Source organism: Papaver somniferum, unplaced genomic scaffold (assembly GCF_003573695.1).
Source record: "Papaver somniferum cultivar HN1 unplaced genomic scaffold, ASM357369v1 unplaced-scaffold_125, whole genome shotgun sequence".
Classification (NCBI taxonomy): domain Eukaryota; kingdom Viridiplantae; phylum Streptophyta; class Magnoliopsida; order Ranunculales; family Papaveraceae; genus Papaver; species Papaver somniferum.
In genome coordinates this window covers 11,531,461-11,603,549 of record NW_020621603.1, presented here as the reverse complement: position 1 = coordinate 11,603,549, position 72,089 = coordinate 11,531,461, and positions in this window count along the sequence as shown.

The window sequence follows — 72,089 nt, the reverse complement described above, 5'->3', positions numbered from 1 at the left end:
TCAACTATATTCTTGTTGCTGAAATTGCAATTCTTAAGGATTTGATATCCGGAAATACTTCCCTTAAGAGGTTGAAAAATATCAGTTGTTCCTCTCTCATGAAAAGTCATATGTGAGATAGTAATCAACGACAGGATGTTGAGAAAACTGATATGATAAGGAACCAGTCAGACAATCTTCAAAGTGTAGGCTCATGTTGCAATCCATTCGATCATATGCAGCAAGTTTGTATGTCCTTTCAAAAAGCCTTAATGTTGCAAGTAATCTTTGTAAGAAATCTAAACAATTGTATGACTCTCTAAAAGTTCATACAACCCTACCAGGAAACTCTAAATCGAGAAGTATTAGTAGTATGGGTGCCTTTGCTTTAAGATCTACATCTCCTTTTCAATGGTTTCTTGATAGTGGATGTAGTCGACATATGACAGGAGATCTCACTTGGTTTGTATCGTCGGTTGACTACGAAGGAGGTCCTGTAACGTTCGGAGATGGAAGCTGTTTCTACATTTGCAAAAAGGGAACGATCAAGCTACCCGGTGTTCCAGAAATCCATGATGTGGTATACGTTAAAGGTATGACTGCTAATCTTCTTTCTATTAGTCAAATTTGCGACAAGGGCCATCGAGTTGTCTTCAATGCGAATGGATGTGACATTGTTGACAAATCCGGGAAGGTAATCTTTCAAGGAACTCGTGGTAAAAACAATTGTTATCTTCTTGATACTCAGTTTAGCAACCGCTGCAATTTGACTAAGGTCGAATATACACATCTTTGGCATGAGCGTTTTGGTCACATCAATTATCGCCTTCTAACTAAGATCATTAACAAAGAACTTGTTAGAGGCATTCCCAAAATCAATGCAAAGATTGATGGTATATGTGGTGCCTGTCAAAAAGGAAAACAAATGAAAGTTCACCACAAATCATCACGAGATATTCTCACTAAAGCTCCACTTGATTTAATTCAGATGGACCTCTTCGGACCAATTCAACAACCCACTGTTGCCGGTAAGAAGTATGCTTTAGTTATGGTAGATGATTATACCAGATTCACTTGGGTTGCATTCCTATCTCATAAGAATGAAACTCTGAGTGAATTCAAGATTATTGCTAAAAGGATCCAGAACGAACAAGGTCGCAAACTAAAGAAAATTAGGAGCGATCGTGGCACTGAATTCAAATACACCAAGGTATTTGAATTCTGTGACGAACTGGGGATAATTCAACAATACTCACCATCAATTACTCCTCAAGCTAATGGAGTTGCTGAAAGAAAGAATAGTAACATTCAGGAAATGGCCAGGGTAATGCTCCACAACAAAAACTTACCTTTAAGATTTTGGGGAGAAGCTGTCTTCACAGCATGCTACTTGATCAACCGTGTGTATTTGCGGCCTAAAACCCTTAACACTCCTTATGAGTTATGGTATGGAAGGAAACCCAACCTACACTATCTCAGGGTTTTTGGAAGTAAGTGCTATATTCTGAAAGATCGAGAACAAAAAGGGAAATTCGACACCAAAAGTGACGAAGGTATCTTTCTTGGCTACGCGTCTGATAGTCGTGGTTTTCGAGTTTTTAATCTCAGAACTCAAGTCATTATGGAATCTGCTAATGTTATCATCGACGACATTAATAACTTTCATCAAGATAGTCCTCCTGTTGAATTGTCTCCAACAGAGACAATTGAGAAATTCAAAGAAATTCCAGAATCAGTTGAAGTTATCCCAACTGTTACTGATCCTGACATTTCTAGTGACGAGGAGAAGAGCACTGATCAAGCCATTCCTGATGAACGTGTACATGTTCCTACACGACATCTTTGGGTTCAAAGGTATCATGACCCCAACAACATTATTGGGGGAAGGGACTCTACATCCAAAACAAGAGGTCAACTTCAAAATATATGCAATTTTGGTTGTTATCTTTCGCAGGTGTAACCAAGGAATGTTGATGAAGCTCTGAAAGATCCTTTTTGGGTAAATGCAATGCACGAAGAGTTAAATCAATTTGAAAGACAAGATGTCTGGGAATGTGTACCTTGTCCTCCTAATGTCAATATTGTTGGTACCAAATGGATATTCAAGAACAAGTCTGATGAGTATGGCACAATTGTCAGAAATAAAGCTAGACTTGTCGCTCAAGGATATTCACAGATTGAAGGAATCGATTTTGACGAAACCTTTGCTCCTGTGGAACGTCTTGAGTCCATTCGAATTTTATTGGCCCATGCCTGCTTTCTCAAGATTAAGTTGTTTCAGATGGACATAAAATCAGCGTTTCTGAATGAAATTTTAAAAGAGGAAGTCTATGTTTATCAACCTAAAGGATTCGAAAACCATGACTTCCCTGATCATGTGATGAAGCTCAAAAAGGCGTTATATGGATTGAAACAATCACCAAGATCCTGGTTTGAGAAACTCACTACCTCTCTTATTAGAAAAGGATTCTCAAGAGGAGGAGATGATAAAACATTGTTTACCAAATGGAGTGAGAACGATGTTGTCATTGCTCAAATCTATGTAGATGATATCATCTATGGATCAACCTCTGAAAAATTTGCAAAAGACTTTCAAGTCTCTCTTGCTAATGAATTCGAAAGGAGCAATGTTGGTGAGTTAAAATTTTTCTTGGGGTTACAGATTCAACAACATAAGGAGGATATTTACTTATCCCAAGAGAAGTACGCACGTAATCTTGTGTCAAGATTTGGTCTGGATAAGTCGTCTCCTAAGCTGACTCCTAGGCCTACTACTGGTAAATTGCACAGGGATAAGAAAGGAGCAAAAGTGGATCAAAAATTATATCGATCCATTACAGGTAGCCTTTTATATCTTACAACCACTAGACCTGATATTTCTTTCAGTGTTGGTTGTTGTGCCAGGTTTCAGGCGGATCCAAAAGAATCTCATCTTGTAGTTGCAAAGAGAATCATATGATATATAAATCATACTGCTGGGTATGGTCTCTCGTACACTTTTGATACTAATGCTGATCTTTCTGCTTATTCTGATGCTGATTGGGCAGGTTGTGTGAAGACAGAAAAAGTACATCAGGGGGCTTCTACTATGTAGGTCTCAATCTTGTAGCATGGCATAGCAAGAAGCAAAATTCCCAATCCATGTCTACATGTGAAGCATAATATATTGTAGCTAGATCATGTTGTACTCAACTCCTATGGATGAAACAGATGCTTGTTGATTATGGAATTGATACTGGGATAATGAAGATATTTTGTGATAACTCCAGTGCCATTCGAATTACTGAGAATCCTGTTGAGCACTCAAGAACAAAGCACATCGACATAAGGTACCATTTTATTCGTGATCCTTATGAAAATGGTATCATCAGTATGGAATTTGTGCCTTCCGAAAAACAATTGGCTGATATTCTCACCAAACCCTTAGAAACTGCAACTTTTCAACACTTGCGGCAGTCTATTAGTGTTGTTTTGGTTCATTAAAATGTTTATTGACTCTTGCCCCTTCGCCTATCCTTATTTTTTGGGCAATTGAGTCTTAAACCCCATTAGGTACTTTCCAGTCCAGTTTATGTAGGATTGTCGTTGGTATCTTTTTAGTATCTCTTTAGAGTTTCAAAATCCTTCTTTTCTTTCGAAATTAAGGTCGCTCTTGTTGTTCCCTTGGGAATGACATCAAATGGGGGAGAGTTCTTTTGAACTTGTGCTTAATGGTAATATCTTGCGGGGAGTGCGGTTGTGGAATTTTAAAGGGGTTATCTTGCGTCTTAAAACTCCTTGATGAATGCTATTAGCTTTGGCTATAAGATTGCATATAAATTAAGATGATATGTTGTCTTTCTTTTGGTCATGAAATGTCTCTTGTGGAAATTTCATTATGAACCCATTCTTATACCTTTGCCAATTTTATTGACAAAAAGGGGGATAAATATTGTAGGTCACACTACAAATACATATGGTTTTCGGATCATTGTGTAAGGGGGAGTGGTTTCCATGACCGAGATGGAGTATTGACTAAGGGGGAGTGATACATATCACCATAGTATTATTGTTAAAGTCGTGATGTAATTGGACTTTGATGTTCATAATAATACTATGACACTGTATAATAATGATCGAGAATCTCGATTTGTCTCATTGTTATAGCTACGGATCTTCAACAACGGTGATACTAAACTTACAACCTTTGGGATCATTGGAGTACTTGGAAGGACGAGGATTTCCAGGAACGTTAAAGATTGGACTATGGAATAGGATCCACTAAAGTTTATCTTTTTTGTATTCCATATGTATTAATAGTTTTGTCACTAAAATTGACAAAGGGGGACATTGTTAGAGCATATCTCGGTCAACCTGGCATGTGTTGCTATATCAAGCATGTTTGTCAATGTTAGTGATCAAAACTATAAAGTCTTGATTTCTAGCATATTAGCTAAGTCTCGGACTAGGATAGGAAAAGTGTAGTTGAGCTCAAGGACTTCATGGTGATTCAACGACAACGCCGAAGATCTACACCAAGGAACCGTGGAACTTCATCAACAAAAAGGTATGTGAAGACTTGAACTTATCTATCGCTCGAAAGTCTATCTATTCTTCTCCTACTTCTTATGAGACAAAAGTCGTATGCTATATAAACTAGATCATATACACTTGATATTTCGAGCTGAGTATTCATTGCTTATCTTCTACTCAAAATCATGTGTTGGTAAAGCGTTTCTCTTTGATCAGGTTTATCTTCACCTAGTGACGAAAGTCATGAAAGTTTCAATCACTTTGGAAATTTCTCTGACGAGAAAGGTTTGTTGTTCTTCACGACTGAATATCGCCCTCTGAGAATGTTTCAATGATTGGAATGAGAGTTTAGATCATATAACCATGTATTCCTTGAACCGAATTTTTCAAACTTTGTTGATCAAGATAAATCGGTAGGATTATGGAATTGGCTTTCCAAGTCCGCGAATTGACGGAAGTTCTCGACCGAGAATTTCTGCTGGGATTTCTAAAACTTGTTTGTGTGCTAAGTCAGCGAACTGGCGGAATTTCTCGACCCAAGAATTTCTGTTGAGTTTGGAAAACTCAACCGATTACCTTAAGTCCGCGAACTTGTTTGTGAGCTTAAGAGGTTATGATCTACAGATGTGTTCTGAACATGAAACATTAATTATTAAGGAATGCTTTATGCAAACCGTGGCTATAATGTTCATGAGCCGATTCTAATCGAATCGAATCATCTTTGTTTCAATTGTATCTTTTGTAGTTACATAAGATCTCATAGCAATTGCACAACTCTTAACTAGTTCATTTGAGTCAATTTGACTAGTTATGGTGAAGAAGAACATGATTAATATGAGATGCTCATATGATTGACCTTTTGGGTTATCATGTTGAACCAACATACGGGTACTCGTTTGGGAATGGTTTTCTTAAACCCAGTAAACGTGTACCCAAGTGTGTGTGACAAGCTATGTCTTTCGATCTAACGGTTGAGAGATATTGGCTTGAATCTAAATCACGTTTTCACCTAACGGTGGATAGAGTTTGCTTTTTGCCTAAGGAAAAACCCTGATTTGAAAGGCTATATATAGGAGACATCTAGCTGTAGAAAAACTTAATCCCCACACGTCTGAGTGCTACTAGTGCGCTCGCTAGAGTCGATCTCCATTAACCCTTGATTTTCTTCTATAAAATCGTGTTAACGACTTAAAGACTTCATTGGGATTGTGAAGCCAGACCGATACTATTTTTATCGTAGTTGTGTGATCTGATCTTGCATCTTTTATTGTACAAGCACAATATGTGATTGGCTTGAGATCGTGAGGGTTCTCTGATAGGCAAGATAAAGAAGTCACAAACATCTTTGTCTCACTGTTTGTAATTACTCGACAAACCGCCTGTGTAGTCAGGAAGGATTGTAGAGATGTGATTGAATAATCTAGGTTGTTCTTCGGGAATATAAGACCGGATTATCAATTAGTTCATGTTACCTTGATTTTATATCTAAAGACGGAACAAAACCTAGGGTTTATCTGTGGGAGACAGATTTATCCTTTTGATAGACTTTTCTGTGTGAGACAGATTCGTTTATTATCAATTCTGTGATTTTGGGTTGCAGCAACTCTTAGTTGTGGGTGAGATCATCTAAGGAAATCAAGTACATAGTGTCCCGACGGGATCAGAGGCGTAGGAGTACAACTGTACCTTGTATCAGTGTGAGATTGGTAGGGGTTCAACTATAGATCAATCCGAAGTTAGTTTGCAGTAGGCTAGTGTCTGTAACGGCTTAATACAGTGTGTATTCAATCCGGACTAGGTCCCGGTTTTTTTTTGCATTTTCGGTTTCCTCGTTAACAAAATTTCTGGTGTCTGTGTTATTTCTTTTCCGCATTATATTTTATATAATAGAAATAATACAGGGTGTGCGTTAAGATCATCAACTTCTCTAATCCAACTTTTGGTTTTTGATTGTAGTTGATTGATCCTTGGACATTGGTCTTTGGTACCGTCCAAGTTATCTCTCTTTGATAAGACTCGCAGATTTCTATTTGCTTGAGTAAAAGATCAAATCGAGAGATTGAGATAATAACTCCTTGAGATACTTTTTATCTGGATTGAGTCTGACTGTTTAATTCTCTAGCAAAGCATTTCGGAGTTAGTCCATACATATTGCTAAGCGAAATATTGGGTGGTGTTGTTAGACCCCCGCTTTTCACATAGTATTATTATGTAACATCAAAGTCCAATTGCATCACGACTTTAACAATAATACTACGGTGATATGTATCACTCCCCCTTAGTCAATACTCCATTTCGATTATGGAAACCACTCCCCCTTACACAATGATCCGAAAACCATATGTATTTGTAGTGTGAACTACATTATTTCTCCCCCTTTTTGTCAATAAAATTGGCAAAGGTACAAGAACGGGATCATAACGAAATTTCCACAAGAGACATTTCATAGACTAAAATAAAAATACATACCAACTTAATTTAGATGTTATCATAAAGCCGAAGCTAAATGCATTCATCAAGGAGTTTTAAGATACAAGATAAGCCCTGTAAAATTCCACAGCCGCACACCCCGCAAGATATTGCCATTAAGCACAAGTTCAAAAGAACTCTCCCCCATTTGATGTCATTCCCGAAAGAACAACAAGAGCGACCTTAATTTCGAAAAAAAAGAAGGATTTTTTAATTGGACACTAAAAACCATAGAAATGATTTTCTATATCCAAAACTCAACCAAATTAATCACAAGTAAACCCATGATTAATTCAATTGGAATACGCAACTAAATCAAACCACAAAAGTGATCAATAATCGAAAGTGCTCAACATAATTAAACTTACGGAGCTACGACTAAGATAATCATACGGAGATGACTAACTTAATCGTTCACATACTCAACATAAGGAAAAACCTTACGGAATATACGACTACATTAACCAATATAACATGATTTGTATAGTCGTTCATATACTCAACACAAGAATTTGTGGAATATATGAAAACTCAACTAGACTAATTACAAGAGAACTTATAATTAATCTAATTGGAATACAAACAACCAAACTAATCACAAAAGTAATCAATTTAATTGTCAAAAGATTTGCTCGACAAAAACGACTTTCGGAGCAAATAACTAAATAACCAACCAAGATGATTAATTTAGTTCATAATGCTCGACATATAGCATCTTATGGAAGAACCAACAAAGCCAATAAGAATAATCGACTTAGTTTTATCGAGCTCAGCATAAGACACACAATGGAGCCTTCACGGTAAAACATAACAAAATGGATCAATGAAGATCAATACCGTGGATAAAATACAAGGATCTATTCTATTTTCCATCACTATATGCATAACGACATAATAGACTTTATTCTTGTCAAACAAAAGATTTTATCCTATTTTCCATCAAATACATGACTACATAGGCATAACTTTTGTAATTGTCAAAAGTCCATTCGTCCTTTCATCAATACGAATACCAATTCATGAACGACTTTACTTTTGACAGCATATGGGACCTTCAAGTTCACGGACGCAAACAATACATATCCCACAATCAAATTGCAATATCACAAAATCATAAAGATCAATACTGTAATAATATCATCCTCCAAATATTTTTAGAATTTAAAAACCAATAAACCTTAAAAATAACATAAGAAGATGAAAAACAAAAATAGCTATGTGTAGTCACAATCATCGCTATTGAAAGCACTAATTATTCTTCCAACTAACCAAAAAGAAGGCATACTAGGCAACAATTCCTTTGAGAAATTCTTTATCATTCTCGAACTCCTTGTTATCGACAACCATTGGGACATAAGGTTCACGGAGATAAGTGTCAATACCCACGAACTGTCTTGGATGAAGAGGTCGAATTAGGGTCCTCTGAATTTCCAAAGATTTAGACACGAACGTCTTTATTTCATAAATATCCCTTCTTATATCCTTTAACTCATCAAGAACATCGGAAATTTTCTGAGAGTTAGAAGGAACAACCATGGGTTTTCTTGTATTCATTCGTTTTCTTTTCAGGGACTTAGAAACAGGAGATTTCTCTTTTTCCTTGATTGAAGACTTAACAATCATGTTGACATCCTTTCCATCTGACGACATAGTGCTTTGAGAACAGTTATAAACAACTGGATTTGTGTGATTGAATCACTTAACTCAACAAGCAGTCTTATATAGGATGTCAAAAGGAATTAGGAATGTAGGGTTCGAAACCTATTGACAGGTTCGTATACGTCCAACTCTAAAACCCTATAAAGAGTAGAATTGTCGATAATAACCCTTTCTTTTATTTGATAGACAAAAAATAACAAATCTAAGAAAAGAAGGAAAAACTTTTCTGAAGCCTGGATCAGCACTCAATCTTGTCTCTTTTCGAACAGGCACATGAGACAAGATTTTCCCTACAACACAATCAAGTTGTGTTGCGATGAACAACGATTTGTCCATCTTTTTACTCATGGGAGGAATCCTCTGATCTTTGTCTATAAAAACGATTTGACCATATTTTCTTTTCAAATGGTCTTATTCTATCCTTGGAAACCAACTTCTTAGACGAAGATAAGATCCTACATACCTCGGCGGTCTTCTGGGTAAGTTTCAGCTTCCTTGCTAATCGATCTGTTCTTCGTTGAAGTTTGCCGGCGTGCCTTATTTGGTGCTTGTATTTGTAACACCTTGATAATTCGTGTCCATTTGATCCTGAAACATCACTGATAGGGTTTCCATTTATCGTATTCAGTGAATCTTCCAGCTTGATTGGGTTTCCCTCTTCTCCGAACCCATTGAGGTTGATATATGTATTGCTACAAGTATCAAAATCGATGTTTTCACAAAGAAGCCCTACACTTGATTTCCTATCTTCATCGGAATCATAGGTTTCAAACATTTCATCAAGTGTTACAGCTAAACCTTTGTTCACAGTGTATTTTCTACGATTTGGGCATTCGTTAGCAAAATGGCCAAAACCTTTACACTTAAAGCACTGAGGAATTTCCTCGTCAGCATCCCTGTTTTTAGGAGGTATGCGACCGTGAGGTTTGTCTGATGACTTAGGTTTGTCTCTTGAAAACCGTTTACTTCTCTTCAATAAAAGATCCCTAAACTGTCTTGTGATCAAGGAGACTGATTTGTCAAGATCTTCATCCGAAAAATCATCCTCAGACTGATCATCCTCAGACTGATCATCCTCAGAGACATGAACACTCTTACCTTTGACAAGTAATTTAGTGTTCTTTTGTGCTTTAAAGGAAACATCCTTACCGTCTTTGGATGTATGCTCGTGGTCAAAGATCTTAAGCTTTCCAACCAAGGTGTTTCTGGAAAGATTATCGAGGTTATTCCCCTCAACGATGGCATGCTTCTTAGACTCGTATCTAGATGGCAGCGATCTTAGAATTTTCATCACAATGTCCTTTTCAGGAATAGTCTTACCAAATGCAAAAGATGCATTAACAATTTCAGACACTTTGTGATTAAACTCATCAAATGTTTCTTCATCTGCCATACGAAGGTTCTCCCAATCGGAATTAAGTTTTTGAAGCCTAGCATCCTTTTCACTAGAGTTGCCTTCAAATACGGTTTCTAAGATATCCCAAGCATCTTTAAATCTAGTGCAGTTTGTCACATGATGCTGAAGATTTGGGGTAATGGTATGTATGATAGGATTCAAACTGTCGGAATTTTACTTTGAAGCAGTTATCTCAACAACGGTGTATTCACCAATAGGTTTGGGAACGTTTACACCACCGACTGCCACGACGGGAGCATCATAGCCATTAACCACATATACCCATGATTGAAAATCACGCTATTGAAGAAAAGCTCGAATAGAAATTTTCCACCATAAGTAATTGGAGCCATCGAAGACTGGTGGTACGTTAATAGAGATAGCAACTCTGTCCATAGAGTCAGATCGCTACAAACACAGACTTGTTAGGTCTTAAACGTGTTTGCGTGCTCTGATACCAATTGAAAAAGCGGGGGTCTAACAACACCACCCAATATTTCGCTTAGCAATTTGTATGGACTAACTCCGAAATACTTTGCTAGAGAATCAAATAGACAGTCAGACTCAATCTAGATAAAAGTATCTCAAGGAGTTAATATCTCTCTATTGTTTTTGATATTACTCAAGCTAATAGAAATCAGCGAGTCCTAATCAAACACAAGGAATACTTGGACGGTACCAAAGACCAATGTCCAAGGATCAATCAATATCAATCAACAATAAAAGTTTGGATTTCCAATTGATGATCACGAACGCACAACCTGTATTATTTCAATTATATAAAATATAATGCGGAAAAGAAATAACACAAACACCAGAAGTTTTGTTAACGAGGAAACCACAAATGCAGAAAAACCCCGGGACCTAGTCCAGATTGAATACACACTGTATTAAGCCGCTACAGACACTAGCCTACTCCAAGATAACTTCGGTCTGGACTATAGTTGAACCCCAATCAGTCTCCCACCGATCCAAGGTACAGTTGTACTCCTACGCCTCTGAACCCAGCAGAATACTACGCACATGATTCCCTTAGATGATCTCACCCACAACCAAGAGTTGCTGCAACCCAAAATCGCAGACTTGATAATAAACAAATCTGTCTCACACAGACTAGTCTATCAAAGGATAAATATGTCTGCCACAGATAAACCCTAGGTTTTGTTCCGTCTTAAGATATGAAATCAATATGAACATGAACCAATTGATAATCCGGTCTTATATTCCTGAAGAACAGCCTAGATTAATCAATCACCTCTCTACAATCCTTCCTGACTACACAGGCGGTTTGTCAAGGAATCACAAACAGTGAGACGAATATGTTTGTGACTTCTTTATATTTCCTATCAGAGAACTCTCACGATCTCAAGCCAATCAATCGATTGTACTCGTACGATAGAATATGCAAGATCAGATCACACAACTACGATAAAAGTAGTATCGGTCTGGCTTCACAATCCTAATGAAGTCTTTAATTCGTTAACCTGGTTTTAGAGAAGAAAACCAAAGGTTAAAGGAGAATCGACTCTAGCGAGCGCACTAGTATCACACAGACGTGTGGGGATTAGTTTTGCACAATGCTAGATGTCACCTTTATATAGCCTTCAAATCAGGGTTTTGCCTTAGTTACAAAGCAATCCATATTCACTGTTAGATGAAAACCTGATTTAGATCGAAAACTTAGCTTGTCACACACACTTGGGTAGACGTTTACTGGGTTTGTGAAAACCATGCCCAAACTTGTACGTGTATGTTGGTTCAACATAGTAACCCAAAAGGTTAACCATATGAGCATTTCATATTAACCTTGTTCTTCTTCACCATAACTAGTTCAATTGACTCAAATGAACTAGTTAAAGAGTTGTTCAATTGCTATGAGATCTTATGTAACTACACAAGACACAATTGAAACAAAGATGATTTGTTTCGATTGAATCGTCTCATGAACTTCATAGCCACGGTTTGCATAAAGCATTCCTTAGTAATTTAAGTTTCATGTTCAGAGCACATCTTTAGATCATAACCACTTAAGCTCACAAACAAGTTCGCGAACTTAAGACAACCGACGGAGTTTTCCAAACTCAGCAGAAAATCTCGGCAAAGAGACTTTCGCCAGTTCGCGGACTTACATGCAAACGAGTTTTTGGAAAATCCCAGTATAAATTCTCGGCACAAGAACTTCCGTCGGTTCGCGGACTTGGCAAAGCCAATTCCTACGGTTTCTCTCAATCAACAAAGTTCGAAAACTTCGGATTAAGGAATACATGGTCATGTAATCTAAACTCTTATTTCAATCATTGAGACATTCTCAGAGGACGTTATATAGCCGTTATTCACAAACCGTTTCGCGTCAGAGCAATTCTCAAAGTAATTGAAACTTTTCATGACTTTCGTCACTAGGTGAAGATAAACTTGATCAAAGCGAAACGCTTTACCAACACATGATTTTGAGATATAGATAGGCAAGATATACTCGGCTCGAAATATCAAATGTGTATGATCTAGTCTATATAGCATATGACTTTTGTCTCATAAGAAGTAGGAGAGAAAAGAGATATACTTTTGAGTGATAAATAAGTTCAAGTCTCCACATACCTTTTTGTTGATGAAATTCCACGGTTCCTTGTGTAGATCTTCGTCGTTGTATGATGATCGCCATGAAGTCCTTGAGCTCAACTACACTTTTCTATCCTAGTCCGAGACTTAGCTATGTAGGATAGAAATCAAAACTCATAGTTTTGATCACTAACATTGACAAACATGCTTGAGATAGCAACGCATGCGAGGTCGACCGAGCTATGCTCTAACACTATATAGACTTTGATTATACACACTTGCTATTTCGAGCCAAGTTTATCTCGCTTATCTATTTCTCGAAATATGTTGGTAAGATTTCGCTTTGTCCAAGTTCATCTTTACTAGTGACTGTAGATGAGGAAAAACGATTTGTTGGTTTTTAGGGAAGTGAAGAGTCGAGCGTGCGGACGAGACTCCTCAACCGAGCAAACTGCTGAACCTCACACAGATACACTGCAAAGGGAGTGCCTAGATTCGAGAGATCAATATGTAGGACTCCGGCCTAAACCAAGTAAATGGCCGTTCCAGAGTCAATTCGGTCGCAAAGAGGGAGATGGGTTTATATTTAGGAGGGAAGCTGAGAATTGTGTGAGATCAATGATGATAAAGGATTGTGGGTGCGTTCAAGGTTTCTGCAAGTTTTTCTGTGAATTGATGAGTTCGAATAAGTTCTGGGAGATTGACGAATTCTTGAGAGTAACTTGCTCGAGAAATTCTGTGTAGACGAATGTTGTTCTCCAATCATGGATTCAGAGACTTATTTATATTGTCAGAATAGCAAATACCTTGATCCCTGTAAGTGTGACGGTTTCTTGAGTGAAAGAGTGGGAAAGTGGAAGATCGTGGTAAAACCAGTTCCAGGTCATGCGGAGACTTGGTTAACCGTCCACCCACTACTTTGCTAACTCCCTCAATCGCTTGCACGACTTACTCACATTTCTCATCGTGGATGAATCCACGTGCCGTAGGCCGCCAGACCAAAACCCTAATTGATATCCCCCCATGTGACATGATTGATGTCTCATGAATCGTGGAGTCTGCATGACGTGTATTTTATTAGTCAGTTGTTGAATAATTAAACATTGAGTCTAAGTTTTGTTGAATCGAGCATGAGTCATTGAATGCTCAATGATTCATGGATTGAACATGTTAGACGTTCTCTGAGAAAATATTGTAAGTTCGAGCAACTGAGCATCTGAATATCGATAGTTGGATCAATATTTGAGCAACTGAGCAAGTATTGCTCAGTTAAAAGAATTATTGAATATTGATAGTTGATAAATATTCGATCAATTGAGCAAGTATTTCTCAATTCGACAAATTACTAATAAATTATTGAATATTGATAGTTGGATCAATATTTGAACAACTGAGCAAGTATTGCTCAATTCGACGAATTATTTATTGGTGACGTGACCCAATAAAATATTAATTAAAATATTGGTAGACTACCGAATATTATATAGTTAATCCAGATGTTGATTGGTGGATCAATCATAAATTTATTAGTATTTGATCTTGCTCCGAATGATGATTTATGGAGCGTTTGTTCGAAACCCTAATTTTTGATCATTTATTCTTCAATTGATAAATTGTTGAAAATAGGTCATGAGTCAGAGAGGGACCATGGAGTCCATGTGTTCGAGTGAGCGTGCACCAGGTCCTTAGTTGGCCAGTTGGTGAAAGAATGATGATTAAATGCCGGTTTCATCATTTATTGAAATAGTGCTCGATTGAGCATTAGGTGATAAAACCTAATTATGGAAAAGTGACGGACCGACCAAGAGGGCATGAGACCGTCCCTTGGTGGTCGTGGGACCAGCAGATGGGCGTTTGAGCAAACTCCAAGTTGGTTAGAAAGAGTTTGGGCCCAATATATGTGCAATTGAGCAAATTAGGTCAAGAATTGAGCATATATGTGGGACCGGATTTATGTAAGCCCTAGGGCCGGCCTTGGTCGGTTAAGGAAGCATGCACGGGTCACCATGATGTCCGTATCTCAATCCTGAGAGTTTTGGAATTTTCTGATGTGCGTTTGAGCAATATTGTGGATTTTCAGAAGAGTTTGGTCTTGACTGAAATTCTTGATTTTTTGCTCGAATGAGCGTGTGTGCTCAATTGATCAATGTTATGTGAATATTAAAATGAGGATATTTTAATAGTTGTATTTTTGTGAATAGCCTAGCCGGTCGTGTGACCATGTTGACTTTTGGTTTTTTCGTGGTTTTAACAATATTTGAGAAAATATGAAGAAACCATGATTTTTGCTCAAGTGAGGAATTTTCATGAGTTTATGAAAATAATAATTATGGAAATAAGGATTGCAGGGTGTGGGACCGGCCACAACTAGGGCATGGTCGGCCGACTAGGTGGCCCAATCCCGCATACCTTTCCTTATTTTATTATTTTTTATGAAACAATGAAAATATGAAGAAACCCTGAGTTTTGCTCAATCCGGGAAAGTTGCTTGAATGAAGGAGTCTTCATAAGTTTATGAATAATAAAAATAAGGATTGCAAAGTGTGGGACCTACCACAGCTAGGGCATAGCCGTCCGGCTAGGTGGCCCAGTCTCGCGACACCTTTACTTATTTTATTATTTTTCGTGAAACCGTGAAAATATGGAGAAACCGTGAGTTTTGCTCAAACAAGGAAACTTGATGAAATGAGAGAGTTTTCATGAGTTCATGAAAATAGTAAAAATAGGAAAAATAATGTGAGAGGCATGGGGGACCGCCCATGGCGGTGTGACCGACCGACCGGTGGGCCTGGTCCTCCCTAGACGCCTCTTTTATTTTTAATTATTATTTTCTCTCTCCTATTTTTGTGTAGGATTCCACATTTGTCCATATTTTTGAATGTTCGTATGTGCATTTGGTTGCTCGTTTGTGCATCATTGTTGAGTACACTTGCACCATTTTCTTGGGGCTTACTCAGTGATGGTCCAGATGCCCGGTTATTGAGTGTTTATTACTAATTTATGAAATTCAGTGGAGAATGGTTCATGAAACTGAGTAATAAAAGTGAGTAGTTATTTATTATCAATCCATAAGATCAGTTGTGGATTCGATTACGGATTCGGAATAATAAAATGAGTATTACCATCCTGTAGGATCGTGGATTCGACTACAAAATCGAAGTAATAAAATTGTTCATTACCATTCCATGAGATCAGCCGTGGATTCGATCATGAAATCAGAGTAATGGGATTATCTATTACCATTCCATGATATCAGTCGTGGATTCGATTATGAAATCGGAGTAATGAGATAAAAAAAAATTATCTTCTAGAAATTCAGTGGTGAATGTCACTGTAGAATTAATCTATTACAGAAGGGATGTTAGCAAGTTAAAGCGTCATATCCACTCTGAAAATTGCATAGTCAGGGAGCAGCGAGTGTTGTTGTTAACCTGAAGGCGTTAATACTCTCAATCTTACAGAGAACTGCCTGAATCTATACACGGTCTCTCTATATAGTCAGGGAACAGTGAGCGTTACCGACGTCCTGAAGGCGTTAATGCTCTCAATATTACGGAGAACCGCCCAATTGTTCTTGTATATGGAGGGGGGTATCTCTCATGTAGTCAGGGAACAACGAGTATCACCGACGTCCTGAAGGCGTTAAGTTCTCAATCATATGGAGAACCGCCCAATTATGTTATTCTAGATAGAGGTCATGATGAAATGCGAGGCATCGAATGCTCAGCTAGTGGAAGCCTTCGGGAAACATGTTCATCATGGTTTGTAAAATATGAATCGTCACATGCCTGAAAGCTGTGTCAAGAACATGCAGTATCATGATTTTACGATTTTGACCTTTGTTGAAAATCCACCATCAACATTAAGTCCCCTGTTTAGTGAGGGATAATCATGTTCCGCCGTAAGCATTAAATGGTGATTTTCAGTCGACGAGATCAGTGGTTGAACTCGTTAATACAAAGGTATTCTCAAAATCCTCGATTTGCTCCAATGATGTCATGTACGAGCAAGTGTACAGATAAGGATCCTGATAATATGATAGAGCGTGATTTCGTGAGTGTGGAGAGATGAAGCACCGCTGATTTGGTTAGTTAAAAGTCCAATTTTGGTCGGTTTAGTGTTTACGGGCCCGAGCCCATAAAGGAAACCCATGTTTTATTAGGTTTTGGAAATAAATTTGATATAAAAGGGAAGAAACCCTAAAAATTTATTTTATTTTTTCTTGACCGTTTCAACTCTCTCCTCTCTTCACCACCTTCACGCGAGCAGCAGGAGGGGGGAAAAATTTCGCCGGACTTCAGTCGCCGCCGACCGTCGTCGGTCATCGTCCGGCCAAATTTCGGCCGGCGCCGACCAGGTAAGTCCGATTTCTCTCTTTTTTCTTTTCTTTTTGCTGTGAGTTCATGAGTTTCCCATGAGTTGTTCAAAACAAAATTTTATGTATGCATGCATGTGTAGGTTTCATAAAGAAATTATTTTAGAAAACGTATGCTCGTTTGTTCGTTAGTTTAAGAAACAAGCAATAATCCCTAATATGAAAAAGATACATGAATCCTTGAATATACATGATTGAGTTACAGTAGAAAATTTTGTTTATATGCTTTCATGAAAATCAAAATTTATTTTCAAAGCATGAACTTTTACAAGCACTTTTAGGAACGTAGGTTCGTTCGTAGTAGAAGTAATAAACAATGATCCTTAAAGTTAGAGGAATTTTGAAAAGACCTGCACTCCATGATAAAATTTATTTGTGAACTTTCAAAACTTTATTTGGAATATGTGTACCCTTGCAAAAATAGAAAAGACCCTCGTTCCATTAAACAAATGCTCGTTTGAGCAAAATAAGTTTTTTTTTTAATTTAACTCACGTAATTTTTTTTTAAAACGCACGTGAGTTTTTTTTTTAATTTAATTTTTTATGAAAATCAATAGCTTTGAGTAATTGTTAGAGATAGACAATTGTATTTCACGATTTTATGATGTGTGTTTGCGGCATAAAATCACAGAGCGTTCACATGGAAAGTTTATGTGAACTGTTCATAGTTTCGTGAAAAGTCAAGTGTTGACTTCTAAATGATGAGTTTTGCTCGGCTTTGCAGGTTTGAAAGAACGAGAAAGTTTTCGAAGTTTTACATTATTATCACTAAGTTCGTGAAACTGTAAAAAGGTAAGAGTTAAGGATTACCGTTTTTGTAGACGTTGATGTGAGCATCATAATTATTATGTTTCTTTTAATTCCATTGTTGATAAAATTCGTGCATGGATGTCACAACAACTTTGCAAAAATGATTGATTCCCGTGATAACGCTCCTGAAGATGATGCTTCCAGAGAGGAAACTTCCAGGGAGGATGTTTCTACGAACGCATCTTCCAGAAATGATGATTCTGAGACTTCCAAGGAGAAAGAGGAAGCTCCTAAAACCAAGAACATCCCAAATATTGATGATGAATTCTTCGTGATTCTGTATAAACCTGAAAAGCGTCCCTCAGGTTCCTCATTCCGGCTGCTTATAAATCCCAGGAGTACTACTCATAACAAGTTAGTATCTCCTCAAGCGATAATTAGATTCTGTTTGAATGGGAAACACTATTTGGGTTCACATGTGGAACTTAAGCTTTCTCGAAATCCTCTGGCGCATTTCTCTGGGTGGGCAAGGCATCTGTTGGGTCACAGCCGTATGGGGACCATGCTGGATCGTGCAAAAGTGACACGGGCTATTAAAGCTGCTGGGGATTTAGTCATTCATCATGATATACCAGGTATGGTGGCTTTACTTGCTCGCTGGTGCGTTCCTACTCATACTTTTATATGCAGATAGGGAGAATTCACCATCACTTTGGAAGATGTAGTTGCTTTGTTGCATCTCCCAATTACTGGCAATTTCCCTAAAAAGCTCTCAGCAGAGGAGGACGTGATATCTGACATGTTCGAAACTACGATGCATGAACTCAACAATTCGCACAAAACTTTTTATGCTCAATGGTTAAAGCACTGGTGGCCGGGAGATGAGGTTCCCAAAGAACCTGTTGATGGTATCTTAACTATTGCTGCTTTCTTATGCTTGTGGCTTTCCAGAGACATTCTTGAGGATAATGGACATTTGTTGAAGTCATTCGTGATTTCTTTTGCCATAAAAATGGCTAAAGGTGAGAACTTCCTACCGGCAGTCTGTTTTTGGGTTCAGTGTTTTCTAATTTAGACTCCTTAGTCATAGACTCCAGTATCTCCAACAGCTTCATGAAAATTGAGACATATGCTAATAATATGTTCCTCCAAGCTTTGATGTGGGATCACTTTGAGAAATATGCACCGATTCCTCGAAGTACCTTGCAAGGGCCAAACGTCGACACTCTCCATGCTTTCCTTAAAAAAAATAACGCCAGGATCATGCGTTGGTCGACAAAGCAACCACAACATAAAATAAGCCTCACCAACGTTTTGGACATTGAGTCTGAGTTTGATTTCCGTCCCTGGGTGTCGGTTCTTCATCTCTTCTCGCAATTGATCACTTTCAATACTGCTGAAGGAAATGTCATATTGAAATCTGGTACCAATCTGAGTGATGGAGAAATATCTTTTATACTGAGTTGCACTCCTGACTATTTAATATCGTTAATGCACGGAAAGTTTCAGGTGGAAGAATATAACATTGACAGATCAGCTCGACAAATGGGTCTTGATCAGTGTTCCCTGGGTCATCGAATGAATAAGCCATCAATCGAGTATCTGAAAGCCCATTTGGATTGCACACATGTGGAAGGAAATGATTATTTTTTCCCTTGTTCTGACCGAGCTACTTATGCAACTCCGGGTTATGTAGACTTCTGGCGTCAGCAACTTGAGCGTTTGTATAAATTTGTGATGGATTTTAAGCCTCTGGTATGAGAGTTTCCTCTTGCTGATGTGATCTCTGATCGACCAAGGTTGAAATATATTTCTAGTGGCGATAAGAGGAAATCGCCTCCAGAATGTTCACAGGTAAGCATCTTTCTTACGATGATTTTAGTAAAGACATGATGATTACACCTTAATTGTTTCATTAAATTTATTGCAGGATGTCCGTACTGTGAGATATCGGATTCATGTAGACTTTTCAGAAGTGCAAGAAAGTCCCCAGGGTGGAGAAAACATAAGTAGGGTGAGTTATAGGATGATACCGAATAATGTGCAGTCCCCAGCCGCTTCTTTGGTGAGTTGTTGATATCCTTTCTTCCATGACTCTTTCTCGTCCGCATAATTAGGATCATGAAAATAATGTTTGTTAACATTCCAGAATTTTGCTCCATCAAGTATTGACGGTCTCTGTTTTACTCAGTCCACAACTCGCGAATCCAGTGATGCAGATGTACTTGATGTAAGTATTCCTTCGTTATAACTAATCATGATACTTCTTGAATAAAATGATAATGGTTGTTGTGGACATACCCAGGAAGGAATTATCTTGGAAAACCAACATGGTCAGGATGTTCATTCGTCTTTGAATGGTGTTGAGAAAGAGAACTTTCAAGAATCGATAACGAATGATGATAACAGCGCTTCCAATGTTGGTGTCGACCATATTAATCCTTCGAATGACTTGGAGACTTCTAAAGTAAGTATCCACTTTATAGTCTCTTCATAGAAGTATAATATTGATGATTTGAGATCGAATGAATGAGAATCCACATGAATGAATGAAAATTTTAGTGAAATATGTCACCAGAAAATTCAGAACTCAGCATTTTAGCAAAAACGCCATAAAATCTTCATCCGATGTCATATTTTCGCGATATACCCATGTATCCTTATGCCCAGGAAATTTCCAATCTTTAGAAACGAATCTTTTTAAGTTTTGAGCATATTTAGGGGCCGAAACCAGCGAAACAGTAAACTTCCAGGAGACCTTCAGAAAATTTTCAGCTGGCAAGTAGTTCAATGTTTTGGCCGCAACTCTTTACTCTTTTATCCAATTGCTATGAAATTTTGATATGTTGTAGAAAAAATCCATACGAAAATAATGGTATATTACTCAACCTTAGATTTTCTTACCAATTTCTCCCAGTTCGTCGTTTTATACAGGGCAGTATAAAATCTCTTCGGACGAGCTTGTTGAAAAACGTGTTTTTATAACTTCCACACTATTTGATCATGTATTGGATGCATAATAAAGAACTTAGATGATGTTATTTCACTTACATGCTGGATTTTATGATCACCTTTTGCTTCCATGCTCGAATTTCTCTAATCTCATGTAATCTTCGTGTTAGGTACCAAATGTCGAAGTTGAGAATAATAGAACCAATGATGCTGATTTGAACAATACGGCGAATGAAAGTGATGGCGTCACCATATCTGAACCTCAGGGTCATGAGAACATTGCTACTGGAGTTTTCAAGGAGACCGAGACTTCAGTCGTTGTTACTTCAGTGATGGGAGAAGTTGAGCCGGAGGAGACTGTTCCAGAGGAAGTTGTTGCCTTGACCGTGGAAGTTGCTCCAATGATTGAGAACCGTATAATATTGCACGAATACTCTAATGCAAGGATTATTTATGATCTTCCATTTGGTTTTCTACTCCCATATCACGTATCTGTTAGCGGATTCAGCGTTCCCGCTGGGTATGCCAACATGTATGAAAAGTTATGGAAGATGTATGGCCATATTGTCGTTACAAGAGATCCTGAATGTAGCGACTTCTTGACAATGCAATTAGGAAACATATTGTGTTTCATAGATGATATTCGTACCATGGCCAGAAGTACTGTCACTCGAGATGTACTCTTTGATTGGGAGTACAACTTGGAGAAATCTGAAGAACTTGGTTTTAACCTGAAGTGGCTTCATCATAAGATCAACGCCATCAAGGATGAATATACTCTTTACCAGTGATGCTGTGGTGGAGAAAATGGCCGAGATTGCTGAGTTGATTGAAAAGCTGGAGTTGGAGAAAGCGGCTTTGCAAGTCTTGGAGAATGCTGAGAAGCAGAAATCATACTTTGACGGTTTCCTTTAATTTTCCTTTCCATAGTTCTTTTGAACCTTGAACTTATGAGAGATGTGAGGTTTTATTTTGGTTTTGATTGGTTTTGGATTAGTGAATGATTAAGGAGTTTCTTTCTTGGGATTGATAGAGATTTTTCTTAAAATAAAGAAGTTTGATAAATTGCTGAATTCAAATACTGAAAGCAAGAATTGGAAACTCCTAGAGAAATTGAAAATACATGTGAAAGAAAATCCTAAGATGAAAACGTTAAGCGCTTCGAGAGTTCATGTCTTGAACACACAACACCTTGGGACGCTGAATGTTTCATGCGTCAAAAGCCTTTAGCCAATTTTCGTGAATCACTGGCACATTCGTCTTGCCCTTCATATCAGCCAATTTTTAGTATCCTCCGGCTACTGACTTAGCAATCATAAAAGCCCTTCCCAGTTAGAACTCTTTGTAGAATGAAGATTATGTTTAGTCGTCTTAAGAACCAAATCTCCTTCATGAAACTTGTTTGGTTTGGTTGTTCGTGCCTTGAATATCTTCATATGGTTCGGAATTCCTCGTACAGTGGGATTCCAGGTTGGTGGAGCTTTCCAATTCTGTGGCACATGTGGACACTCGTGCAAGGGAGAATATTTAGGATATCGATTGTGAAATTTAGTCATAATTCCAGCAATGACTGTGTTGGTGAGACGACGGATTCGAAGAGGTTCCGCGTCTAACCATTTAGTGAAGTATTGCTGAGGCGAGACTAACCATTCATAATGATTGGTGATAGCTTGGTTATGAGTAAAATTGAGTCCCCGGACAAAGGTAGCATATTTGAAAGTTGGTAATATAGATGCATGAGGGGAAATGAGACTTGCCTGGGTGCGGAACCTCTTGACGAAATCATGTGCGCTCTCTTCAGGTTTTTGTGTAAGTTCCATCAAGGCTTCAACTTTTCCCAGATGTTCGAATGGTGGATAATCTTCCGCTTCTTCCGAGACAGAGATTTCTTCAATGGATAAATGTGCAATTGAAGGTGTTGCAGTTACCTTCTCGGCATGAATCCATGTCCGTCCAAGGATCATATCATATCCCGGATCTTCTCTGATTATGTAAAACTTTATTTCTGACCACGTTGAACCAGTTTTCATCTTGAGAATGATGTAACCATATGCGTCTCTGGGATTCCTTCATGATCTCTAATTGAAACAGGAGCATGAGTGGCTTCTTTCCGGGTGATGCATGCGTCTCTGAGATTCTTCAAAGGAATAATATTAACAACAGTGCCAACATCGACCAACGCTCGCTTGAGTTCGTTTCCTTTAAGATGGACTGTGGTGAGAAGTCCCCAGTCGTAAATCTCTTTGTCTATTGCTGGAGGTTCGGGGAGTGTCTCTTGAATTGTTAGTCGTTTCCCTGACGCGATGTGATTCAACGCAGCAAACATATCATTTCTATGAGCCTTCGACAAGCACAACAATTCACATACATGCTCAATTAAGGATTGAAATGCTTATTTAACTGGCTGCTCAGAGAGTGTAAATGTTCTGATTGGGAGAGGATTTTGTGTACTCCTTCAGTCCTCAGTTCTCCTGAATCAGCCTTTTCTTTGAATATGCGCTTCAAGGTTCTGCAATCACTTATTGGATGGCTGACATATCTATGGAAACGGCAGTAGCGTGGACTTTCCATTTGTTCCTTAGTTGGTTCCTTTTTGATGGGAGGTAAGTTGATTGCACCATCTTGGATCCAGACTTCCAGCAACTCGATCACCTCTTTAATAGGGAAAGGAAAATCTGGTACTTTCTGATCACTCTGCTGACGTTGATCCGGCGCTTGCACGTTTCGAGTTTGGTTGTATTTCTTTGGTGATTTCGTAGACGTTGGGGGAGCATTTTTATGTTGTTGTGTTTCAGCTTTTCTCTTCTTCCCTTCAGCAACATTCATGGAAGCCTTGACATTGTACTGCTTGTTGATTAAACGCCTGGTGGTGTTGTTCCTCGACTTTGACGGTTTTCGTTCTCTCTAGCAAGGCCGCAGCGGTAGTTGCTGATCGCTTGGCCGCTTCATGAAGCTCGGAAAAAGTTTGAAACCGGAGATTTTCCAGCAAGGCTCGGTAGAATGGGATCATCCCGTTGATGCACAGGTCCACCAGTTGTTGTTCAGTAACATTAGGATCATGACAATCCAAAGCTTGAACTCTGAACCTCTTCACGTAGTTGTTCGGATTTTCAGTATTCTTCTGAGCCATCCTTCATAAATCGGAAAGAGTAATCTGTTCATAAACAAAGAAGTACTTCCTGTAGAAAGCGTTAATCATTTCTCCCCAATTGGCTATGCTTACTGGTACAATATTGTTGTACCAAGTATATGCTCGGCCTGTCAGAGATTTCGAGAACTCCTTCAAACGAACAACATGGTTGTGTTCATGCTCTCCTAATGCTTTCAAGAATCGAGAAACATGTTCTCGGGCATTCCCCGTTCCATTATAGAGTATGAATGTTGGAGAAGTGTAGCCTTCTGGGAGAGGGATTCTTTGAGTAGTAGGGTATGGAGGTTGATGACGGTGCACAGGCGTATGACCCTTCCGTCGATTCTCCATAAAATGTTCCAGGTCTTCACGAGTGATGAAACCAGCAGGCTCTGCAGTTTTGCGGACTTCGTCATCGTCGTGGACTGGAATAACTTCAAGATCGGTGGTTGGAGATGTTTCCTTGTCCGTTCCCTTCTCCTGGGCTTTCTCCATTTTTTCAGTAAGGGTTTTGAGGTAATTGCAGAATTCCTTCTGAGTAGCAGCCATATCAGTTTGATTCTTGGCGAGAACTTCCTGGACTTTCAAGAGATCAGCTATGGTGGGAGGATTTTCTCTAATTTCCTCAAGATGCCGGCCGAATAGAGGATGATTTTCAACATTGATTTGAGGAGGAGTAGTATCACCAGTATTGTTGGAAGCAGGAACGGTTTCTGGAATACCCTCATTGTTATCGTTGCTAGTGCTAGCGTCGTTTTCGTTTGTAATTAACCCATACCTAAGACCAGCCATTTTTGTGAAAGTGTGAGTTTGCAACCAAGCGTGCGGACGAGACTCCTCAACCGAGAAAACTGCTGAACCTCACACGGATTCACTGCAAAGGGAGTCTTAGATTCGAGAGATCAATCTGTAAGACTCCATCCTAAACCAAGTCAATCGCCATTCCAGAGTCAATTCGGTCGCAAAGAGGGAGATGGGTTGATATGTGGGAGGGATGCTGAGAATTGTGTGGGATTAATGATGATCAAGGATTGTGGGTGTGTTCAAGGTTTCTGCAAGTTTTTCTGTGAACTGATGAGTTCGAATAAGTTCTGGGAGATTGACGAATTCTTGAGAGTAAATTGCTCGAGAAATTCTATGTAGACGAATGTTGTTCTCCAATCATGGATTCAGAGACTTGTTTATATTGTCAGAATAGCAAACACCTTGATCCCTGTAAGTGTGACGGTTTCTTGAGTGAAAGAGTGGGAAAATGGAAGATCGTGGTGAAACCAGTTCCAGGCCGTGCGGAGACTTGGTTAACCATCCACCCACTACTTTGCTAACTCCCTCAACCGCTTGTACGACTTATTCACATTTCTCATCGTGGATGAATCCACGTGCCGTAGGCCGCCAGACCAAAACCCTAATTGATATCCCCCTGTGTGACATGATTGATGTGTCACGAATCGTGGAGTCTGCATGACGTGTTTTATTAGTCAGTTGTTGACTAATTAAACAACGAGTCTAAGTTTGGTTGAATCGACCATGAGTGATCGAATACTCAAGGATTCATGGATTGAACATGTTAGATGCTCCCTAAGAAAATATTGTAAATTCGAGCAACTGAGCATCTGAATATCGATAGTTGAATCAATATTTGAGCAACTGAGCAAGTATTGCTCAGTTCAACGAATTACTGAATATTGGTAGTTGATCAATATTTGAGCAATTGAGCAAGTATTGCTCAATTCGACAAATTACTAATAAATTACTGAATATTGATAGTTGGATCAATATTTGAACAACTGAGCAAGTATTGCTCAATTCGACGAATTATTTATTGGTAACATGACCCAATAAAATATTAATTAGAATATTTGTAAACTACCGAATATTATATAATTAATCCAGATGTTGATTGGTGGATCAATCATAAATTTATTAGTGTTTGAACTTGCTCAGAATGATGATTTGTGGAGCGTTTGTTCGAAACCCTAATTTTCGATCAATTGTTCTTCAATTGATAAATTGCTTAAAATAGGTCATGAGTCAGAGAGGGACCGGCCACATGGGATGATGGAGTCCATGTGGCGCCCATGTGCTCGAGTGAGTGTGCACCGGGTCCTTAGTTGGCCAGTTGGTGAAAGAATGATGATTAAATGCCGGTTTCATCATTTATTGAAATAGCGCTCGATTGAGCATTAGGTGATAAAACCTAATTATGGAAAAGTGAGGGGCCGACCAAGAGGGCATGAGACCGGACCTTGGTGGTCATGGGACCAGCTAATGGCTGTTTGAGAAAACTCCAAGTTGGTTAGAAAGAGTTTGGGCCCAATATATGTGCAATTGAGCAAATTAGGTCAAGAATTGAGCATATGTGTGATATCGGCTTTATGTATGCCCTAGGGCCGGCCTTGGTCGGTCAAAGAAGCATGCACGGGTCACCATGGTGTCCGTGTCTCAATCCTGAGAGTTTTGGTATTTACTGACGTGCGTTTGAGCAATATTGTGGATTTTCAGAAGAGTTTGGTCTTGACTGAAATTCTTGATTTTTTTGCTCGAATGAGTGTGTGTGCTCATTTGATCAATGTTTTATGAATATTAAAATGAGGATATTTTAATAGTTGTATTGTTTTGAATAGCATAGCCGGTCGTGTGACCATGTTGACTTTTGGTTTTTTCGTGGTTTTAGCAATATTTGAGAAAATATGAAGAAACCATGATTTTTGCTCAAGTGAGGAATTTTCATGAGTTTATGAAAATAATAATTATGTAAATAAGGATTGCAGGGTGTAGGACTGGCCACAACTAGGGAATGGACAAATGGCTATGTGGCCTGGTCCCGCACACCTTTCTTTATTTTATTATTTTTTATGAAACCATGAAACTATGAAGAAACCCTGAGTTTTGCTCAATCCGGAAAAGTTGCTTGAATGAAGGAGTCTTCATAAGTTTATGAATAATGAAAATAAGGATTGCAAAGTGTGGGACTGGCCACAACAAGGGCATAGCCGGCCGGCTAGGTGGCCCGGTCACGCGACACCTTTCCTTATTTTATTATTTTTCGTGAAACCGTGAAAATATGGAGAAACTGTGAGTTTTCCTCAACAAGGAAACTTGATGAAATGAGAGAGTTTTCATGAGTTCATGAAAATAATAAAAATAGGAAAAATAATGTAAAAGGCGTGGGGGACCGGCCACGGCGGTGTGACCGGCCGGCCGGTGGGCCCAGTCCTCCCTAGGCGCCTCTTTTATTTTTAATTATTATTTTCTCTCTCCTATTTTTGTGTAGGATACCTCACTTGTCCATATTTTTGAATGTTCGTTTGTGCATTTTGATGCTCGTTTGTGCATCATTGTTGAGTACACTTGCACCATTTTCTTGGGGCTTACTCAGTGATGGTCCAGATGCCCGGTTATTGAGTGTTTATTACTAATTTATGAAATTCAGTGGAGAATGGTTCATGAAACTGAGTAATAAAAGTGAGTAGTTATTTATTATCAATCCATAAGATTAGCTGTGGATTCGATTACGGATTCAGAATAATAAAATGAGTATTACCATCCTGTTGGATCGTGGATTCGACTACATAATCGAAGTAATAAAATTGTTTATTACCATTACATGAGATCAGCCGTGGATTCGATCATGAAATCGTAGTAATGGGATTATCTATTACCATTCCATGAGATCAGCCGTGGATTCGATCATGACATCGGAGTAATGAGATAAAATAGATTATCTTCTAGGATTTCGGTGGTGAATGTCACGGTAGAATTAATCTATTGCAGAAGGGATATTAGCCAGTTAAAGCGTCATATACATTCTGAAAAGTGCGTAGTCAGGGCGCAGCGAGTGTTGCTGTTAATATGAAGGCATTAATGCTCTCAATCTTAGGGAGGACCGCCTGAATCTATACACGATATCTCTATATAGTCAGGGAACAGTGAGCGTCACCGACGTCCTGAAGGCGTTAATGCTCTCAATCTTACAGAGAACCGCCCAATCGTTCTTCTATATAGAGGGCGGTATCTCTCATGTAGTCAGGGAACAACGAGTATCACTGACGTCCTGAAGGCGTTAAGTTCTCAATCATACGGAGAACCTCCCAATTATGTTATTCTACATAGAGGTCATGATGAAATGCGAGGCATCGATTGCTTAGCTAGTGGAGGCCTTTCGAAAACATGTTCATCATGGTTCGTAAAATACGAATCATCACATGCCAGAAAGCTGTGTCAGGAACATGCAATATCATGATTTTACGATTTTGACCTTTGTTGAAAATCCACCATCAACAGTGACGAAAGTTATATTAAGTTTCAATTACTTGAAAATTTCTTTCACGAAAAATGGTTTGTGAATAACAACTATATACCGTCCTCTGAGAATGTTTGAATGAATGAAATGATAGTTTAGAATAGATAACCTTGCAAGGATATAAACATTGTATGGTAACACATACGTGTGTAAGTCTTTATTCCTTGAACCAAAGTGTGCGTACTTTGCTGCTCAGGAAAACCAGAACTAAAGTCCGCGTACCAGTACGCGCACTATCGGAAGTTCACGTCCCGTAAATTTCTGCTGGAGTTTGTGAACTTAAAACAAACTTATTCCGGGTACTTAAGTCCGCGTACCAGTATGCGTACTTAAGTTGGTTATTTTCTAAAAACGGTTATTCGTGAACTTAAACTTATAAAAACTAAGGAATGCATAATTGCAAACCGTGGCTATAAAGTTCATGAATTGATTCGAGTGAATCAAATCGTTTTTTCCTCGATTGTGTATTGTATATTTCTATAAGATCTAAGCAATTTAACAACTCTCTAACTAGTTCATTTGAGTCATTTGAACTAGTTGTGGTAAAAAAGAATATGGTTAATATGGAAGTGCTCATATGGCTAACCATTTGGTTAACTACTGTTGAACCAACTAAGTGTACATGTTTGGGTTCGGTTACACAAACCTAAATAAACGTGCATTTCATTTGTGTGTAACAAGCTACGGTTGAAAGATATTAGCTTGAATCTAATCAGGTTTTCATCTAACGGTGAGTATTGAATGCTTTGTTACTAAGCTAACATTGATTGCAAACCCTGATTTGAAAGACTATATAAAGGAGAACTCTAGCAACTGGGAAACATAATACCCACTCCTTCTGTGTGATACTAGTTGTATTAGTTAGAGTCGATTCTCCTTTAACCTTAGGTTTCTTCTCGAGACCCTGTAGGTTAACGACTTGAAGACTTTATTGGGATTGTGAAGCCAGACCCAACTATTTTCTTTGTAGTTGCGTGATCTGATCTTGCTGTTTCTATCGTATGTACAATCGTAAGATTGGCTTGAGATTGATTTCTCCGATAGGCAAGATATAAAAGAAGTCAAAAACACCTTCGTCTCATCGTTTGTGATTCCGCAATATCTTCTTTCGCTATTAGATTAAGATTATTGCGAGGTGATTGATAATTCTAGGTTGTTCTTCGGGAATATAAGTCCGGGTTATCAATTGGTTCCTGTTCACCTTGATTTATCAAAATACGGAACAAAAACTCGTAGGTTTTTCTGTGGGAGACAGATTTATCTATTACCGTAGACTTTTCTGTGTGATACAGATTTGTTTATTAAAGTCTTCGACTTTGGGTCGTGGAAACTCTTAGTTATGGGTGAGATCAGCTAAGGGAATCAAGTGCGTAATATCCTGCTGGATCAGAGACGTAAGGAGTGCAAGCGTACCTTGGATCAGTGTGAGGTTGATTGGGGTTCAACTACAGTCCAGACCGAAGTTAGTTTGTAGTAAGCTAGTGTCTGTAGCGTCTTAATACAGTGTGTGTTCAATCTGGACTAGGTCCCGGGGTTTTTCTGCATTTGCGGTTTCCTCGTTAACAAAACTTCTGGTGTCTGTGTCATTTATTTTCTGCATTATATTTGGTTATATAATTGAAATATGACAGGTTGTGCGTTGAATCGATCAATTCGGAAATCCAACCTTTGGTTGTTGATTGAACTTGATTGATCCTTGAACATTGTTCTTTGGTACGATTCAAGTAATTTCTCTTGTATTCAATTAGACTCACGGATTTCTATTTGCTTGCGTAAGTATTGAATCGAGAAAGAGATATTTAACTCCTTGATATACTTTTCATTAAGATTAAGTCTGACTGTCTAGTTAATTCTCTTAAATTATATTGGAGTTTGTCCATACAGATTGCTAAGCGAATATTGAGTGTGGTTGTTAGACCCCCGCTTTTTCAAGCGGCCTCAACCATCTTGTCTTACGGTCTTGCCTAGATAGCCACGGTCTTCTTATCTCTTAGCATATCCATGATCGTGGTCATGGGCTCCTTGCCTACTATCTTAGCTATGTTCGTGGCCAAGGCCCCCTTGTCTCCCGGCTTAGCCTAAGCAGGCCACGCCTCCCTGTCTTCAGGCGTGGCTAACCATGTTTACGACCTCCATGTCTTCAGGCCTGGCCACGACCTCCTTGGATCCTAGTCTGGCATAGCCTAGCTTCCTAGCTTTCCAACTACCTAGTCAGGACACGACCTCCCTATTTCCCGGTTTTTCCTGGACCACGGCTATCTTGCCCTAAGCCTAGACTAGCCGGACACCCTTCCTATTAGTCACGACCTCCTTGTCTACCGTTCTGGCTAACCATGGCCATAGTCTCCTTGCTAGCCGGTGTAGCCTGGATTCTAATCATCCACGACATCCTTGCTAGTCGGCCTATCCTGGCCTAATCACGACAACGACCTCCCTATCCCTTACAATGACATATCCATGCAACATCCTCCTAGTCTCTTGGCCCAGCCAATCTAGTAGCCACGACCTCCTTATCTTTCGTCCTGGCTAACAATGACCACGACCACCTTGTCTCCAGGCCCGGCCTAGCCATGTCTCACCTAGAAAATCTATATGGCTACGACCTCCTTGCTTTTCGGCATATCCTATCCATATGGCCACGTGTTAGAGCACTGCTCGGTCAAAATCGCATGCGTTGCTATCTCAAGCATGTTTGTCAATGTTAGTGATCAAAACTATAAGTCTTGATTTCTAGTCTCTTATAACTAAGTCTCGGACTAGGATAGTAAGTGTAGTTGAGCTCAAGGACTTCATGGTGATTCATCATACAAGTAGAAGATCTACTCAAGGAACCGGTGGAACTTCTCGACAAAAAGGTATGTGTAGAATTGAACTTATCTGTCACTCAAAAGTCAATCTATTCTATCTCCTACTCTTTGAGACAAAAATCGTATGCTACATATATATTCTAGATCATACACATTTGGTATTTCGAGCCGAGTATATCTCGCCTATCTATATCTCAAAATATGTGTTGGTAAGCTTTTCGCTTCGACCAATTTTATCTTTACCTAGTGACGAAAGTCATGAATGTTTCAATCACTTTGAAAATTGCTTTGACGAGAAATAGTGTAATAACCATATAACATCCTCTAAGAATGTTTCAATGATTGGAATGAGAGTTTAGTTTACATAACCAATGGATTCCTTGAATCGAAGTTTTCGAAATTTGTTGATCAAGAGAACCGGAAGAATGGCAAGTGCCAAGTCCGCGAACTCAGTCCGCGAACTGCCGAAGTTCTCAAACCCGAGAATTTCTGCTGGAGTTGACAAACTACTTGAGTGAGCCAAGTCCGCGAACCCAGTACGCGAATCGGCGTAGTTCTCGAACCCGAGAATTTCTGCTGGAGTCTTAAATGAAGGTTATAAGTCCGCGGACCGGCGTAGTTCTGGTGTCTTAAGTCCGGGAACCTAGTGTGCGAACTTGAGAAGGTTATATATCTAAACATGATTTCTGAACTTAATCTTAAAAGACTAAGGAATGCATTTGCAAACCGTGGCTATTAAAGTTCATGAACCGATTCGAGCGAATCAAATCATTTTTGCTTCAATTGTGTCTTGTGTAGTTACATAAGATTTCCTTGCAATTGAACAACTCTCTTAACTAGTTCATTTGATTCAATTGAACTAGTTATGGTGAAGAAGAACATGGTTGGTATGAAACGCTCATATGGTTAACCTCTTTGGGTAGTCTATTGTTGAACCAACAATGTACACGTTTGGGTGCGGTTAACAAACCTAGAAGCGTATAGTCATTTGTGTATGACAAGCTAAGTTTTCGGTCTAACGGTTGAGAAATGTTAGCTTGAATCTAAATCAGGTTTTCATCTAACGGTGAATATTGATTGCTTTGTAACTAAGGCAAAACCCTGATTTGAAAGGCTATATAAAGGAGACATATAGTATTATGCAAAGCTAATCCCCACACCTTACGTGTGATACTAGTTTGCGTACTAGAGTCGTTTCTCCTTTAACCTTGGGTTTTCTTCTTCTAAAACCAGGTTAACGACTTAAAGACTTCATTGGGATTGTGAAGCCAGACCGATACTACTTTTATCGTAGTTGTGTGATCTGGTCTTGCATATTTTATCGTAACAGTACAATCATATTGATTGGCTTGAGATCGTGAGAGTTCTCCGATAGGCAAGTGTTTATGGGTGAAAATTGTTTCTGCTGATTTTGGTAATTCCGGTAGGTGAGTGAGAAACAGATCTAAACCCTAAACAAATGTAGTGCACGAGATTACTTTAGATTCGTGAGATCAATCTGTACAACTCCGGCCTAAACCAAGAAATGGTCGTTCCGGATTTGCTTCGGTCACAAAGAGGAGGAGAAGGGATGGTTTAGGGAGGGAAGCAAAGAGAGTGTTGAGACCAGAACAGTTCTGGAAGAGTAGTACTTGACTTGTATCAGAAGGTGAAAGCTTTTGGGAAAGCTAGCAAAGTTGCCTTTCTGAGTATTGTATTTATCCTGACCAAAAACTTATTCTCTTGGTGGAAATAGGTAAGACCTATTTATACAAGTCTAAGTGAAACGTACTCTGGCCTCGTAAGAAAAAGAAACGAATGAGTTAAATGGGAAGAGGTGGTAACGCCTGGTATTGATGGAATTTGATTGAATTGATGTTCCATAATGAAAGAGTGTTTCACCATTACTTCATGCATTTACTAACCGTTTTATTCTTAATACACTGTCTTGAAACGGGCATTTGCGTATGCCGCACGCTGTAAACCGCCAAACCAAAACCCTAAAGAGCATCCCCCAGTTTGTGACATGTATTGATGTCTCGAGTGTTTTCGTGGAAAACGTGTAGCATGTCATTGGTGTTTGATAAGTTGAGCTTGAGAGATGTGTCGGCTTAGTGGCAACCTTCGACGGTCGAGATTTGGCATCTTGAGAGGAATCGTAGCCTTTAATGTAGGCGCGGCATGCCAAAGTACAAGGGTTGCATGGCATGTGTCAATGGCTTGTGGAATGCCTTGGCTGTAGGTTGCGCATCGGGTGCAGGTGGCAATGCCGAAATGCAAGTGTTGCATGGCATGTGCCAATGGCGCGCGTAGCGTCTTTGGCCCTAGGTTTGCACGGCTTAGCATGCTAGGTTGCAAGGGTCGCTTGGCATGTGCCAATGGCGCGTGCGGCGGCTTGGCACTAGGTTTGCACGGCTTGGCATGCTAGGTTGCAAGCGTCGCTTGGAATGTGCCAATGGCGCGTGTGGCGGCTTGGCCCTAGGTTTGCACGGCTTGGCATGCTAGGTCGCAAGCGTCGCTTGGCATGTGCCAATGGCGCGTGTGGCGGCTTGGCATGCTAGGTCGCAAGCGTCGCTTGTCATGTGCATCCTTCTAGCGTTGCATTTGAACGTCCCATAGGGAATCAACAATCTGATTTCATCACACGTAAATATCAGGAACGACTTCTCCAAAATCGAAGCAAGGAAAATCATCAAACCCCCTGGGTTCACGAAGATTCTCTTCCTGTCAAGAGACGCATGATTTCTGGGGACTTCGCCCCACAAAACCGTGCGGTCTATGATGAAACATTTATGTGAGATTCTATGTTTCCCCAAGGCACAACGTCAAAACATATTTGCAACCCTCAACCGCACTGCACTAGGGAAGCAGCCGTTTACAACCAGAGAAGTCGTTCCCAAACCCCAATCTCTCCTGGAAAGCACGATTGATAGATGGAACTAGGGACTCCACCATTGTTCGCCTGAAGGGTGTCCAGTTTGACAACCCACTGATTAATGCAGCCGCTCCGCTTCAACGTTCACCCGACAGCTGCTTCGCTTCAATGCTCGCTCCAGCAGCCGCTCCGCTTCAGCGTTCTCTCCATAAGCTGCTCTAGGATCCGGATCCTAAGCTTTAGCATTTTTCTTCTTAAGTTTCGACATCCTCTCCAAGAGCCGAAGCTGCTTCAACGCCGCTTCTTCCTGCAAAGGGTCGTACCACCACGCTCCCCATGTCAAGGATTATGGTCACAGCCAGCCAATCTTCGTAGTCATGGCCACCTTTTAATCCATCTCGCCAAAACTCGTGAGCATGGACAGTTTGCTCGCTTACGCATCCAGCCAATCCTTTTACTTCCACGGAAGCCCATACAATTCCATCCAGCCTACTTTGTTACCACGACAATGTAGTCTCTTCTGATTACATCTCCTACCAAGAACTGTTGTCGCTCATTCGTTGATACCAGCCAGAGCTTCACCACAGAAACAATTACTACAAAGATGGAAACATGTAAACCATACTTGAGGACTGAGGATATACACAGAATCCCTTCACTGTCAAAGCTCAGAAGACACAGTCAACCAAAAGTTGTACCCACAACAATGTCATCTACTCTTCAAGGGTGCAGCGTAAGAATATCATCACCTCTCTGTCTAGAAGACGCCTTCAACACTTTACGAGAACGCGGAGGATCCCAAGCCTGCAGTATCCAGAATATTTCATCATGTAATTTCTGAGCATCCCAGTGTCACATCCAGAAGAGTACGGTAGGCTTATATCGAATCCCATGGACAGGGATTCAAGGCGATGTAGTTAAAGTAGGTTACGCATGGGGACTACTAGCATGAGATGCTTTCACTCCTCTCAACCAGGTTATTACTGATTTCAACATCATCACTGCTGAGGTTTTACGAGCCGCGGGAATTTCTCAACATGAAGTCGTACATGTGCACCGAAGACTCCAAAAGCACGCCAGAAGGTTACATTAACATATTCATCCATGCCATCATATCAAACCGAAGTATAACTGGGGACTTCTCACCGCATCCCATTCTGTACGATAATCCAAGATTCAGAAGATGTTTTGAAGGATGTAGCTTGGAACAAAGTCCCGAGAGACTTGATAGCAGCACATCGGCAATGGAACGTCTCCCTATTTCATCTAGGGGCGCCAGAAGTTTTCGACCATGCAAGCATTCACAAGACATCATCATCACGATCAAAAGGTCCACTGAACAACATAAGGTCGAGGATGGACCGACGACGCAACCACAATCTCCAAGATTATCCCTGACGTGATCGTTTCTGAGCATATATTTCATCCATCCGTCCCAAGAATACAACGGAGTTTTGGTAAATTTTTGGAATCCACTGGAGAGACACTGCAGAAGAAAACACGGATCCAGACGAACAACAGGAAAAACAGAAGAGGGTTGATACCTCTTTTCATGCGGACAGAGTTTTTAGAGCTTGAACAGAATGAAGATTCCCTCTTGCTCCATGAACGGGAATAGGTGACTGGCGCGCGACTATGCCATCCCGGGACCGCAACATCCCTCCTGACTTCTTCATGATTTTCACTTTCGGGATGTTTTCACCTCCTCATCGAGCTCTAAACCTAAATATTCTCGCGGGGGGAGATAGAGAATTCTTTTTCGTGTCCGATAAAGGTGCGTACCGTCAAAATATGACTCCGTACACAGATTCTACAACGATTCTAATAAAGGGCGCTAATTAGGGTTTCAGCGTAACAAACCCTAAACCGCAAGCGCTTCCCTTGCAAGCGCTTCCCTTACCAGCGTCATGCCTTGCCAAGCGCTTTATAGAGCGGCCCACACCCGTCAGTGCTAATGGGTCCCCTTCATGCCAAGTCCATGCTAGCAATCCGCCTCGCGTTCCAATGCCTAGCCCTGAAGACACCCAATCATACCGGGATTTGCGCAAATCTACCAGATGAAAGGATTGCGGATGCTACCCACCTCTCGAAAAATATTTTTGAATAAGGAAAGAATTCCCTGTTAAAGTCGCGCATGAAGAAAGGCGATTGGGCCCACAAGAGCAAGCCTTGCCACTCTCAAGACATCCACGCTTTCCTTTCCAGTGCCAGTCTTGCCAACGCTCCACGTCAACTTTTTTCAACACTCCGCGCCTTTCATGCTAATCCCATCCAATGCCAACGCTCCGTGCCAGCTAGGAAAATCCACGCTTTCCATGCTAACGCCTTACCAGTGGACCATGTCAGAGCCTTGCCGGCAACCTGCGTTTCCCCTTGTCACGCTTCCCTTGCCGACGCAATGCTTTGCCAAGCGGCCCACGCCCATTTCAAGCTCCTTAATGCTGACAAGTCCCTCTCAAACCAAGTCTATGCTAGCAGCTCCGCCTCGCGCTCCAAAGCCTGACCACAAAGACATATAAACGATTGGGATTTATACAAAGCTACCAGATGCAAGGATTGCGAATTCTACTTACATCTCGAAAAAGGTCAGACAAGTCTCCTCAGCCCTTTTTCACGACTTACTGTCTCAGTTCTATCCTCATCTGTCACCATCTTATGCTTACCTTGCAACAAGGACCCTGTTCCAAGCTAAGCAGGGGACTTAATGTTGATGGTGGTTTTTAGACAAGGGGTAAAATCGTAAAACCTTACGCATAGCATGACGTCACCGATGACGCTAAACACATTTATTAGAATATTTAATGCACTTATGTAAAAAATTACCAGGGATCTTTTTTCAAATGCTAAACTAGGGTTTCGACATACAAAACCCTAAGCCGCACAATCGCTGCGCATCATGGCAACTATGCCAAAACCAAAGCCGCACAATCGCTGCGCATCATGGCAACTATGCCAAAACCAAATCCGCACAATCGATGCGAATCATGGAAACTATGCAAAAACCAAAGCCGCACAATCGATGCGTATCATGGCAACTATGCCAAAACCAAAGCCGCACAATTGCTGCGCATCATGGCAACTATGCCAAAACCAAAGCCGCACAATCGCTGCGCATCATGGAAACCATGCCAAAACCAAGCCGCACGGTCACTGCGCATCATGGCAACCATGCCAAAACCAAAGCCGCACAATCGCTGAGCATCATGGCAACCATGCCAAAACCAAGACGCACAATCATTGCGTTTCACAGCAACCGTGCCAAATTCGAGCTGCACAATCATTACGCTTCACGGCAACCAAGCCAAATTCGAGCTGCACAATCATTGCGCCACACGTGCCATTGGCACATGCCAAGCGACGCTTGCGACCTAGCATGCGAAGCCGTGCAAACCTAGGGCCAAGCCGCCACACACGCCATTGGCACATGCCAAGCCGTGCAAACCTAGGGCCAAGCAGCCACACGCGTCATTGGCACATGCCAAGCGACGCTTGCGACCTAGCATGCCAAGTCGTGCAAACCTGGGGACAAGCCTCCACACGCGCCATTGACACATGCCAAGCGACGCTTGCGACCTAGCATGCCAAGCTTTTCAAACCTAGGGCTAAGCACATTCCAAGCGACGCTTGCGACCTAGCATGCCAAGCCGTGCAAACCTAGGGCCAAGCCGCCACACGCGCCATTGGTACATGCCAACCGACGCTTGCGACCTAGCATGCCAAGCCGTGCAAACCTAGGGCCAAGCCGCCACACGCGCCATTGGCACATGCCAAGCGACGCTTGCCAACTAGCATGCCTAACCGTGCAAACTTAGGGCCAAGCCGCCACACGCGCCATTGGCACATGCTAAGCGACGCTTGCAACCTAGCATGTCAAGCCATGCAAACCTAGTGCCAAGCCGCCACACGCGCCATTGGTACATGCCAAGCGACCCTTGCAACCTAGCATGCCAAGTCGTGCAAACCTAGGTTCAAAGCCGCTACGAGCGCCATTGGCGCATGCCATGCAACACTTGCATCTTGGCATTTCCACCTGCACCCGATGCGCAACCTACAACCAAGGCATTCCACACAAGCCATTGGCACATGCCATGCAACCCTTGCACTTTGGCATGCCTTGCCTATATCAAAGGCCACGATTCCTCTCAAGATGAAAAATCTCGACCGTCGAAGGTCGCCACTGAGCCGGCACATCTCTCAATCTCAACTTATCAAACACCAGCGACATGCTACACGTTTTCCAAGAAAATACTCGAGACATCAATACATGTCATAAACTGGGGGATGCTCTTTAGGGTTTTGGTTTGGCAGTTTACAGCGTGCGACATACACAAATGCCCGTTTCAAGATAGTGTATTAAGAATAAAACAGTTAGTAAATGCAGGAAGTAATGGTGAAACGCTCTTTCATTATGGAATATCAATTCCATCAAATTCCATCAATACCAGGCGTTACCACCTCTTCCCATTTAACTCATACGTTTCTTTTTTTTACGAGGCCAGAGTGCGTTTCACTTAGACTTGTATAAATAGGTCTTACCTATTTCCACCAAAACAACAAGTTTTTGGTCAGGAGAAATACAATACTCAGAAAGGAAACTTTGCTAGATTTCCCAAAAGATTTCACCTTCTGATACAAGTCAAGTACTACTCTTCCAGAATTGTTCTGGTCTCAACACTCTCTTCGCTTCCCTCCCTAAACCATCCCTTCTCCTTCTCTTTGTGACCGAAGCAAATCCGGAACGGTCATTTCTTGGTTTAGGCCGGAGTTGTACAGATTGATCTCTCGAATCTAAAGTACTCCCGTGTAGTACATTTGTTTAGGGTTTAGATTTGTTTCTCACTCACCTACCGAAATTACCAAAATCGGTAGAAACGATTTTCACCCATAAACAGTTGTGCGTTTGAATCAATCAATTGGAAATGCGACATTTGGTTGTTGATTGATATTGATTGATCTTTGGACATTGGTTTTTGGTACCGTCCAAGTTATTCCTTGTATTTGATTAGAACTTGCAGGATTTGCTTGAGTAAATCAAATCAAGAGAGAGAGATATAAACTCGTTGATATATTTTTAATTGATTGAGTCTTGTTGATTCTCTTGAAAGTGTATTCGAGTTTGTCCATACAGATTTCTAAGCGAAATATTGGGTGGTGTTGTTAGACCCCCGCTTTTTCAATTGGTATCAGAGCAGGAAAACACGTTCAAGACCTTACAAGTCTGTGTTTGTAGCGATCTGACTCTATGAACAGAGGTGTTATCTCTATTAACGTACCACCAGTCTTCGATGGCTCTAATTACTTATGGTGAAAAATTTCTATGCGATCTTTTCTTCAAGCACGTGATTTTCTATCATGGGTATATGTTGTTAATGTCTATGATGCTCCTGTTGTGGCAGTTGGAGATGTAAACGTTCCCAAGAATATTGGTGAATACAGTCCTGCCAAGATACTTGCTGCAAAGCAAAACTCTGACGGTTTGAATGCCATCAGACATGTCATTACCCCAAATCTTTAGCACCATGTGTCTAATTGCACTAGGTCTAAAGATGCTTGGAATATCTTAGAAACCGTATTTGAAGGTAACTCCGGTGAAAAGGAAGCCAGACTTCAAAACCTTAATTCCGATTGGGAGAACCTTCGTATGGAAGATGAAGATACATTTGATGAGTTTAATCACAAGGTGTCTGAAATTGTTAATGCATCTTTTGCATTGGGTAAGACTATTCCTAAAAAGGACATTGTGATGAAAATTCTCAGATCGCTGCCATCTAGAATCGAGTCTAAGAAGCATGCCATCGTTGAGGGAAATGACCTCGATAATCTTTCCAGAAATATATTGGTTGAAAAGCTAAAGATCTTTGATCATGAGCATACATCCAAAATCGGAAAGGATGTTGCCTTTAAAGCACAAAAGAACACTAAATTACTTGATAAGAGTAAAAGTGTTTATGTCTCCGAGGATGATCAGTTTGAGGGTGATTTTTCAGATGAAGATCTTGACAAATCAGTCTCCTTGATCACAAGAAAGTTTAGGGATCTTCTATCGAAGAGAATTAAATGATTTTCAAGAGACAAACCTCAGTCGTCAGATAAACCCCACAATCGCGTCCCTTCTAAAAACAGTGATGCTGACGAGGCTGATGATGAGGATATGCCACAGTGATTTAAGTGTAAAGGTTTTGGTCATTTTGCAAACGAGTGCCCAAATCGTAGAAAATACATTGGGAACAAAGGTCTTGCTGTAACACTTGATGAGATGTCTGAGATCTATGATTCCGATGAAGACAGGAAATCAAGTGTCAGTCTTCTATGTGAAAACATTGATTTTGATAACTGTAGCAATACATATATCAATCTTGATGGTTTCGGTGAATATGAGAAGTTAATCAAGCTGGAAGAATCAATTGACCCATCCTTTGGAAACTATGTCTGTAATGTTTCAGGATCTACCTTGTGTTTGGCTGCTGTTGCATCACAGATGCCTGATTATTATCCAAGTTTGACGTGCTCGTTTTGTTCTCAGAAGGGTCATGAACTATCAAGATGTTACAAGTACAAACATCAATTGAGGCACGCCAACAAACTTCAACGAAGAGCAAATCAGCTAGCAAGGAAGCTTAAACTTGCTCAGAAGACTGCTGAGGTATGTAAGAGTTTATCTTCGTATAAGAAGCCTGTTTCCAAAGACAAAACAAGACCATTTGAGAATAAAGTATGGTAAAATCGTTTTGATATACAGAGGTCAGAAGATTCCTCTCAAGAGGAAATTGGTGGAGAAATTGTTGTTCACCACAGCATAAATTAGTTGTGTTGTTTGGGAAATATTGTCTCATGTGCCTGATCAAAAGAGACAAGGTTGTGAACGCACAGGAGTTAGGAAAAGTTTTCTTAGGTTTATTATTTTTTGTCTATCAAATAAAAGGAAGGGTTACTTTCGACAATTCTACTCTTTATAGGGTTTAGATTTGGACGTCCACGAACCTGTTTAAAGGTTACGAACCCTACATTCCTTTTTCCTCTCTGATATCCTTTATATCTTAAGACTGCTTGTTGAGGTTGTGAATTCCAATCACAAAACTCAGTTGTTTATAACTGTTCTCTAAAGCATTATATCTTTGGATGGAAAGGATGTCAACATGATTGTTAAGCCGTCAATCAAGGAAAAAGAAAAATCTCCAGTAATTCCGTCCTTGAAAAGAAAAAGGAGGAATACAAGAAATCCAAGGGATGTCCCTTCTAACTCTCAGAAGTTTTCCGATGTTCTTGATGAGTTGAAGGAAGTAAGAAAGAAGATTCGTGATATAAAGGCTTGCGTTTTAAGATCTTTGGAAATTCAGAAAGCCCTGGTTCGACATAATCAGCCAAGACGGTTTGTTGATATTAACTCCTATCTCCACGAACCTTATGTTCCAATGGCTGTTGACGACAAGGAGTTCAGGAATGATAAAGAATTTCTCAAAGATATTGTTTCCTAGTATGTCTTCTTTTTAGTTTAGTTGGAAGAATAACTAGTGCTTTGAAAAGCGATGAGTGTGACTACACATAGCTATTGTTTTCCATCTTCTTGTTTTTAGGTTTTTTGGTTTAAATTCTAAAACTGTTTGGAGGATGATGTTTTGCAGTATTTAATCTTTATGATTTATTATATTGCGACTTGTTATGATATTTTTGTGTTTACGTCCGTGAACTATGTTGTCCCATATTCTGTCAAAAGTAAAGTCTTTCATAAATCGATATGATCATGTTGATTAAAGAGTGACATATACAAAAGTTAAGCCTATATTGTCAATCTTTGACGGAACATAGGTTAAAATCTTTTGTATCCAAGGTATTGTATATGCTTGTGCAAAAGAATGAATCCTTGTGTATTCCACGGTATTGATCTTCATTGATCCATTCTTTTTTGTATTACCGTGAGGCTCCGTGATGTTTCTTATGTTGAGCACGATACAACTAAGTTGATTATTTTTGATTAGCTTGGTTGGTTGTTCCGTAAGGTACGTTATGTTGAGCATTTATAACTAAATTAATCATCTTCTTGGTTATTTAGTTATTACTCCACAAGTTCTCTTGTGTTGAGTATATGAACGATTAAGCCAATCACTCTCTTGTATGGTTATCTTAGTTGTTGCTCCGTAAGTTTACTTATGTTGAGCACAATGAATTAAATTGATCACTTTTGTGGTTAATTTGATTATGTATTCCTATTAAATCATTCATGGGTTTACCTGTGAATAATTTGATTGAGTTTGGGATATAAAAATCATTCTTATGGTTTTGGTGTCCAATAAAAATCCTTCGTTTCTTTTGAAATTAAGGTCGCTCGTTGTTGTTCTTTCGGGAATGACATCAAATGGGGGAGAGTTCTTTTGAACTTGTGCCTAATGGTCATATCTTGAGGGTGTGCGGCTGTGTAATTTTAGAGGGGTTATCTTGTATCTTTAAACTCCTTGGTGAATGATTTTAGCTTCGGCTATATGATTACATCTAAATAAGCTGATGTGTGTTTCTTTATCTCAGTCATGAAATTTCTCTTACAAAAATTTCATTATGATCCCGTTCTTGTACCTTTGCCAATTTTATTGACAAAAAGGGGGATAATTAATATGTAATTCACATTACAAATACATATGGTTTTCGGATCATTGTGTAAGGGGGAGTGGTTTTCATGTGAGATGAAGTATTGACTAAGGGGGAGTGATACATATCACCATAGTATTATTGTTGAAGTTGTGATACAATTGGACTTTGACACTGTGTAATAATATTACGACACTGTATAACAATGATCGAGACCGATGTTTTCTCATTGTTATAGCTACGGATCTTCAACAACGATGGTGCTAAACTTACAACCTTTGGGATCATTGGATTACTTGGAAGTGACGAAGATTTCGAGGAATGTTGAAGATTAGACATGTGGAATAGGAGCTACTAAAGTTTCATTATCTTTTTTGTATTCCATATGTATTGATAGTTTTGTCACTAAAATTGACAAAGGGGGAGATTGTTAGAGCACTGCTCGGTCAAACTCGCATGCGTTGCTATCTCAAGCATGTTTGTCAATGTTAGTGATCAAAACTATAAGTCTTGATTTCTAGTCTCTTATAGCTAAGTCTCGGACTAGGATAGTAATGTAGTTGAGCTCAAGGACTTCAAGGAGATTCATCATACAAGTAGAAGATCTACTCAAGGAACCGGTGAAACTTCTCGACAAAAAGGTATGTGGAGACTTGAACTTATATGTCACTCAAAAGTCTATCTATTCTATCTCCTACTCTTTGAGACAAAAGTCGTATGTTATATATATAGACTATATCATACACATTTGGTATTTCAAACCAAGTATACCTCGCCTATCTATATCTCGAAATATGTGCTGGTAAGCTTTTCGCTTCGACCAAGTTTATCTTTACCTAGTGACGAAAGTCATGAATGTTTCAATCACTTTGAAAATTGCTTTGACGAGAAATAGTGTAACAATTGTATAACGTCCTCTAAGAATGTTTCAGTGATTGGAATGAGAGTTTAGATTACATAACCAATGGATTCCTTGAACCCATGTTTTCGAACTTTGTTGACCAAGAGAACCGGAAGAATGGCAAGTTCCAAGTCCGCGAACTCAGTCCGCGAACTGCCGAAGTTCTCAAACCCGAGAGTTTCTGTTGGAGTTGACAAACTACTTGCGTGAGCCAAGTCCGCGAACCCAGTCCACGAACCGACGTAGTTCTCGAACCCGATAATTTCTGCTGGAGTTTGTAAACTCTGTCCGGTGTCTTAAGTCCGCGAACCTAGTCTGCGAACTTGAGAAGGTTATATATCTAAAGATGATTTCTGAACTTAATCTTAAAAGACTAAGGAATGCATTTGCAAACCGTGGCTATTAAAGTGCATGAACCGATTCGAGTGAATCAAATCATCTTTGCTTCAATTGTGTATTGTGTAGTTACATAAGATTTCCTTGCAATTGAACAACTCTCTTAACTAGTTCATTTGAGTCAATTGAACTAGTTATGGTGAAGAAGAACATGGTTGGTATGAAACTCTCATATGGTTAACCTCTTTGGGTAGACTATTGTTGAACCAACAATGTACACGTTTGGGTGCGGTTAACAAACCTACAAGCGTATAGTCATTTGTTTATGACAAGGTAAGTTTTCGATCTAACGGTTGAGAAATATTAGCTTGAATCTAAATCAAGTTTTCATCTAACAGTGAATATTGATTGCTTTGTAACTAAGGCAAAACCCTGATTTGAAAGGCTATATAAAGAAGACATCTAGTATTGTGCAAAACTAATCCCCACACCTTACGTGTGATACTAGTTTGCGTACTAGAGTCGTTTCTCCTTTAACCTTGGGTTTTCTTCTTCTAAAACCAGGTTAACGACTTAAAGACTTCATTGGGATTGTGAAGCTAGACCGATACTACTTTTATCGTAGTTGTGTGATCTGATCTTGCATCTTATATCGTAACAGTACAATCATATTGATTGGCTTGAGATTGTGAGAGTTCTCCGATAGGCAAGATATAAAAAGTAATCCCAAACACCTTCGTCTCATTGTTTGTGATTCCACGACATCTTGTTTCGCTACCATACAATTAAGATTGTTGTGAGGTGATTGATTAATCTAGGATGTTCTTCGGGAATATAAGACCGGATTATCAATTGGTCTGTTCACCTTGATTATTATCAAAAGACGGAACAAAAACTTTTAGGGTTTTCCTGTGGGAGACAGATTGATCCTTTGATAGAGTTGTATGTGTGAGACAGATTTGTTTATTGTTAAAGCCTGCGATTTTGGGCCGTAGCAACTCTTAGTTGTGGATGAGATAAGCTAAGGGAATCAAGTGTGAAGTATCCTGCTGGTATCAGAGGCGTAGGGAATACAACTGTACCTTGGATCAGTGGGAGACTGATTGGGGTTCAACTATAGTCCAGTCCGAAGTTAGCTCGGAGTAGGCTAGTGTCTGTAGCGGCTTAATACAATGTGTATTCAATCTGGACTAGGTCCCGGGATTTTTCTGCATTTGCGGTTTCCTCGTTAACAAAATTCTGGTGTCTGTGTTATTTCTATTTCCGCATTATATTTGTTTATATAATTGAAATAATACAGGTTGTGCGTTTGAATCAATCAATTGGAAATCCGAACTTTGGTTGTTGATTGATATCGATTGATCCTTGGACATTGGTCTTTGGTACCGTCCAAGTTATTCCTTGTATTTGATTTGAATTCGCAGGATTTTCTTGAGTAAATCAAATCAAGAGAGAGAGAGATATAAACTCGTTGATATACTTTTAATTGATTGAGTCTTGCTGATTCTCTTGAAAGTATATTCGAGTTTGTCCATACAGATTTTTAAGCGAAATATTGGGTGGTGTTGTTAGACCCCCGCTTTTTCACCACGGCTGCGTTGCTCCAAGCCTAGCACCCATGTCCATGCCGACTTGACTGGCTATCGACTAGGTCGCGGCCCGGGTCACGAATTAACTAGCTATTAACATGGTGCACTATGTATGTTATCTACGAGTATTATTATGGCTAGCTGATTACAATGTCATCTTATGGAAAACTCATTATTAGTCACACGTAACCTTGGAGTCGAGTTGTCTCTTCAAGCTATGATACTTCGACAAAGTATGGCTAGCTTAGGCTATTACTCAGTCAAGTATATCGTAACAATCTAGACAAGACTAGAAAACAAATCCATGATTCCTACGAGAAATCAAAACATGTTACATGGGGGAATTACTTATGGGTATTGGTCTGGTGGTTTACAGCAACGTGCGGCATGGAAACATCCCATGATAAGGAAGTTACAAGTAGTGTCTACGATTGAGAGCGGTTAACAGAAGTGGCTAAGTAATTGAATGATGGTTAATGGGTTTTCAGAAACTTCCCTAACATCATGTGCATAACCATACCATTATCCCACTATCTCCATCTCTCCATATCTCCATAACCTCCACTACTTACGAGGAAACAGTGAGTGTTCCAATTATAAATAGACTACCTTGTCTATTCAGAAAATAGGACAAGCTTATCATTTTCAAGCCTTTCTTCTTCCATACCTCAATAACCTCACACCCAATTAAATTCAATCACCACAGATTTCCTCAAACTTTCTTCGCTTTCCCTTCCCTAAGATCAACCCATTTTTTCCTCTTTGTAACCAAAGAAAAACGTGAACGGCCAATATCTTGGTTTAGGCTCGTTTTGTACGATTTTGATTTCTGAATCTAAAAAAAGTATTACAGCAGTACATTGTTTTTCCTAAGAACGATTTTTGGATACTAACAATTGGCGACCACAGCCAGAGATCAACCTCTCGGTCACAAAATCATTTCTTCAACCATTTGAAAAAAGAAGGGTGGATCTTAGATCTAATTCAGTCATTAACCTCAATTCAGAAGCACAAGCAGGCACGGCTACCACCAAGAAGGAGAACCTTGTATATATGAAGGCACTCACGGAGCAGATGTTACCAGAACAACGCTAACTCCAGAAGGAGCTATCCACGAACACCTCCAAGTCTACTGCTGGTGCTAACACGTCAAAATATACCTCACAAGGATATGCACCTCATCAGCAACGTCACCCACGGTAATCTCCAAGACTCCTTCATGTCTTTCTCCATTTGGGTCGTACCCCCGCTGAAAAATCGTAAAAGCATCATAATTAGCAAAAAAAATGGTTCAAGCATGAAGATTCAAGCACACACCATAAAATTACAAGAAATGTTCATTGTCAACCTATACATTCACTAAAAATTGTTTTAGGACATGGCATGTAGTTTAGAAAGGTTGTGGGTCGTTTTTCAAGAACTCCGTCAGAAACGTTTTTACACTGCCCTCCGAAAGAAATGAAACTGGCGCTAATTGGTCAAGAATCTTGGAGTTATCTATATACTAAATGATTCGTATGGAAGTCTTCTACAACATGATAAAAGGGAACATCAATCTGATGAACGAGCTATAAATGGCAGCCAAAACTCTCGACTACGTGACAGCTGAAAACCTAGAGAATTCTTCCTGGAAAGTTCTGAGTTCTCGGTGTCAAGTACTTTTCACTAGACAAACGGAATCCGAATCAAAATATTATTTTTGCAGGGGGTTAGATATTCCTGTTATCTAAATAATGATAGGTCAACCACCTCATTCCGACATCGGGTGAAGATTTTGCAGCCATTTTGGCAAGAAGACATAAATCTGAAATTTTTATCAAGTCAACATTAAGTTCGCACTTACGATCATGCAAGCAATAATAGGCGATCTCCCGCACTCAGGAAATCATGGAGGAGATGCTTCACCGAAAATAAAAGAGGGTAAAGAAGATAAGGAGAAATAAACTCACATATGAAAGGAAGAAACTCATCTTTTGGGCCATGACGGCCGATCAAAGCCCTTTAATGTTCGTGGTCGTGGCTAACATCACCACCTATGCTCTCCCAAAGCTTGTGAAATGATGATACCACCACTTATGCCTTTCCCTATCATCCAAGATTCATCGTGGTTACTTATGCTCATCCAAGGTTCGTGCCCATGGTCATCATCGCCACTTATGCATATCCAAGGTTTGTGCTCGTAGCCACCACTACTCGTCCCTGCCAAGGTTCATGTCCATAGCCGCCATGCCACTCCTTGCCAAGGTTCGTGCTCGTAGCCTCCATGCCTCTCCCTGCCAAGTTTCATGTCTGTAGCCGCCATGCCTCTCCCTGCCAAGGTTCATGTCCGTAGCTGCCATGCCTCTCCCTGCCAAGGTTCGTGCCAGTAGCTACCATGCCTCTCCCTTCCAAGGTTCGTGCTCGTAACCGCATTCCTCTCCCTTCCAAGGTTCGTGCCCGCATCCACCATGCCTCTTCCTTCCAAGGTTCGTTTCTGTAGCCTCCATGCATCTCCCTGCCAAGGTTCGTTCCCGTACCACCGCTCCTCCCAGTCAAGGATCGTTACCGTAGCCAGCCAAGGTTCGTATTTGTGGCCACTTCTTGTCCCATCCCTCCAAATCTCGTGGCCGTGGAATGTTTTAATCGCTTACACATCCATCCAACCCCTTGCTTCCACCGACGCCCATGCAACTCCAGCCAACCTGTTTTGTTCCCACGACAATTCAGTCTCTTCAGATCACAGTTGTTGCCAAGAACCGTTGCTGCTCGTTTGTTGATACCATCCAGAGCTTCACCATATAAACAACCACTACAGACAAAGGTAATCCGTACTTATCCATATTTTAGTTTCACATGGAAGAAGTCATACAGTCACTAGTACGGATGCAAGATGGTGATATCTTTATCATGGTCAATCCACCGACCATACAAGATAGAACCACGTAAACCACACTTGGGGACTAAGGCTCTACACGGAATCCCTTCACTATCAAAGCTCAGAAGAGACGCTCAACCAAAAATCCATAACCGCGACAAGTTCATCCACTCTTCAAAGGTGCATCGTAAGGATATCACCACCTCTTTGTCTGGAAGGCGCCTGCAACACTTTATGAGGCCGAGACGGATCCCAAGCCTAATCAGAGAAAACAACTTTAATAACTAAAGAGAAGTACGACTGGGACTGCTCACCGCAGTCCATCCCCGACAACAATCAAAGGTTCATGAGATAACTCCAGAGACGCTGCTGAAACTTTTTTCTTGAAGACACCGGGGGAGCCACGCTAGAAACATAACTCTCTCACCTTTACCTCTTCGTTATCCAGAATACTTCGTCCATATGATGTTCCAACTATCCCAGCATCGCATCCAGAAGAGTACAATAAGCTTGTATCAAATCCCAGAGGCATGGATTAAAGGTGATACAATCAAAGTAAGCTACACTTAGGGACTGAAGGCTCCTTCAGTTTTAGAAGTTTAAACGCAGTCACCACCTTACCATTGAATGCAAAGGAAGCACATCGGCTCAGGATAATTACACCTGAGGACTGCCAGCACGGGATGCCTTCACGGCCCTCAACCAGGTTATCTTTTTGCCGCCCATATCGGGCAAGTTGAATTCGAGAAGACGTTTATTGATGCTAGATCAAATATCAACATCATCATTGTCAAAGCTTTACGAGCAGCAGAAATTTCTCAACATAAAGTCGTACACATGCCTGTTATGATAAAGGATCCCGAAGAAAGATCCAGAGATACTTATGGTCGTATCATCCTTGAGCAAAGACAAATCTGACGCACCTCAGCTGCAGAAGTTACTATCAAAGGACCCGCCTGAAGATTAACAGTAAAACAGAACTACCATTCTTGTGAATGTTTCGAGACTCTTCAACAAACAAGAAAGCTCGCATTGACCGAAGCATAACCACATACGAAGAATTGCGTGAATCATACTTGTGGGATTGAAGGTTTGCATAAGATCCCCTCACTGTAAAAAATCTCTCCAGCTCATAGAAGATAGACAACCAGGGAGCCGCAAATTTTATGAGGATTCGTTTCCCTCCAAAAGTACGCCACAGAGATACCTTCACGTATCTGACCACGCCATTGGATCTGGTATGCATCCACAACTCCTGACAAGTCCGCATTTTATTCCCAAGCCGACTCAAGAATAAAGCTCTAACAACCAAACAGAAGTGTGACTGGGGACTGCTCATCGCATCTCATTCCATACAACAATCCAAGATTCAGAAGATAGTTCAAAGGATGTCGCTTGGAAGGAAGTGTCCTTTAAGATATGATAGCAGCACGTCGACAACGGAACGCCTCTCAGCTTGCCTACTTCACCCAATGCCTCCGGAATATTTTTCCCATACGAGCATTCCAAGCATATGATCATCACAATCAGAAGGGAAAGAATAATCCTATGAGGTAAAGAGCCATAATAAACACAATTTCGTTCCAGTCAATGCTCGGGATTTTAAAAGACATTTTAATTGCGCCTCAGCAGTCTAGGGCTTCAACTTCAATTCCAGCTCTTACTCCAGCCTCGGCGCAGTAGAAACAACAACAACAGAAGAAGATATCAACCAACCTGTCTTTCCTTACCTGATCACACCCATTACATGGGGACTCCGCCTATGTCACCGGCAATTTCTATCACACTAGTCAATTATGGAAAATATGTTGTATCAATAATTCTCAAGGTGACACCATCAATCTACAAGCAAGCCTGAGACAAACAAGTACTTGCAATCACAATACTAGTATCGGATATATATCTTACAAGATGCTCTCGGAAGTTCAGAAAATCGGAAACCATCGATGAGGATCGAGACGATACATCCTTCATAAGAAATTTTTGTCTATGTCTCTGCTACGACATACTAAAAGGGCATATCAAACGGATACATAGACTAAGAGATATGGGTCTTTTGCTGAAGTTCATACAGTTTCAAGAATTGCACGTGATTACATACTGCAAATGTCCATGCATGGAAGACCGTCCATATAAACTCCAAATAAGATGATTCCTTTTGAATATGATACCCTTATCCGTTATCTTTGAAGGTTAGGGTCAAACATCGAAAACTGACATCATATGAAGACTCGAAGCCTCCTGAAGCTATAGAAGAAGCTGTGAAAACTCCATTTACAAGAGAAGTACAACTAGGAGGAATACCTACGAAATGCAATTTCACACATTAACCAACATTTTTGATGGAACAACTTGTGCAATTCAACACATTAAATCCTACGTGAGGTGCATGTTGCAGTGGGAAAATCATGATGCCGTATTATGCAAGTATTTTGTGTCCAGTCTAACATAAGAGGCGTTAAAATGGTTCGAAGGTCTACCAAAAAATACAATAACATCTTTCAATCACTTGCAGACCACATTCTTGGGGGCATATATAAGTAACAATTCTTCGCGACCTGGTATTGAAGATGTGTTTGGATTAAATCAAAGGATTGGCGAAAGTTTAAAGCACCTAACTAAAAGGTGGAGAACTATGTGTAGTGAAATGGCTGGCCGAGTAGATGAGAGATATCTTATCTTATCATTTATCAATGTTATGTTCGCAACCAATCTATTGTATATCCAAATTTTCAGAGTCAAGAATACAATCACAATGACTGAACTGCGAGAACTTCAGGAAGAATATATTGCTCTATAGGAAAAGCAAAATGAAATGGAATCATACCCGGTTGCGAACACCAGTACACACGCAGCGAATGCAAGCTTATTACCCAAACTAATAAATACAGTGGCGAGCACTTCGCAAGTACAACAAGAAAAGATGACGGGCAACAATCAACAGAAACTGGTGGCTATGGGAACTCGAGATCAAGAGGAGTATGAAAGATAAAGAAATTTCTACAATCGTGGTGGAAATAACAAGATTCAAAGACTCGATCAGCCGCAAGAAACTTATGGAGGTCAAAGACAAAACTATAATAGAGGACAAGGAGGTCACAAGGTAGTGTGGGAAGAAATCAAGATGCCGCCTCTAAATGCAAGTGTGGAGAAAATATGGGAAGCTATAAATTTTGGTGGAGAATATACCGACACCATGGAACATGGGAACGGAACCACCTCCAAACCACAGAAGTCATGAGTTCTGTTCTTATCATCATTTTCATTGACATACTACAAATGATTGCAGAAATATAAAAAGAATGATTCTGATAATGATAGATCAAGTAAAACTAAACCACTTTTTGGTAGGGCACCCACAATATCAACCATTTCCACCACCACCACCAGAGCATCACAGAGTAAACACGGTGAAAAAGAAGGAAACATTCTTCATAGAAGTTGGTGCAAAAGCAAAGAATATATTCTGTCACTCTATCGTACATTCATACAAGACAATTGAAGATTTTCATGACCATGTTTTGAGTAGAGTGTTCGCAAGAGACAATGATGGAAGAGAAATTATGAACATTGCGAAAATCTCGCCACTAGAGGAATCGCAGAAGCAGACTATTTCTTTTACCGCAGAAGAAGTCCCCGAAGGTGGAGAGGTACATGACAATCCATTGGTGGTAAAATTAGAAATTAATCCAAAACCGAAAGAAGATGAGGATGATGAAGCTGAAGATTCATGGACAATTAATAGGATTCTAATCGATACTGGAAGCTCTGTGAACATCTTATTTTATAATACTTATAAAACTATGGGAGGAAGAGATAATGATCTTATACCATCAACATATAAGATATATGGTTTTAATGGTACTGCCAACAAGCCTAAAGGGGAGGTTACTATGCGAATTCCATTGACGGGAATATCTTCTGAAATCCTGTCTTGTGTCGTTGACGTATAATCATCCTACAATGCATTAATTGGTCGACCTTGTCTACATGGTATTCTAGGTGTAGTTTCAACTTTCCACCAGTGCATCAAATTCCCTCACCCCATCGGTGTAGGAATCATAAAGGGAGATTGGGTTGAAGGAAAAAAGTGTTACGAAACTGAGCTAGAATCCTGTGAAGGAAGAGCAAACAAGAAGGAAAGTTGGCGACACAAAATCAAAGAGACACAAAGAAGTGAGAGATTGATGGTGGATGCAATCGAACGAAAAGCAGAAGAAATGTTGCGAAACTAATGCTAGCTCAGAATAAGAAATGGTGAACATGCCACTACCAAGGAAGCAGTAGCAGAAAATAACAAAGAAGCAGAGAATGGCAAAGGTAATAAAAATAAGAAATGTATGAATGAATGATTGGTTTGTTGCGAGACTCTCGCAACAAATAAAATTCTCAAAAATACATTTTATTGAATGACAAAATTGAGATTGCGAAATGCAAATACGATATGATGATGTGCGAGAATCTTCCAGAGATAATGAATTCTATAAAAGACAATTAGAGAACAATGACAAAAGAGAAAGGGGAGAACCTTTACGGCGTACACCCTAGTTCGCGAATATAATTTCGCAAGAGGCAAATGTAAGACCTAAAGTACGTCATATAAGGGGTTACCTGTTGCATGGCTCAGGGAAACGCTACACCGCCACCGGAACCTGAGTCATGGAGATTTGGGGTCAATAAAGCCCATCCGGGAGAGGCACCTTGGATTCTCAGATTAAGCATATGACTTAGGTTGGGCGACTAAGGTAATAAGGACTCTCTCAAGGAGTGCAGAATCTGACCAAGGCGCCGAGGTACACTGTTGAGTCAAGAGTGCCAGGGGCGTCTGGAGCGTACCTTGCCATTCTTGACAAGTCTTGGCTTATACTGCACTCGGACCGAAGAAAACCCCACTTAAGGTGCAGTCTCGTAACCATAAGCCATATATGTAAAAGGGATAAGAGGCTGCGAAAACAACTGGTTGTTGTTAAGACCGGATGGGAGGAGCCAACCTTGTATGGTAGAGGTACGCCTCCTTGAAGGGGCAACTAGGGGGGAGATAAGGGCGGAACCCTCCATTAGGGAGCTGATAAGTGTCTTAAGACGCAAATGTCATGAGGCTTTTTACTCGCAAGGGTACTAAGGCTTGTCATATTTGTGCGACAATCCTGAAGAGGAAATAATACAAAAGAAAAAGATAAGACGAGATCAATGGGTTTTCACATGAAAGTGCGAAGACGTCCTGCGATTTCGTCGCAAGACGACAATGTAATGGGGATTTATTTTCGCAAGAATATTTAGGCCTGTCATATTGTCGCAACATTCCTGAAGAGGCAATAATACAAAAGAGAAAGTTAAGGCAAGATCAATGTGTTTGCATGAAAGTGCAAGGACGTCCTGCGATTTTGTCGCAATGGCAAGGGGTGGCATGATAAGACCTTTAACTAGGAAGGCAAAATAAGACCACACAAAAATGAAATTTTGAAAAGAATCAAAACTCACTTCGCATATGATTGCGAAATTATACAGAAACAACTGCGAAGCTGAGGCACACAATAAGAGATATCTGCAAAATCTCTCATTTGGATACAAATAATAGATGCAAGTATGGGAATGAATGAAATCAGAAAATGTTATTTGTCTCCACATGATAAATTTACGCAAAAAGTTATAAATTAATGATTATGTTAATTAACCATATTGTAAGGAAGAATTTTCTTAATGAATGCAGGTCAAAATAAAAGAAACTTATATATTAAGGAATATGGGGAACCAAGAGAATTCACAAATATACAAAAAGGAGGAATAAATGTACAAGTATTACAGAAGATCAAAGAAAGAAACAAAAACTTCTTCTTGGTTGATTCATCATCATCTTCATCAGATTTGCTCTCTTCTTCATCCTCATCAGAACCTTTACCTCCATCAGAACATTCATCACCATCAGATTCCTCATCATCAGCTTCGCTATCAGAGATGATCAGACTAGGAGTGTTCTTTGGGATCTCCTCTGAGAGACAATGATAGTCAGAATGAGGAATGCTATGGTCATCGCAAACCATTTGAATAGTTTGATTGCGAAAATGCAGAGCGTCATTCTTAAAGTTCGCAACAGTGATCTTGAATTGATTCTTCAATCTAGAATATTTGTCGTTGCGAGAAGAAAGACTCTTTGTGAATTCCCCTTTCTCAGCTTCAAGTTCTTCAATTCTTTCGCGATATCTACTTTCAGAACCTGCGAGCAAAAGGCAATCAATTAATAACTTGATGAAAATTCATAAGAAACAAACAATTAGTGAAGAAGAACAGTTAATAACCTTCTCTGTCAGAAATCATATCTCTAATCAAGGCTGTTTGCTCAACTTGGAGACTAACATTTACACCTAAATCTTTTCTGGCATCGTCTAAGATTTTCGCAGCCCAAGCGAATTCATCCTCATTATTTATAAGGAGACGAGAACGAATTTGGTTTTCTCTCTCGTTAAGCACGGCATTTTGGCGATTAGCTTCATCCCGTTCAAGTTGAACTTCAAGAAGAATTTCTTGGAATTTCGCCAAAGTCTCAGCACCTTGGTTAGAAATGCGATCCTTATCATCTATGAGACCGCTAATTTTGGTTCTTAGCTCACTGATTTTCTCTCTAGAAAGAAAATTAAGAAAGAAACGCTTAAATTGGTTGGCTAAGCCTAAACTAGATCTATGTTCAATCTCTAAGAGGCGAAATTTGGATCTCAGTTCATTCAGAGAAAAAGATGAAATTTTATCATTTGAGAAACTATTTAAAGATTTATTAAGATGCTCAAGAAGGGTGTCATTATCCAAGGCATTAGGAAATGAACGAAGAATGGTAGCTTCATCAGAAAGACCATAAATGTCTGCAAAAAGGATCAATCAAATAAGATAAAACAACAGGATGAATGAATGAAGGGAAAGAAGAAAAGTAACATACCATAGAGTTGATTATTAGCTTGTTGAAGACTAGAGATTTTATTCTTGTGTGAAGAAGAATCAATTTCTTGTTGTTTGTTCTTCTCGCGAAGATCTTTGAATTCAGCTTCTAATTGTTCGTTCTTCTCACGAAGACCCTTAGCTTCAGTTGCCAGTTCCTCATTCTTTGTACGAAATTGAAGATTCTTCTTTTCAAGAATTTCGCGTCTCCTCTCCAGATCTGAGGAAACAGCGAAAGAAGCTTTTACAGCCTGCGAGAAAATATAAGAAATGTTAAAATAAAAAGAAATTTTGAGTCACAATAATGAAGAAGTAAAAAGACGAAGGCATACCAAACTATTGAGAGAATTTAGGAAGCTAGGAGTCACTGATATGGAGACCCCACGAAGAGAACTATCACCATCCAACAAAGGAGTATCACAAATAGTCGCGAGAGCTTTGCATATACTTGCGAGGAAATTATCTCCCATCCTTTTCCAAGAATCAGAGAAGATACCAGATAACTGTGCCATAGAGGATTCAGGTGGAGAATATTTATTCGCAGCAGAGTCGTCATCATCATATTTGTTGTCTTCATCATCTTCAGAACCATCAGGGAAATGAACATCTGAAGGAGGAGGAGAATTCCCTCTCTTTCTTTTCTTTGAAGAGGATGCATATGATTTTCCTTTGCGAAGAATATCTTTACCCTTATCACCAGCCGTCGCAGCCTTGGTGGATTCTTCTACTTCAGCAATAACCTTCACACACAAATGAAGATAAGAAACAGAGGCAACAATATATTATTTAAAATCATAAAAGAATATTTCTTACCTCATCTGTGTATGAGCGAAGAGGTAACAAGGTATTGGCTTTCCCAGTCCAATGGCAGCTATCTTTCAGTTTCTGGATCTGTAGAATGTCGCAAGAATCAGGAACAAAAGAGTAAAGATAAATAAAGAAATGTAAAGTGGGCGAAACTGGAAGAAACATACCTCTTTCACTTTATCAGGCCAAGAGAATACCCAAGGTCGGTAAGCAGCGAGACTCGCAGGAATGACATTCGAACCAGCAATATAAGGTCCTTTCAACATCAATGGGAAGACGCACCATTTATCTTCTTTGGATTGGCGAGGGGTTTTATTTATTCCAGAGTGCCAATCAATGTCATGCATGAGTATTTTATCTTCATCAATATTATCTTTCCTTTTCAAACGAACACCCAAGCGAGTATTCTTTTTCTTCATGGAGATCAATTCATAATTCTCAAAGAAACTCGCTATTGTGTATTTTTCAGCGATTATCTCCAAGTCTGCGAATTTAGGATCCCTAAGTTCTTTAGAGTAGAGAGATCCTTTACCAGCACCACGGTTAGCGAACTCCAACATTAGACGTATGAAATCTCCACTTAATTGAAAGATAGCTCGCGAGAAGTCTGGATGAGAGAGAATCTCATAAAATAAAGGAATGTCAGGGTCATAAAGAGGAATGGGGAGACCAGCGAGAATTTGACCCAGCAAAAGTATGATTATCTGATCATCACAGTGTTGATCAGAAAAAAGTTTAATAGAAAGAATTGATTTGGCACTTTCACCAGGAATGGTAGAAAGTGTAAAACCTCTCTCGTCGAGATCTTTTTGGATTTTCTTAAAAGTTTTCTCATGCTTTTGACCGCTTGGAGGCATATCTGAATATAGAGCATGAGAATGAATGAAAAGTAAGAAGATTGAAGAGGGAAGAATTACAGTAGCAGAACTTATGGAAGAACAATAGAGTTGCAGAGATGAGAGAGTAAAAAGAGAAGAGAAAGTAAAAAGAAAATGGAAAGAAGAGTAAGAAGAATATATAGAGAAGATTTTTTTACTCGAAGAAATAAACACCATTAATGCGAAAAAGAAGTGAGCGGTTGAAAAGCAGCGGTTACATAAGACGTGTCAAAAAATAGATGGAAGAAAGGATCCGTGTGATAAATGCAGAATATGAAGAGATGGACAGTTGCGGCATTTCTCACATCGTTCTCTACTTCGCAGAGAAGATATGAGAAGAGGCAAGATGTAGGATCAGAATCTCGCAGCAATAATGCCTCAGCGAAATTATTAACAACACAACACAACAGTGTCGTAGAACAACTTCAAAAATGACATAATAAACGATGTCAACTAAATCATGAGAAAAATGTGATGGTCCTGCGTAAATTAAGGAGTTTGCGAGATTAACATTTGTAAGGTTACGAGAATGTCGCAAACCATATCCGAAAATAAAGGATAGATTGGTTGTCATCCACTATGTATTTCCCTATAAATAGTCATTCAGTTGTAAAGGAAAGGGGAAGAGATCTTTTTTGAGTGAGAAGCAAGTAAGTAGGAGAGAGAAAATCTAGAGCAGTGGTTATTCTTGATTCCTTTATCTTTTGTTGTAAGATTATTCAAAGATTCATCAATAAAATTAAGATTGTTAATTCAAAAATGAGTTGAATGTTAATGAAATCTTGTGAGGGGTGTAGTGTAGGATTTCCTGCAACTACAACTTCCAAGTACTCCAGTGATTCAGAACGTGTTCAACTCAGCATCATAGTTGTTGAAGATCCATAGCTATAAAAATATATAAAACAAGATGTTATCATATTGTTATACAGTGTCATCGTATTATTACACAACATGAGAGTCCAATTGCATCACAACTTTGACAACAATACTATGGTGATATGTATCGCTCCCCCTTAGTCAATACTTCATCTCACAATGAAAACCACTCCCCCTACATAATGATCCGTAAACCATATGTATTTTTTGTGTGAACTACACTATAATTCTCCCCCTTTTTTCAATATAAATTGGCAAAGGTACGAAAACTAGCGGGATCATAATGAAATTCTCATAGAGATACTTCATGACTAAAAGAGAACATATCAACTTTGTTTCGATGATTTCACATAGTCGAAACTTAGTGTATTCATCAAGGAGTTTATAAAGATACAAGATAACTCCTACAATATTCCACAGTCGCACTCCCCACAAAGATTTGGCAATTAAGCACAAGTTCAATTAAGAACACTCCCCCATATAATGTCATTCCCGAAAGAACAACAAGAGCGACCTTACTTTTACAAGAAAATAAGGATTTCTTTGGACATTAACAAATTACATAAAACTTGAATTTGTATCCAGTAAACTTAATTAAATTAACCACAAGAGAAACCATGATTAATTTAATCGAGAATTCTCAACATAAGAGAACTTACGGAGCCGCACAGTGCTTTCACATAGAAGTGGATCAGGGAAAGATCAATACTGGGGAATATACAAAGATTCATTCTATTTTCATATATTTGCATAATGATATCATAGGCTTAATCTTTGTTATCAAAAGTCCATTCTATTTTCCATCAATATTTGCATAAAGACACATAATAGACTTAACTTTTGACATATATGGGACAATCAAGGTTCACAGACGTAAACACACATATCCCATAAAATTATTTTTACAATATATAAAACCAATAAAGATTAATACTGCAAAATCATCTTCCAAATAAACTTTATAAGTTAAATATATAAGTCTAAAAACATTGCAAGATGAAAATCGTTGGAAATAGATATGTGTACTCACAATAATTTCTATTCCAAACCCTAGTTATCCTTCTTAAAACACAATAATAAATTCTCATAAGAAGTTTCCTAGACATCAAGACAAACTCGTAATGCACATATAAAATGATTTGTCATTAGAGGGTAGAATCAATCTTTCTCGAACGGATTTACACCAAGAATAGCTACCAAAGGTGTATAAAAATATTTTCTTAACAAAGAAGAACATACAAAGTCATAAATGACCATGCACCATAGATCACATAAGATGATTGTGAACATTCAAGAATCCCATAGCAATGCGTACTACTACCACTTCTTGAACTTCATTCTTTGTGATTCACCAACAACATTCTTGTAAAAGCTACAAATGAGGTTATAACAGCAGTACTCCAAGAATCCAAGTTCCTAGTCCAAGATAAGTTGAACAAGTGCGACGAAACGGAGAAAAACACTCAAAAACAAGAGACGGGACAAAGACCAATCTAAACTCATCCAAATTCAATAATTTTAATCTCCATTTTTGAGATAATTCAAAGAGAAATAGAATTCAAAAAGAATGAGGTCATTCCGAGTTCGGACGAAGAAGTTACGGCGAAAACAAGTTTACCGAATATCGACGTCTACAGGCCAGTATGCATACCGGTTTGCAAACGAATTTTCGTGACCTGGAGCAGTATGCAAACGGGTTTGCGAACTAAAATCCATGGATTTTGATTTTAAATGATGGTATGAATACCTGGTATGTGTACCATGAAGTCTAAACATCCCGAAGTACTACTTTCAAACCTAAACATTGAAGAACCTTAAACACAAATCTTGCTCAAGTTTATAGACATACCTTTTAGAAGGATCCTGTCGTGAATCCTACGGATTCACCAAATATTCAATATCATACCTAACATAATATGTACGCCCCAATTATCGTGCTTCCCTTACCTTATACTTAACAGGGCATTCCTTGGTGAGGATGCACTTACAGCACAATCAAGTTGTTTTGAGGTGAACAGTGTCTTTCTTACCACAAGTGACTGAAACAGAGTTTTCCGTAACTATGGATTTTTCACCATCTATAGTTTTTGGCTTATTTTTTTTCACTTTTGGATTATCATGAAAGAGATCACTTTTAAAACCTTTCACATCCAAATCCATTTTTCCAAAGAACCTTTTGAGTTCCAACATCATGGATACTGCCTTCTCCATAGTCATGGAATTTTCTGGGAGATCATTCCTTTTCACACTCAAAGCATCATTGGCTTTCTTTGGTACCCTCTTCTGAGTGCGTTTAGGAACAATATGAACTTTCTTCCCATTACTCTCTTCTAGATTTCTCGGAAGAGAATTAGATTGGCTATTCTTTTGCAAGTTAGTCTTTCTCCAATTGGGAGCATCGGATATTGTCTACGTCTTTACGAAGTTATCCTTTTGATAACCATTATGAAAAAGCGTGGGTACAACAACCACACCCAACAATTCGATTAGCATTTTGTATGGACAAACTCCAATATACTTTCTAGAGAATCAACTAGACAGTCAGACTCAATCTAGATAAAAGTATATCAAAGAGTTTATATCTCAATCTCTCAATTTGATCTTTACTCAAGCAAATAGAAATCTGCGAGTCTTTATCAAATACTAGAGAGATAACTTAGATGGTACCAAAGACCAATATCCAAGTGTCAATCAATTTAAATCAACAACCAAAAGGTTGGATATTTTAATTGATTGAACAACGCACAACCTGTGATATTTCAATTATATAACAAAATATAATGTGCAAAAATAAATAACACAGACACCAGAATTTTGTTAACGAGGAAACCGTAAATGCAGAAAAACCCCGGGACCTAGTCCAGATTGAACACACACTATATTAAGCTGCTAAAGACACTAGCCTACTCATAATTAACTTCAGCCTGGACTATAGTTGAACCCCAATCAATCTCACACTGATCCAAGGTACAGTTATGCTCCTACGCCTTTTATCCCAGCAGGATGCTACGTACTTGATTCCCTTAGCTTATCTCACCCACAACTAAGAGTTGCTACGACCCAAAGTCGAAGACTTTAATAAACAAATCTGTATCACACAGAAAAGTCTACGATGATAGATAAATCCGTCTCCCACGAATATACCTATGAGATTTGTTCCGTCTTTTGATAAATCAAGGTGAACATGAACCAATTGATAAACCAGACTTATATTCCCGAAGAACAGCCTAGAATTATCAATCACCTCACAATAATCTTAATCGACGCAGCGAAAAAAGATATTGTGGAATCACAAACGATGAGACGAAGTGTTTGTTGTTACTTTTCTATCTTTCCTATCGGAGATATAAAATCTCAAGCCAATTATTACAATTGTACTCGTAACAATAGAAACAACAAGATCAGATCACACAACTACAAGAAAAGTAATATCAGTCTGGCTTCACAATCCCAATGAAGTCTTTAAGTCATTAACCTGGTTTAGAAGAAGAAACCAAAGGTTAAAGGAGAATCGACTCTAGCTTAGCACAACTAGTATCACACATAAGGTGTGGGGATTAGGTTTCCCAGTTGCTAGAGTTCTCCCTTATATAGTCTTTCAAATCATGGTTTGCAATCAATGTTAGCTTAGTAACAAAGCATTCAATATTCACCGTTAGATGAAAACCTGATTAGATTCAAGCTAATATTTCTCAACCGTTCGATCGAAAACTTAGCTTGTTATACACAAATGAAATGTCCAATTTTGGGTTTATGTATCCGTTCCCAAACATTAACATTTGTTGGTTCAACAATAGTTAACCAAATGATTAGCCATATGATCACTTTCGTATCCACCATATTCTTCTTCGCCATAACTAGTCCAAATGACTCAAATGAATTAGTTAGAGAGTTGTTCAATTGCTTAGATCTTATGTAACTACACAAGACACAATCGAAGAAAAAACGGTTTGATTCACTCGAATCGGTTCATGAACTTTATAGACACGGTTTGCAAAAGCACTCCTTAGTTTATATAAACATGAGTTCAAGAACAACTGATTTTAGATATGATCTACTCAAGTTCGCGAACTGGGTTCGCGGATTTAAGCTCACGGAAGGAGTTGGCAAACTCCATCAGAAATTCTCGGGTCGAGAACTTCCGCCTGTTCGCGGACTTGGCTCACGCCACATTCCAAATCTCTTGATCAACAAAGTTCGCAAACTTTGGTTCAAGGAATAAGGACTTGTACATATATGTGTTTCCACAACAATGCTTATATCCTACCAATGGTTATGTAATCTAAACTCTCATTTCAATCATTGAAACATTCTCAGAGGACGTTATACAGTCGTTATTCACAGACCATTTTTCGTCAGAGCAATTTACAAAGTGATTGAAACATAACATGACTTTCGTCACTAGGTAAAGATGAATTTGGCTAAAGTGAAAGCTTACCAACACATATTTCGAGAAATAGATAGGCGAGTTAAACTCGGATCGAAATAGAAAATGTGTATAATGAAAGTTTATATATCAAAATGACTTGTCTCAAGAATAGGAGATAAAGTAGATAGACTTTTGAGTGACAGATAAGTTCAAGTCTCCACATACCTTTTAGTTGATGAAGATCCACCAGTTCCTTGAGTAGTCCTTCGCCTTGTATGATGATTTCCATGGAGTCTTGAGCTCAATTACACTTGCTATCCTAGTCCTAGACCTTTAGCTATATAGGCTAGAAATCAAGACTTATAGTTTTTGATCACTAACATTGACAAACATGCTTGAGATAGCAACGCATGCGAGTTCGACCGAGAAATTCTCTAACACATTACGATCGTGAAAAGGATTCGTATGACGTTTATAGGCAAATCTAGGTTTATGACAGCACTGATTCCTTTGCCTAAAGGTTGGACAGTTACTACCTGTAACGTTAAGGGGATTAGTCTTAACATATGATCTTGGTTTCACAACTTCTTATGATTCCCAAACAAGAACATCATGAAGTTTCTCATTCCTTATACGGAAACAACATCTCCTTTCCAGGTGACCTTTATTTCCGCAATAGTGGCAAACATAAGGAATGTTGTTACCTCGATCTGTGTGTGCTGACTTTGGAGGTCGATATACTTTGTTCTTTCGAACCTTAATTTTCGGTGAAGGTATTTCACTTTTTCCATCAGTGGAAACCTTTTGATGAGAAGAATCACTAGCCTTGACAAATTTTACCTCTTTGCTAATACTTGGAGCATCTATTCCCTTATAGCCCAATCCTCGTGTGTCACGATAATTTTTACTTGCTCCTATCATAGTGGTTAATTTTCTTGAACTAGTGTTGAACTTTTTTAATTCCAACATCTTGATTTTATCAAGAGCAGTAGCTAAATCATCCTCAAGGCATTTTTCTCGAGCCAGATAAGCGCTTTTTCTGTCATCAAAACCTGTTTGTTGAGAGTTAATCCTTGCTTAAATTTCTGCAAGTTTCTCTTCCAACAAGAAGTATTTTTGATAAACATTATCACATTCAAGTGACTTTATACTCAGGTTTTCCTCAGAGTATTTGAGGATCGATACGCAAGAGCGATTCTAAACATAAATACCTCCGTAAATCCTTTTCAACTTCTTGTTTTCTCGACAGATTCAGAAAAGGTGTAACATGAGAAATTGTCATCTTCTTCTTTTCCAACGAATTCAAAACCTTCAAATACTCTGAGACTTCCTCATCAACATCTCTATCAATATCTGAATCACCTTCATCAGAAATTTCATCCAACTGTTCTTCTAGGTGTGTTTCCCAGTTATCAATAGTTTCTACATCAAGAAAATGTTTAGATATTGACTTAGATGTGACAGTTTTCTCAGGTGAAACCAAGATTTGAAAATCATCTGGTAATTTGTGACTAATCCAAGAGATTAATTAAACACAGAGGCACTAAGAATCTAAATCATATACTTAAGCATTCAATTAAGAAATGTGCTACAAAACTTAACCCAAAAACTAGCATCCACCTAATTGCTTTACCCCCAATTAAATTATACTGAAACCCTATTTCCACTTTGGGGAAGAACACATGAACCCTAACTGTCTTCAATCTATAATTCAAACTCAAAACATCCATCAACTGTTCAATTAAGCAAACCCACCTTGTAATTTCGTCTATATCTTCTTAATTCTTACTCAAATCGAATTCCAACACCACATGAAGAAACCCTAACCCCTCGATTCTTCACTGAATCAACTTCATAACTCAATTAGACATAAACCCATCTCAATTCCTTTTCCTAGAACGCTAATTCCATCTCTTAATTCTTCTCCGAGCTTTTCGTAGAAACCCTAGCTTCTAAATCTCTCCCTCATTCGAGTCTGGATCCACCACAGACACCATCACCATCACTGACGATCACTACACGATCATCTCCACCTTCTGATGATCACATAACTTCCATTCGAATCTCTAAAACTCGCAGAAGAAGAAGAACACGAAGAGAATGAAAGAGAAGAAGAAAGAAGAAACAGAGAGAAAGATAAGAAAGAAGAAGAATGTATAAGAAAAATAAAGGAGAAGGAAAGAAGACACGAGTTTATCTTCTCGGTTCATGTATATAAGGCTGGGAAAAACTTATTAAGGCACCCAGAAAATTAATACGGGAAGCCACTCGGCCTTCACACAAATCTAAAGATATCTGCTTTGTCTGGTATCCGAATGTCACGCTTGAGTAGTCCATCTCGCATAACTTTTCGAGATCTATCTAATGGTATTAGTTTCGTATCTAGTTCGTCGTTAGATTGATTCATATTAATTAACGTTCGAGTTAAACTAATTAAGTTATTATCGGCTAAGACGTCTCTTGACTAGTCTAATAGCGTTGACGAGCTTGAGGGTCCTTAAATTCTCCCCACCTTATTCATTTTCGTCCTCAAAAATCAAATCATCCTATCGGTCTTCAAAAACTCCCCACCTTGAAGAATAATCCTATCTGTTATCTAAGCGCAAACAACAAGAAACAAAGCACAAACCTATAAGGTTTTCTACAACTAAAATTTGTGGCTCTAGGTTCAACAAACTAGTTTCTATTTCATCAAGTTACTAGTTCTAATTACGAAAGAAAAATATCTATCAGTTTCTAAGTAAAGTCTGGGATCTATCAGTCCACTAATAGAAGTAAGTCCACTAAGCAGGGGATTTAATGTTGATGGTGGTTTTTAGTTCAGGGTCAAAATCGTAAAACCCTATATTTAGCGTTGTAATCCTGCAAAGGAATAAAGAACATTTAAAAGTAATGAGTGTTCAAACCTCTTTACTTATATATGTATTGAGCAACTCAGTATAAATATGAAATTCACTCTGAATGGTGCGCGTAGTAGCAATCCCAAATATTCTGTGAATTCTATTTTCTGTCAGCATTATTAACTAATGCATGACTTTCCTAGTATTTTCATATGCTATGTTCCCAGTCGAACTCTCAATATTGACATGACATGACGATCAATGCTCACTCTCAGCAGAGTAGCATGAATCTCCCGCAGTGTCAGTATTAGGATCGGCACAAAAATACTCATACAGGCTACATCGCTCTCTGACAAAGAGATCAACGCGTTCACACACTTTTTAATTATAGTTAGCATGATCAAACACATATTTATTCCTTAAAGAAAATCTAGACTATTAATGTCAGACTCAAAAATAATCACGGCCACACGATTTGGCCGCACGATTTAACAAGCTTAGGCTACTCCTAGCAGAACTAGGTAATCACCATAGTGACCACCGGCGGGCCCACTAATTCCGTAGTCGATCGAGCCATATGTAGATCATTCTCAATCGCTTCAAACGCTGACCCAAACATGGGAGTTCGCGCCACTTGAAAATAGCTCAAACGAGCTGAGACCGACAAAAAGGGTCTCAAAACGCATCGCGTCCGTTCAACTTAGCCGGCCTAGTTGGACGGATTGGATCGCATCTTGAGCGATCAAAGAGGTGCCAACGTGTTCACCGTTGTCCCAACTCCTCCCTTGGTCGATCGACCTGTCCACGGCAAAACCAGAGCATATCAAATCGTTTTCCCAAAGTAGCTTGAACACGCTGTTTTAAGAAACCCTAAAATTACTTTGCGGCAACACATTACTGCCGCAAATCGATCACGACCATCCATCTTAGCCAGCCGAATTGAGTGGATTAGATTTAATTTTAGGTGGCCCAGGAGATGTCAGCATGCTCGCTGGAAACCCACCTTTGTACATGGTCAATCGAGCACTCAACGCTTCGAATTGCTCGCCAAAAAAGGGTTGATCGCGCGGTCCCCTAAACCCTAAAATTGCGTCAATGGCAGTATACAACTGCCGCAAATCATCTCGTCCATCCAACTTCTCCAGTCTAGTTGGATGGTATAGATTTATTTTTAGAAAACTAATAAAATAGCGCTGTGATCACCGACCGTCCCCCCTCCACAGGGAGTGATCGACCAAGTAATGGCTTGCCTATAGGGTCCTCAAACGATCATTCAAAGTTGGTCGGTCGTGCTACTTTTAAGAAGCTCAATCCATGACTGACTCGGTCGAGCTCAAAAACAACGATGCTCCTAGCACATCGATTATTTTCAGCTGCTTGCTTATGAGCGATGCTTCATACCCATCGATTACAAGCGATGTTTTATAAATATTGGTTTCACAAATAATTTATTATTATTTAAACTAAAAGGCATTATGTGTTGATTTTAGCGGCAAGTCACATGACTTGATCCATTCACTCGAGACATCAAACATGTCACAAACTGGGGGATACTCACTGGGGTATTGGTCTGGCGGTTTACATCGTGTGGCATGCAATGCGCCCATTATGAGAAACTGACAGGAAAAACGGACGGTTAACAGTAATGAGAGTAGTGGGTGAACGTGTGATCAGTCTTCCCTCATAACGGAAACATGATGATCACCACCTTCCGCACAATCCCACCTCTCCACTAATTAACTTCCTCCACTTCCTAAGAGATCAGGTGCGCTCAATGACTGGTATAAATAGGTTTTCAATCTATTTTTTGAAAACAACAACACAAGTGTTATCAACACAAGTAGCCAAAAACCATTTTTCTGATACAAGTCATAAAATAGCCACACCTTCCTAATTCAACATTTCGATCTCAAACACCTTCTTCGCTTTCCTCCCTAAGATCAACCCTTTCTCCTTCACTTTGTGACCGAATTGAATCTGGAACGGCCATTTCTTGGTTTAGGCCAGAGTCTTACAGATTGATATCTCGAATCTAAAAGTACTCCCGTGCAGTGCGTTTGTTTAGGGTTTGAATTCGTTTCTCATCAACACACCCAAATTTACCCAAAACAGCAGAACCAGTTTTTACCCTCAAACAACTGGTGACCACAGTGGGAGATTAATCTCTCGGTTGCAAGATCAATTTTCGACTTCATTTCAATTTTCTCAAATTCAAGATGGTGGATCTTAGGTATGGATCAGCGAAAAATCCCGATGTTACTGGCGCTGAAAACACCCCTGGTATCAATGTTGCTGCCGGTGATACCAATGTGTCACCTACCAGCACGATCAACACCTATCGTAGTACTACATCCTCAACCACCAACGCCAACGGCGTAGGAAATGTTCCTTTAGGTGTGACACCTCCAATCACCAGAGCCAGATCCGCTGCCGCCACTCCCAATGTTTCTTCGAGCGTAACGCCCCCGATTGTTACTAGAGCCACTGCCACTCCCTCATCAGGACGAGAGACTGGAGGAGCCAGAGGAGGCCAACCCTCTATTACCATTGTCGATTTAATGGAGAGACAAGAAGTTCTTGCTAAGGCCCAGACGAACATGGCTACAACTTAGAAAGAGGTACTCACTTTCCTCAAGACGCTAACAGAACGACTACCACAAGAGTCACGTCAGTCCATGGAACTGACAAGGAGTACTTTCAACACTCTTGGATCAAGCACTTTAACAGGGCGTGCATTCATAGATGAGGAAGTTCGTGTTCCTCCTGAGCGCTCAAGGGAAAGGAATCAGCCATCCAATTTTATCACGCGTGAGGATCTAGAACGACTTATTCAAAATCGAAGCAAGAAAAACCCAGTAGACCTGCATCAGCATCAACCTTCTTATCCTCCTTATGTGCAAAGAGTTCCTCTCCCGAGAGGGTACTCTTCCCCTCAATTTTACCTTTATGATGGTACTGGTAATGCTCGTGAGCACATCTCCCGTTTTCTGGAGTCATTAAGAGAACACGAATACAACCATGTTCTTTGCCTGAAAGAATTCTCGAAGTCACTCACCTGGAGAGCATACACCTGGTATAATAACATCGAGCCAAACAACATATCCAATTGGTGTGAGATTGTAACTACTTTCTACAAGAAGTATTTCTTCGTATCCGAGCAAATCACCTTTTCAGATTTGGGGAGAATGTTTTACGAAAGATTGAGCATCCAAATGATTACGCCAAAAGATTCAGGATTCAAGCACTGGATTGCCACGATCCAAACGTGACTGAACAACAGTTGGTGGAGTCATGCATTAACGGTATGGTTCCTATCTATCGTACTTTACTAGAAAACTTACGTTTCCAGACATTCTCTGAACTCCATGAGGCTGCTAAGCAGTCGGCTACGACGGCACCGACATTGTTGGAGAGAACCAGACCGGCCAGAGGTGAAGACGCACGCGAAACCCGAGTGTAGGATCAGAATCTCGCAGCAATAATGCCTCAGCGAAATTATTAACAACACAACACAACATTGTTGCAGAACAACTTCAGAAATGACATAGCAAACGACGTCAGCTAAATCATGAGAAAAATGTGATGGTCCTACGAAAATTAGGGAGTTTGCGAGATTAACATTTGTAAGGTTGCGAGAATGTCGCAAGCCATATCCGAAAATAAATGACAGATTAGCTGTCATCCACTATGTATTTCCCTATAAATAGTCATTCAGTTGTAAAGAAAAAAGAGAGATCTTTTTTGAGTGAGAAGCAAGTAAATAGGAGAGAAAAAATCTAGATCAGTGGTTATTCTTGATTCCTTTATCTTTTCTTGTAAGATTGTTCAAAGATTCATCAATAAAATTAAGATCGTTAATCCAAAAATGAGTTGAATGTTAATGAAATCTTGTGAGGGATGTAGTGTAGGATTTCCTACAACTACATAATGGCACTAGAAACAGGGACGGGGTTGAAGATTGAAGATTGTTCTAGAAAAAATTGAAGATTAATATTGTGATTTATTAGAATTGAAAGTAATTGGTGAAAAAACTTACATAATCTCTTACAATTTGTTAGTATTGAAAGAATGGCTAGAAGGATAAATGTACCGGAACAACCGACAACTGCTAGAAGAAGAAGTAAAAGACTTGCTGGAAGGGAGAGAAGTGAAATGGGAGAATCTACTAGAAGGAGAAATAATGGAGAAAATCAAGTTCAACCGCCAGTTCAACAAACACCGGTACAAAATGGAACAACGGATTATGATAGAGTGAGTGTACACACTTGGCGATCAAATTCAGCAGAATAAGTAGAAGAATAGCAGCAAACCAGGAACCATAGACAGGTAGAGAGAAATCAAGAAGCAGATGAAGGAATAATTCATGGAGATGAGAAAATTGGAGCGTTAGAAACGTTAAGACGAAGAATACATGAAGAAAGAAGAGCTGAGGCAGAAGAACGTGCAAATCTAACAAGGCAAAATCACGAATTGAGGATGGAAAATATGAAACTACAGAGTAGAACATCGAGAAGTACTACAAGATCATATTCAAGATCAACTAGAAGAGAGATTAGGAGAAACTCACCCACAATTAATGCTGGAAATAATATTCGAGAAGAAATACCAAATCCTAATGAAGAACATTGCGAAGATAGAGAAAGAACTGATGATCGCTACGTTCCACAAAATGAAACTTTTGGTGATAGGCAAAATGATAGAAATCAAGAGAATGGACAACATCAAGGACGAAATAATCAAGATGGCGAAGGAAATCGAGAGGAATGAAGGAGAATTTTACATGAGAGAGAAGCTCAAAGAAATCAACAAACGATTGAAGAAGAAATTGAAAGACACTATGCTGAACAAGCACGTTTAATTTGCGAACGTGAAAGATTGAGAGCGGAAATGGAAGAACAGGAGCTTTAGGAGACAATTCTCCATAAAAATCACAACAATCGAGAAAGAATGCGTACACAAAACCGGAATAACGACAATCTCAATGAAGAGTATGATAGAGTACAGAGGAGGGCTGAAAGACAACGAATGGAATTGATAAGAAATGAACAAAATTATGGAGGGGAAAATGAGAGACATCACCATATGCGAATTCAAGATAGAGATGAGGAAGAGAATCGCAGGAGAAGACGAGATGAGGATGATGAAGAAGAAATGCATAATTTCACAAGAGAAGAAAGACATGAACGTAGAAGAAGGGAGGCGAAGTTAAAGAGACCAATTGATCAAAATTCAGACGTTAATGGACAAATCTTAAAAGAATTGGAAGAAATGAGAGGAATGCTGAACAATAGAGGAGAAGTAGGCAGAAGACAATTAGATGAAGCTATAGAGGAAGCTGCGAAAACTCCATTTAAAAGAGAAGTACAACTAGGAGGAATATCTCCGAAATGCAATTTTCCCGCATTAACCAACATTTTTGATGGAACAACTTGTGCAATTCAACACATTAAAGCCTACGTGAGGTGCATGTTGCAATGGGAAAATCATGATGTTGTATTGTGCACGTATTTTGCATCCAGTCTAACAGGAGAGGCGTTAAAATGGTTCGAAGGTCTACCAAAAAAATACAATAATATCTTTCAATCATTTGCAGACAACATTCTTGGGGGCATATATAAGTAACAATTCTTAGCGACCTGGTATTGAAGATGTGTTTGGATTAAAACATAGGATTGGCGAAAGTCTGAAGCATCTGACCAAAAGGTGGAGGAATATGTGTAGTGAGATGGTTGTCCGTGTGGATCAAAGATATATTATCTTGTCATTTATCAATGTTATGTTCGCAACCAATCTATTATATGTCCAAATTTTAAGAGTCAAGAATACAATCACAATGACTGAACTGCGAGAACTTCAGGAAGAGTATATTGCTCTAGAGGAAAAACAAAACGAAATGGAATCATACCCAGTTGCGAACACCAATTCACAAACAACGAATGCAAGATTATTACCTAAACTAATAAACACAGTGGAGAGCACTTCGCAAGTACAACAAGAGAAGGTTACGGGCAACAATCAACAGAAACTGGTGGTTATGGGAAGCCGAGATCAAGAGGATTATGAAAGAGAAAGAAATTTATACAATCATGGTGGAAATAATAAGATTCAAATACTTGATCAACCGCAATAAACCTATGGAGGTCAAAGACAAAATTATAATAGAGGACAAGGAGGTCACAAGGTAGTATGGGAAGAAATCAAGATGCCACCTCTGAATGCAAGTGTGGAGAAAATATGGGAAGCTATAATTTTGATGGAGAATATACCAACACCATGGAACATGGGAACGGAACCACCTCCAAGCCGCAGAAGTCATGAGTTCCGTTCTTATCATTATTTTCATGGACATACTATAAATGATTGCAGAAATATAAAGAGAATTATTCTGAGAATGATAAATCAAGGAAAACTAAATTACTTTCTGGTAGGACACCCACAATCTCAACCATCACTACCACCACCACCAGAGCATCACAGAATAAACACGGTGAAAGAGAAGGAAACATTCTTCGTAGAAGTTGGTGCAAAAGCAAAGGATCTATTCTGTCACTCTATCGTACATTCATACAAGACAATTGAAGATTTTCATGATAATGTTTTGAGTAGAGTGTTCGCAAGAGACAGTGATGGAAGAGAAATTATGAACATTGCGAAAATCTCGCCACTAGAGGAATGACAGAAGCAGACTATTTCTTTTACCACAAAAGAAGTCCACGAAGGTGGAGAGGTAAATGACAATCCATTGGTGGTAAAATTAGAAATTAATCCAAAACCGAAAGAAGATGAAGATGATGAAGCTGAAGACTCATGGGCAATTAATATGATTCTAATTGATACCGGAAGCTCTGTGAACATCTTATTCTATCATACTTATAAAACCATGGGAGGGAGAGATGATGATCTTATACCATCAACATATAAGATATATGGTTTTAATGGTACTACCAACAAGCCTAAAGGGGAAGTTATTATGTGAATTCCATTGAAGGGAATATCTTCTGAAATCCTGTTCTGTGTTGTTGACGTAGAGTCACCCTACAATGCATTAATTGGTCGACCTTGGCTACATGGGATTCTAGGTATAGCTTCAACTTTCCACCAGTGCATCAAATTCCCTCACCCCAACGGTGTAGGAATCATAAAAGGAGATTGGGTTGAAGGAAAGAAATGTTACGAAACTGAGGTAGAATCCTACGAAGGAAGAGCAAACAAGAAGGAAAGTTGGCGACGCAAAATCAAAGAGACACAAAGAAGTGAGAGATTGTTGGTGGATGCAATCGAACGAAAAAAAGAAGAAATGTTGCGAAACTAATGCCAGCTCAGAATAAGAAATGGCGAACATACCACTACCAAGGAAGCAGTAGCAGAAAATAAGGTGTGTATGAATGGT